General features: G+C 38.4%; 1 protein-coding gene and 2 pseudogenes across 3 annotated transcripts; all 3 read left to right on the top strand.

Moving 5' to 3' along the window:
• The first annotated feature begins 18777 nt into the window (after positions 1–18777).
• LOC309826924 (olfactory receptor 2A12-like) lies at positions 18778–52147 on the top strand (annotated as a pseudogene). Its single transcript has 2 exons — positions 18778–19705; positions 51266–52147. The product of its transcript is annotated as an olfactory receptor 2A12-like (transcript).
• A 10857-nt stretch (positions 52148–63004) lies between these two features.
• Positions 63005–63925, top strand: LOC309826957 (olfactory receptor 2A7-like; annotated as a pseudogene). The gene has a single exon. The product of its transcript is annotated as an olfactory receptor 2A7-like (transcript).
• A 5446-nt stretch (positions 63926–69371) lies between these two features.
• LOC309826956 (olfactory receptor 2A1/2A42-like) lies at positions 69372–70300 on the top strand (the record flags this gene model as incomplete). Its single annotated transcript, XM_082661415.1, is given in 3 exon segments — positions 69372–69534; positions 69537–69898; positions 69902–70300. Coding segments are annotated over 3 exon segments (924 nt in total).
• Between the last annotated feature and the right edge of the window lie 1789 nt (positions 70301–72089).

Raw genomic sequence — 72089 nt, 5'->3', positions numbered from 1 at the left:
CTAAATGCCTTGTTTGATAGAACGAAGGGGTGGGGAAAACAAATGCAATTTGACTGTAAGGTTGATTCCTTCTCCCCATTTTAAAATTCCTGCAGGTGGTATAGATCTAAGAAGGGGCAGGTTCTCTTGATCAAAACGATCCTCCTGAAGGTTCTCCTAGTAAGAGGTTATTTGGGGAATAGGTTTAACTTTTACAAACATCACTCCTCCCCCACCCCCATTCCCCACAACACCTAGTAACATCCTTGAAGTTGTTTTGACCGATGTTCCCAGCCTCAGCACTGTCCTTAGCAGCACACGCGGAGCGTGACAGGCCAGGACTCGGCACCACACCGACATCAGAATCAGGTGCTGTGAATTGGCATCAGGTGATTCTGATGTTCCCAATAAGGGTAAAAAAAATCCCAGTTTTAATCAAATAGCCAGTTACAGCTCTGTGGGAGCTGCCTGTCTTTTAATCTGGGTAGTGAGGAAACGCTTCAACCACGGGCCGATTTAGGCAGCGGGAAAGCAGCCCGAGGGTGCTGTGCTTACGGAAAAAGAAGGAAGACTGTAGGTGGGAGAGCTCTTCTAAAAAGGAGTCGTCATAAAAGACCATGGAACTTCGGTAGAAACATCCAGTATTTTGCTAAGCTTGCTGCCCAAAGTCACCAATGATCTCAGTCAATTATGGTCTTTGAGAAGTACAGCAACCGAAAACCTCAGCTTTCCCAAGGTAGCCGAGTTTCCGTTCCAGCTCTGAATCTGCAGTGGGGTGAGGGAAAGACTGAAGGTAAGTGCCTGCAACTTCTTTCACCTCCAAAATCTTCCTTTATTTTAGGGTGTAGTTTGTGTTATTCAAAGGGCGACCCTAATATGGCTTCTTTATAACTGGGAGACTGCTCTTGGGCGCTTAAAGGTATCAGTGCTCGGAGGATGTCCACAAAAGGGGACAGTGGTTATTTCATGCAAGATGAGGTTGTTTTTTTTTTTAACTTTGTTAATGAATGGTTTGAATCTCTCCTGGAGGGAAATGGGATGCATTGATAATAACTTTGGTAACTTGTGCCATTTACATGGCGAATAGAACACAAATCTGAAACATTTGGTTAAAGTCTCTGTTTATTCATGAACTTAAAAAATAAAATTCACTAACACACATTGTGAATAAACCCTACTTTCTTAGCTGTAGAAAAAGCTATTTCTTTTCTGAAGGCTTTCTCTTGTATAGCTGTTTTTAACTAGTTGACTCAAAGAGTCCTGAGAAAATGTCTTAAAAATGGGCTCCTACGGTTAGCATGTAACACTTAAGTGTTTTTCTTAATCTGTACAAACTCTTCATTCCTGGAGTTAGCTTTGTATTTTCCACTAGTTAGGAAGGGCAGAATTTTCCCTCAGTCTCTGGTATTCAGAAATTGTGTTTGTGTGTATTTTTCTCCAAGGCTTAAATGCTAAGCATTTTTTTTTCTTTCCCACAAAGAACATGTGGATCATTAAGGCCAGAATTATTTTCAAAGTAACATCTCTGTGCTTAGTAGTGATTCCCTTATAAGTCACTTGGTCTCTCTTTATTAATGTCTCTCTTATAACCTTCTTTAAATTTTTGTTTTTTTATTCACACTTGTTTTCAAAACCCTGTAAATGATATCCAAAGGTCTAGTCCATCAAATCCAAACTCTAGTCGTAGGCATTCAAATTTCATCTTCTGGTGGCACAGGTTTCATTTCTCATGACCTCTCATTAGGGTGGTCTTCTCACTGTTTAAATAGCGAGACCCCTTGTTTGTTGATTATCACTTCATGTCTTCATTCCTGTTGTTTTCCATGCTGGAGTGGTCTCCACCTCTTTCCTAATGACAACTGCCTGCCATGGCACAGGGCTGCCTGCCACCAGCCCTGTGAGGACCATTGTGGCAGTTTGACCCCCCAGAAACACCTCAACCAACCACTTGTTTCAAGAAATGGAACACAGAAAATACTTCTAACATTGGACAACCCTTCTGCCTTTGAGTGTCCCTAAACTGCTCCCTTACCTCCTTGCAGCCAACCAAGAGCTACCAAATGTCCTTAAAACCCAATGAGAAGGACTCTCCCTCTTCAAAAAAAAAAAAAAAATTCCCACCATAGTAGAATGTTTGCCAATCAGAGACTTGTCTCAGTGTTTCCTTTTTTTACTGTATAAAACTTACTGTCCTTGCTAACAATTTTGTACCCCTACTGACATAAAAGCAACAGCAGATGAGTTTGAGCCTAACGTCTACAAATAAACAGCCTTTTAAAATTGTGCCCCAGACTTAGTTCCGTCTTTGACACCAACCATCTGAATCCTATCAAGTTTTCGGAAGCAGTTTTGGTTTTAACCTCTCTGTAGCTCTCCAGCGCTCAGTTTCCCCTTTCCTGTGTTATATGCCCCACGCCCCCCCCCCAACAGCCTCACCCCCCGACTCCCCCCGCAGGAATTGTAAAGTAATAGTGAGGAAGTGAAGGGAGAGGTGCTGTACCTTCTCTCTTTTCCTCCCTGTGTTTTCTCTCCGTCAACCCTCTCCCTCCCTTCTTCTCTACTTCCTTTTTCTTTTAAAATCTCCATATACCTGAAACTGAACTAGGCATAAACACGCAACGTCTTGTCAATCAATGTTTTTGAGCATGTTCATACTCATCTCCCAGGGCAGTGGGAACAAAGCCAACCAGATTACCACGTTATTTTACATATACAATATTTAGTCACAGTATAGAATTTTTAATATCACTTTGACATTATTAGGAGAAACTTCAATATTTCAAACGCTCGTGTAAATAATGTTAAAAGAAACTTAAACTTTTTAAATAGCCTAAGAAAACAATATTTCTGTCCATTCTAGTAATCAATTGATCTTTACCCTTAGTGTTTGAATAGTACTATAGTGAAGTAAGTATTTTTGAATGAATGCATGTATGAAAAAATGACTGACTGAATGAAGGAATACCCATAGAATATGCTTATAAATGAGGAAAAGGACTTGTAGATAGGAAATGTAGAGATGTAGAGAATGGACTTGAGGACACGGGGAGGGGGAAGGGTAAGCTCAGATGAAGTGAGAGAGTGGCATGGACATATATACACTACCAAATGTAAAATAGATAGCTAGTGGGAAGCAGCCACATAGCACAGGGAGATCAGCTCAGTGCTTTGTGACCACCTAGAGGGGTGGGATAGGGACGGTGGGAGGGAGATGCAAGAGGGAGGAGATGTTGGGATATATGTGTCTGTATAGCTGATTCACTTTGTTATAAAGCAGAAACTAACACACCATTGTAAAGCAATTATATTCCAATAAAGATATTAAAAAAAACTGAAAAAAATTGTGGTCCATATATACGATGGAATATTACTCAGCCATAAAAAGCAACAAAATGGTTCATTTGTAGAGACATGGATAGATCTAGAGACTGTCATACAGACTGAAGTAAGTCAGAAAGAGAAAAACAAATATCGTTTATTAATGCATATATGTGGAATCTAGAAAAATGGTACAGATGAACCGGTTTGCAGGGCAGAAATAGAGACACAGATGTAGAGAACAAACATATGGGCAACAAGGGGAGCAAGTGGCGGGGGTGTTGGTGTTGGTGTGATGAAGTGGGAGATTGGGATTGACATATATACACTAATATGTATAAGATAGGTAACTAATAAGCTGCTGTATAAAAAAATAAAATTCAAATAAAAAATGAAATTAAAAAATTTTAATTAAAAGAATTATGGGACAAATGAAAATATAGTGTTCTTAAATTTTTACATCATGCAGAAGAAAATCAGGAGAATCTTGTTAGTGTTGGTAATGTTTAATGAGGCATAGGATTTCTAATACCTTCCTCTAAACTGCAATAATTTGGTTTTTTCATCCATATTTTAGCATTCTAATACATAAGATTCAAGATACTATTTATGAGGCTAACAAGGGTTTCATATTCATATTAACCTAGCTTTTTGCTGTGTAAAAGGTAAGAATTAATGATCTGCTAACAGGAAATTACTGGAAAGGTAACCTAGGTAGCCCCTAGAGCTTGTAAGTCAGAGTCCTCTGTGGTTGTACTAGGTGTGAAAAAAAAGGGTTTCACTTCTGCAGTAAGTCAGGGAAAGCAGTGATTATTCTCTGTAGATGTGAGGTAGGATGGGAGAAGTTCCAGGAATAATAAATATTGAAAAAGCCCTCTTACAATCAACTTACAGTGTTTATTAATGCTATTTTCTTAATTAAATACACATTTTAAGCATGTATTAAAATTATGTGGAAATTTAAATGTATTAGCTGAATCTCCCATAAGGTATATTCTTATATAATGTACAATATGACAAATATCTTCTTTTAGTCTATGAAAACAACATGCCAGGAATATAGAAAAAGTTTAGAGATATTGAATCTATTGGGAGCTGGACTTAGAAGCTAATATCAGGTAACTGGGAGCTCCAAGGAGACAAGGTGAAGAAAGAGGCATTTGAGAGCGCAAGTCTGGGAGCCAAAGAATCAGGCAGTGTTGTCAGGGTACTACTGCTTGTAGAGGAAAAAAACTACTGGAGTTTTGATTTATCTGTAAATATATGAATTTGTATAGAAGTCAGATGCCGCATTAAACTAAGTTGCTAAAGTCCTTAAGCAGACAACACAGGACAGGAGGGCACACCAGAACTAGCGGTTAAACCAGCAGCCACCATGGAGGCTTTTAATGCTCGTGCTGACATTGATAACATTTGATGTTTATGCTGCCATTAACTGTAACATTAGTACCTAAATCTTGGGTATCAGGGACATGCAGTGAAATAGGGTGAGGGCCTTAGGATCATTTTACTACCTGACGGACTCAACCTGCTTGCGAAACTCTTAAATTATCATTAAATAGAAAAATCTCTAGGGTGTGGGATTATGAGATACAAACTACTATGTATAAAAAAGATAAGCAACAAGGATTTATTGTACAGCACAGGGAAATACAGCCATCGTTTTATAGTAACTTTAAATGAAGTAAATGAATGATTCTATAAAAATATTGAATCACTATGCTGTACAACTAAAACTAATATTGTAAATCAACTATACTTCAATTTAAAAAGAAAAAAGAAAGGAAAAACCGCTGATCGATTCTGCCTGGCACAAAATACAGAGATTTGTCATTATAAAAAAATTAATAAATCAGTGCCTACAATATGCTGTATTTATTTGCCCATTTGATTTTTTTTTTAGGGCTCATGTTTGAAATCAGTGTTTGATTATTTTACCCCAATGGTAATGATTAAAAATTAGACTTTTCTGCAGTTTCAGGCTTTGAAGGATGACTGTCTTCCTTGGTGAATGCCCCTGAAATAGGACTTTGTACACATTATCTGTATCCCATCCTAAATGTGCCTTCTTGCTGAAAAATCTGCTGAGCACTTTTCATGTGATAAATAGACCAGAAACTTTAATTCATTTACATAGATTTACCACATCATTCTCATTACTGATGCACTTAAATAGCTTTTCTCATTTATAGTGAGTAACAGAGCTAATATTAGATAGTATCCTTTAGATTACATTTTGTCCAAATAGAGAGATTTTATAAAATTCCTCAGGGCCAAGATACATAACATAAAGGAGGCTAGTATGTTGAGTATAATTAAAGCCAACTTTTGACATTAAAAAACTAAACTTTGTTTCAACTTAACTGTGGATAATTATGCTACTGTAATTTAAAAAATCATTAGAAAAAATATATTTATTAAATTTTTGTAATTATCCTCTTCAATTTAGAGCCAGGAAACCACACCTATTCCTCTGCCTGATTATGTCCAATCAAATTTTGGATTACAGAGGTGATGTACAGACAGGGATTTTGTAGCTGATACTGTGGGTGACCTTTACACAACACCTTGCCTTCCCACTTCAGTGCACACTAGCCTGACTTCCAAATGCCACCATCTGCATTTCTTTGCCTGGGCAGGTTCTCTGGAAACCAGAGCCACTTTACTAGCCTATTACTCTGGGAAAAGGAGCCCTGTTACTTGGTCCATCCACCTCAAGGCACTCATCCAATAACAGATACTAGTTGGTGACACATATGCTACGCTGGCTCCAAGATTTTTCCATTAGGGTTTAACTTCAATTATTACAATTTTCTCCTTTGATCATCCAACCTTCAGTGGCTGTCTTTTCTTGGTTGTGCCCCTTTTCCATTCATCTGTCTACTTATAGTTCCCGAGATTGCTTCCCCAAAACTACTTGTAGTTGAATAACTGTCCCAGGGTTGGCTTCTGAAGGAACCCAAACCTAGATATATCTTTTAACTGGAGGCAATATTTAGACTTACTTAATTCATGATGGGAAAAGATATTCACAAACCCAGGCAATTTCGAACATGGATAGGAACTTGACATGGTGATTTTTATGTTTACAAATATTAAAGATATTTGTAGAAGTCTGGGTATTCCAGCACCAAAATACTAGGTTAACAGAATATATTACATTACAGTTTTAAAAATTCTCATTGATACCATTACGTTCATATGATAGAGGCAAATTAAGTAATGTAAATTGATCATAGATTTTTTAAACACCTTTATTGGAGTATAATTGCTTTACAGTGGTGTGTTAGTTTCTGCTTTATAACAAATTGAATCAGCTATACGTATATATGTATCCCCGTATCTCTTCCCTCTTGCATCTCCCTCCCTCCGACCCTCCCTATCCCACCCCTCTAGGTGGTCATTGTTTTTCTCTTTCTGACTTACTTCACTCTGTATGACAGTCTCTAGGTCCATCCACTTCACTACAAATAACTGTTTCATTCCTTTTTATGGCTGAGTAAGATTCCATTGTTTATATGTGCCACATCTTCTTTATCCATTCATCTGTTGATGGACAATTAGGTTGCTTCCATGTCCTGGCTATTGTAAATAGAGCTGCAATGAACATTTTGGTACATGACTCTTTTTTTTTTTTTTTTTTGCATTACGCGGGCCTCTCACTGTTGTAGCCTCTCTCGTTGAGGAGCACAGGCTCCGGACGCACAGGCCCAGCGGCCATGGCCCACAGGCCCAGCCGCTCCGTGGCACGCAGGATCCTCCCGGACCGGGGCACGAACCCGTGTCCCCTGCACCGGCAGGCAGACTCTCAACCACTGTGCCACCAGGGAAGCCCCATGACTCTTTTTGAATTATGGTTTTCTCAGGACATATGCCCAGTAGTGGGATTGCTGGGTCATATGGTAGCTCTATTTTTAGATTTTTAAGGAACCTCCATACTGTTCTCCATAGTGGCTGTATCAATTTACGTTCCCACCAACAGTGCAAGAGGGTTCCCTTTTCTCTACACCCTCTCCAGCACTTATTGTTTGTAGATTTTTTTGATGATGGCCATTCTGACCTGTGTGAGATGATATCTCATTGTAGTTTTGATTTGCATTTCTCTAATGATTAATGATGTTGAGCATCCTTTCATGTGTCTGTTGGCAATCTGTATATCTTCTTTGGAGAAATGTCTATTTAGGTCTTCTGCCCACTTTTGGGTTGGGTTGTTTCTTTTTTTGATATTGAGCTGCATGATCTGCTTGTAAATTTTGGAGATTAATCCTTTGTCAGTTGCTTCATTTGCAAATTTTCTCCCATTCTGAGGGTTGTTGTCTTTTAGTCTTCTTTAAGGTTTCCTTTGCTGTGCAAAAGCTTTTAAGTTTCATTGGGTCCATTTGTTTGTTTTTATTTCCATTTCTCTAGGAGGTGGGTCAAAAAGGATCTTGCTGTGATTTATGTCATAGAGTGTTCTGCCTATGTTTTCCTCTAAGAGTTTGATGGTGTCTGGCCTTACATTTAGATCTTTAATCCATTTTCAGTTTATTTTTGTGTATGGTGTTAGGGAGTGTTCTAATTTCATTCATGGGTTTGGCATATATGGCCTTAATTATGTTGGGGAAAGTTCCCTTTATGCCTACTTTCTGGAGGGTTTTTATCATAAATGGGTGCTGAATTTTGTCAAAAGCTTTCTCTGCATCGATTGAGTTGATCATATGGTTTTTCTCCTTCAGTTTGTTAATATGGTGCATCACGTTGATTGATTTGCATATTGCATTCCTGGGATAAACCCCACTTGATCATAATGTGCTGTTGGATCCTGTTTGATAGTATTTTGTTGAGGATTTTTGCATCTATGTTCATCAGTGATATTGGCCTGTAGTTTTCTTTCTTTGTGACATCCTTCTCTGGCTTTGGTATCAGGGTGATGGTGGTCTCATAGAATGAGTTTGGGAGTGTTCGTCCCTCTGCTATATCTTGGAAGAGTTTGAGAAGGATAGGTGTTACCTCTTCTCTAAATGTTTGATTCGCCTGTGAAGCCTGTGAAGCCATCTGGTCCTGGGCTTTTGTTTGTTGGAAGATTTTTAATCACAGTTTCAAGTTCAGTGCTTGTGATTGGTCTGTTCATATTTTCTATTTCTTCCTGGTTCAGTCTCAGAAGGTTGTGCATTTCTAAGAATTTGTCCATATCTTCCAGGTTGTCCATTTTATTGGCATAGAGTTGCTTGTAGTAATCTCTCATGATCCTTTGTATTTCTGCAGTGTCAGTTGTTACTTCTCCTTTTTCATTTATAATTCTATTGATTAGGGTCTTCTCCCTTTTTTTCTTGATAAGTTTGGCTAATGGTTTATCTATTTTGTTTATCTTCTCAAAGAACCAGCTTTTAGTTTTATTGCTCTTTGCTATCGTTTCCTTCATTTCTTTTTCATTTATTTCTGATCTGATCTTTATGATTTCTTTCCTTCTGCTAACTTTGGGTTTTTTTTGTTCTTCTTTCTCTAATTGCTTTAGGTGTAAGGATAGGTTGTTTATTTGAGATGTTTCTTGTTTCTAAGGTAGGATTGTATTGTTATAAACTTCCCTCTTAAAACTGCTATTGCTGCATCCCATAGGTTTTGGGTCGTCATGTTTTCATTGTCATTTGTTTCTAGGTATTTTTTTGATTTCCTCTTTGATTTCTTCAGTCATCTCTTTGTTATTTAGTGTACTGTGTAGCCTCCACGTGTTTGTATTTCTTACAGATATTTTCCTATAATTGATATCTAGTCTCATAGCGTGTGATCAGAAAAGATACTTGATACGATTTAAATTTTCTTAAATTTACCAAGGCTTGATTTGTGACCCAAGATATGATCTATCCTGGAGAATGTTCCATGAGCTCTTGAGAAGAATGTGTATTCTGTTGTTTTTGGATGGAATGTCCTATAAATATCAATTAAGTCCATCTTGTTTAATGTATCATTTAAAGCTTGTGTTTCCTTATTTATTTTCATTTTGGATGATCTGTCCATGGGTGAAAGTGGGGTGTTAAAGTCCCCTACTATGAATGTGTTACTGTCGATTTCCCCTTTTATGGCTGGTAGTATTTGCCTTATGTATTGAGGTGCTCCTATGTTGGGTGCATAAATATTTACAATTGTTGTATCTTCTTCTTGGATTGATCCCTTGATCATTATGTAGTGTCCTTCTTTGTCTCTTGTAATAGTATTTGTTTTAAAGTCTATTTTGTCTGATATGAGAATTGCTACTCCAGGTTTTTTTTTTTTATTATTGTGGTACGCTGGCCTCTCACTGTTGTGGCCTCTTCTGTTGCGGAGCACAGGCTCCAGACGCACAGGCTCAGCGGCCATGGCTCACGGGCCCAGCCACTCCACGGCATGTGGGACCCTCCCAGACCGGGGCACGAACCCGCATCCCCTGCATCGGCAGGCAGACTCTCAACCACTGTGCCACCAGGGAAGCCTCCGGCTTTCTTTTGATTTCCATTTGCATGGAATATCTTTTTCCATCCCCTCACTTTCAGTCTGTATGTGTCCCTACGTCTGAAGTCGGTCTCTTGTAGACAGCATATATATGGATCTTGTTTTGTATCTATTCAGCCAGTCTATGTCTTTTGGTTGGAGCATTTAATCCATTTACATTTAAGGTAATTATCGATATGTATGTTCCTATTACGATTTTCTTAACTGTTTTGGATTTATTATTGTAGGTCTTTTCCTTCTCTTGTGTTTCCTGCCTAGAGGAGTTCCTTTAGCATTTGTTGTAAAGCTGGTTTGGTGGTGCTGAATTCTCTTAACTTTTGCTTGTCTGTAAAGGTTTTAATTTCTCTGTCAAATCTGAATGAGATCCTTGCTGGGTAGAGTAATCTTGGTTGTAGGTTTTTCTCTTTCATCACTTTAAATATGTCCTGCCAGTCCCTTCTGGCTTGCAGAATTTCTACTGAAAGATCAGCTGTTAAACTTATGGGGATTCCCTTGTATGTTATTTGTTGCTTTTCCCTTGTTGATTTTAATTTTTTTTCTTTGTATTTAATTTTTGATAGTTTGATTAATATGTGTCTTGGCATGTTTCTCCTTGGATTTATCCTGTATGGGACTCTCTGTGCTTCCTGGACTTAATTGACTATTTCCTTTCCCATGTTAGAAAAGTTTTCAACTATAATCTCTTCAAATATTTTCTCAGTCCCTTTCTTTTTCTCTTCTTCTTCTGGGACCCCTATAATTCGAATGTTGGTGTGTTTAATGTTGTCCCTGAGGTCTCTGTGACTGTCCTCAATTGTTTTCATTCTTTTTTCTTTATTCTGTTCTGCAATAATTATTTACACTATTTTATCTTCCAGGTCACTTATCTGTTCTTCTGCCTCAGTTATTCTGCTATTGATCCCTTGTAGAGAATTTTTAATTTCATTTATTGTGTTGTTCATCATTGTTTGTTTGCTCTTTAGTTCTTCTAGGTCCTTTTTAAATGTTTCTTTATTTTCTCCATTCTATTTCCAAGATTTTGGATCCTCTTTACTGTCATTATTCTGAATTCTTTTTCAGGTAGACTGCCTATTTCCTCTTCATTTGTTAGGTCTGGTGGGTTTTTCCTTGCTCCTTCATCTGCTGTGTGTTTCTCTGTCTTCTCATTTTGCTTAACTTTCTGTGTTTGGAGTCTCCTTTTCGCAGGTTGCAGTTGCATAGTTTCCTTTGTTTTTGGTGTCTGTCCCCGGTGACTAAGGTTGGTTCAGTGGGTTGTGTAGGCTTCCTGGTGCAGGGGACTAGTGCCTGTGTTCTGGTGGATGAGGCTGGATCTTGTTTTTCTGGAGGGCAGATCCACGTCTGGTGGTGTGTTTGGGGGTGTCTGTGGCCTTATTATTATTTTAGGCAGCCTCTCTGCTAATGGATGGGGTTGTGTTCCTGTCTTGCTAGTTGTTTGGCATAGGGTGTCTTACACTATAGCTTGCTGGTCGTTGAGTGGAGCTGGGTCTTGGCATTGAGATGGAGATCTCTGGGAGATTTTCGCCATTTGATATTATGTGGAGCTGGAGGTCTGTGGTGGACCAATGTCCTGAACTTGGCTCTCCCACCTCAGTGGCACAGCCCTGACGCCTGGCTGAAGCACCAAGAACCCGTCCTCCACATGGCTCAGAATAAAAGGGCGAAAAATGAAAGAGAGAAAGAAAGAAGAAGATAAAATAAAATAAAGTTATTAAAATGAAAAAATATATATATATATATCTCATTGCTCCCAAAGTCCAGCTCTCCAATTTGGGATGATTTCTTGTCTGTTCACGTATTCCACAGATGCAGGGTACATCACGTTGATTGTGGAGATTTAATCCGCTGCTCCTGAGGCTGCTGGGAGAGATTTCCCTTTCTCTTCTGTGTTCGCACAGCTCCCAGGGTTCAGCTTTGGATTTGGACCCGCCTCTGCGTGTAGGTCGTCTGAGGGCATATGTTCTTTGCTCAGACAGGACGGGGTTAAAGGAGCCCCTGATTCGGGGGCTCTGGCTCACTCAGGCCGGGGGGGATGGAGGGGCAAGGAGTGCGGGGCGGGCCTGCGGTGGCAGAGGCCGGCGTGACGTTGCACCAGCCTGAGGCGCGCCGTGCGTTCTTCCGGAGGAGTTGACCCCGGATCCTGGGACCCTGGCAGTGGCGGACTGCACAGGCTCCCTGGAAGGGAGGTGTGGATAGTGACCTGTGCTCGCACACAGGCTTCTTGGTGGCGGCAGCAGTAGCCTTAGCGTCTCATGCCCGTCTCTGGGGTCCACGCTGTTAGCCGTGGTTCGCGCCCGTCTCTGGAGCTCCTTTAAGCAGCGCTCTTAATCCCCTCTCCTCGCGCACCAGGAAACAAAGAGGCAAGAAAAAGCCTCTTGCCTCTTCGGCAGGTCCAGACTTTTTCCTGGACTCCCTCCCAGCTAGCCGTGGTGCACTAGACTCTTCAGGCTGTGTTCACGCCGCCAACCCCAGTCCTCTGCGCTCCGACCGAAGCCCGAGCCTCAGCTCCCAGCCCCGCCCGCCCCGGCCGGGGAGCAGACAAGCCTCTCGGGCTGGTGAGTGCCGATCGGCACCGATCCTCTGTGCGGGAATCTCTCCACTTTGCCCTCCGCACCACTGTGGCTGCGCTCTCCTCCGTGGTTCCGAAGCTTCCCCCCTCCACCACCCGCAGTCTCCGCCCGCGAAGGGGCTCCTAGTGTGTGGAAACCTTTCCTCCTTCACAGCTCCCTCCCACTGGTGCAGGTCCTGTCCTTTTTCTTTTGTCTCTGTTTTTCCTTTTTTCTTTCGCCCTACCGAGGTACGTGGGGAGTTTCTTGCCTTTTGGGAGGTCTGAGGTCTTCTGCCAGCGTTCAGTAGGTGTTCTGTAGGAGTTGTTCCACTTGTAGATGTATTTCTGATGTATTTGTGGGGAGGAAGGTGATCTCTGCGTCTTACTCTTCCGCCGTCTTGAAGCTCCTCTTGATGCTCATAGATTTTGAAATCAGGGAACTCTTTACAGAATTCAGTGTTGATCACACAATTTTGGGAATGTGCCTATGACCGTCATTTTTTATTTCTACAAAGTGACTTTGTAAAGAGATACTGTCCAGATTATTCTCATCAAGTGGTTTCCCCAAACTTAATTTTTCTAGGAATAAATAAATTAAACCATACATATCTAAAACTAATTATAGGAACCCCTGCAAGAAATATTTATTTGCTCACATGGATTATAAGTTCAAGGAAAGAGATAAGTCCATGTTTCAATCTTGTTTTATAAGCTAAGATAAATTTTTCCCTTGGAAGATAGGAAAAAAGTTATTATAATCATCTTAAGAATATTCATATACAAACTTTATATATATATATATATACAATCTTTGTATAAATCTATATATGTATATAACTTATGTATGTGTATACACACATTTATTTGGATGTATCTGGAAGTAGAATCCATAGGTCATTGTTATGCATATGTTTGAAAACAGTATATACTTCTAGAGTTTTCCAAAACGGTTGCATTAAATTACATTCTAATCAGTAATGTATCCCTGGTTTGTACACTTGCCAAGGCCTCGTAGTTTCAAACTTGTGAATTTTAGCCATTCCTTGTGAGTTTTATTTTTATTTCTTTGGTGACCTAGGAAATTTAGTATCTCTTAATATCTTAATGTGCTGTGGGTTATTTAGATGATTTTTCATGTGAAATGTAAGTTCAAGTATTTTGCCCAGTTGAAATTGGATTATCTATCTTTTCATTAATGAGTTGCAGAAATTCTTTTATATTCTGAATATGAGCCCTGAATTTATTATACATGTTATATATATTTCCTTCTATTCTGTGGATTGTGTTTTCACTCTCTTATTTATGCCTCTAGATAAATAGCAGTTTATTTCTTAGTTTTATAAATCTTTTATGCTGTTTCAGTTCCACTAACTCCCAGGTCATAACTATATGCCATTGTTTAATATTCTACAAAGCTTGTTTTTATCTTTCATACTTAGATCTATTACCTACCTGTTTTGCTTTAGTTTCTTCACGCAGATAGCCAATTGATCCAGCATTATTATTGAAAACACCACTGCCTTTCCAGTGTGCTTGTGGGGTGATGGCATGTGCATGTCTGTATTTCTGGTTTAACCATGCTATTTCACAAGTCTATTTACTTATCTTTGTCCCATTACAGCATTGACTGACTGTATAAAGTCACTGTAACTCTATAGGTCTCAGTATTTCATAGAGTATGTCCTTTTCCTTCATTTTGCTTCAACATTGACTTGACTCTTCTTGATATTTCATAATTTCTCATGAAACTTATAAATAAGATTATTCAATTTCCGCACATAAAAAAACCTTCCTTAATTTCTGATTTAGATTTCATTGAACCTATAGATTAATTTGGAGAGATCTATAATCTTTACAAAACATTCATTCCATAAAATGTTATGCATCTTCCAGATTTTTAGAAATTTGCTTATTTGGTAAAATAGAGTATCTACAGAGATTTTAATATTTTCAACATGCATAAGCGTGTTGTCAGTAAAAACTGAAATTTATTTTTTGAATTATTTTATTGAAGTATAGTTGATTCACAATGTTAGTTTCAGGTGTACAGCACAGTGATTCAATATTTTTGTAGATTATACATCATTTAAAGTTATAAAATATTGGCTGTATTCCCTGTTCTGTACAATATATCCTTGTAGCTTATTTATTCTACACATAGTAGTTTGCACTTACTAATTTCCTACCCCTATCTCGCCCCTCCCCCCTTCCCTAATCCATCCTTTATTTAGAATGGTCTTAAATAAAGTTTACATGTGGCTAGAAGGGTGTATTGGTTACACCTTAATTGGCACAGAAAATGAAATTTCAGTCTTTAATGTTTGTAAACCATATACTTCAATTTTCAACCCTTTATTTTGACTTTCCACTTCAAAATGTGGAGATTAGTTTTCTTATTATTCCTTCTCGTAATTCTTCTCCCGTACTAGCTCACACTTGTTGAGTGCCTATTTTATCTAGAATTCTACAAGTTATTATATGAGACATAAAGCATGTACATGACACAGTACCCACTCATGAGGCTGTTACAACCATTTAAGTCATCTCACTTAAAATAAATGACAGTTGGTATTAACCCCACCTCATCTTGATTTTTTACATTGATCTTCCTAGTGAGATTATGACTCTTTTTACTGTCATAATTGTCCAAGCCTGTTACATTAATCTATGCTTCATAGTAATCTCCTCTAATTGCCTGGGACAGAGAAAGATACTCTTGGTGGTAGGAAATTATGGAGGTAATGGATATGTTTGTAACAGATTATGGTGATGGTTTCATTGGTAATACTTATTTCCAAGGTCATCAACTTGTATACATTACGTAAGTGCAGCTTTTTATATGCCAATCATAACTCAAAATGTTTAAATAATAAGACCCTCTTAATAGACTTCTTGTCACATAGACATTTAGTGATGAGAGGAATAAGCAAGACTGCCGTCTTTCTTTGTACACTAATTGATTACGGGCATACAAGAAAATCCCTCGAATGAGGAGCCTTATGTCTTCACTGCTCTCTAGGACACCCCTTCATGCTTATATAATGAGATTAGTGAATAAGCATAGTGTGTAGCCATACTAGTACTTTTGAATGACCCATATGCATTTTCCAGCTCAATATATGCCTGCTTCAAAATTTACATTTGCCTAAACCTGATATTCTTCACAGGGATATATAATTTCCAGAATATTTTAATTACTAATTACTTCCAAAGTATACTTCCATAAGTCCAAAAGTATGAATTAAAACTATATGTATCATCTATCTTAAGAGATTTATGTCATATCATCTGAGAATACGTTAGTTTTGTAGAAACCATGCTTTGGCCATGAGTGATCAAAGTCACATCACAGTTTGCAATATTTTGTATTTAAAAGCCATGGTGTTAATTATATTAAAATATTATTTAACTTGTGATGACTATATTGGTAAAGACATCTCTGTGTGGTGTATGGTGTAGGTCTTAAATGTCAAGTCATTCCTTCTTGTCATTCATCTAGGAAACAGGAGTGTCTCTTCAAGCCCCAAAGTGAAATTAAGAAGAAACAATAGGTTAGAAGCAATGTGAGAAATTTGTAGGGTAGGGTTAATTAAATCAAATTATGTAAAAAGATGTCTAGGGGGGAAACGCTAAATAGTGGGTGTTGAGATAGTTACTTCCACATGGAACCATTTGGATCCTGGGCAGTAAGAAACACAGACAAATACGATTTTAATCATAAATTTGTAATCAGAGTAGATAGCTCAAGGTTATGTGTAGACTAAGAGGACAGATTTAACCCAGTAAACAAGAAGCTACATCTTTTGTAGTCAGATGATACTTAGACTTCATGAAGTTGCACTTTCCATGAACTATTCTTGTTCTTCCTTGGGATTTACTATGAAGCTGAGATGAGGATGAACCTAAGGAACTGCATTTTATACCAGGTTTGACTAAATTGTATTAAAGTGTAAGAGTCAACATGTTAGGGCTTCCCTGGTGGCACAGTGGTTGAGAGTCCACCTGCCGATGCAGGGGACACGGGTTCGTGCCCCGGTCCGGGAAGATCCCACATGCCGCGGAGCGGCTGGGCCCGTGAGCCATGGCCGCTGAGCCTGCACGTCAGGAGCCTGTGCTCTGCAACGTGAGAGGCCACAACAGTGAGAGGCCCGCGTACCGCAAAAAAAAAAAAAAAGAGTCAACATGATAAAAGTAGAAAGGTTGAAGTGGGACAGCTTCATCGGAAAGCTGAACTTGAGATTAGAGTCATGATTGTTAAATTAGAAATCTTTTACCATTTAATGGTTTCTTGCAGTGATGATGTTTTTTGATTTTTTTGGGCTTGTTTGCTTTTTATAGACGATGATGGTGGTGGATATAGATAAAAAGATGATAGGTGGAGAAAGAGAGGGAGATTTGACTGAGAACTTCCGTGTCTAGGAGTATACGACAAGAAAATAATAAAAGATACACAAAAATATATGTATAAAATTTAATCAATGGCATTACAGTACATACGACCTAGTTAGAAGGTAATGTATTAAATCAGTTTAAATATTTGTATGCAATAAAATAGTATGCAAATGTTTAAAGTATATTGTATGGAAATATTTTGACATAGAAGATGTACATAATATTTAAATGAAAGAATAATGTTTATATAATTTTAAGTATATGAAAATATAAGTAGAGTGAATAGTGGAAAACTATATGTACAAGTTATTAGCAATGATCACTGTTGGCCATAGATTTCACATATGTATTATCTCTTAAGCCTTTTATTGAACGTTGTGTTTCTCTAAGACTTAGGAAAACTTGATGTCAAAATCTCATGAAGTAGATGCCACTTTGTTCACACAATGAACCAGACTACTGAAACTTTATTAAGTGTAAAATTTCTAAGAGCCTATAATTAGCTAAATACAAAGAAAAACAAAAAGTATAAACAAGATAATTTTGAATTCTAAATGTACTTTTGCCTAAAAAAACTACCATATAATATTGATATCATTTTCTTTAACGGTAATGTTATATTAGTGGTGTTTTCCAAAAGAAGTCAGTAAGGGTGTATTAGGATTAGGCAAGTGAAGTTGAGAATCCATTAACCCCTGAACAACTTAGGTACTCTCCCAAATTATATACGCTCTCTATTAAATGAAGATATTAGCAATTTGGCAACAATCCTGATAAAAATATTACTTTACGTCCAATAAATCCAGATACTGCTTTGAAAATATGATTCTTCAGTAAGGAACCAAATATTTTTGGTGAAATAACTGATTCCAAGCTGAAGTGAGAAATCTACAAGATGGGTATGGATAATTTGTTAAGCCAGCAGGAAGAAAGTACTTAAAATTATGAATTAATAACTCTATAATGGAGATAACTTGGAGACACCACCTTACCCAAGTAATCCACATTAGCATCACCTATATTGAGAGTAATTAACAGTATCTCTGTATTCATGAGAGGCTTTAAGATTAAGAAGGATATATTTTTTGCTACCAAAAATTTATAATCTGAACTTAAAACATGGACAATCAATGGAAAACCCCAATTGAGAGACATTATACAAAACAAGAACTAATCCCCGTCAAAAATATCAGTGTCAAGGAAGGAAAGACTGAATAACGATTTCAGATTAGAGGAGGTAAGATATTTTATTATTTTATTAGATTTCAATCTTGGACCAGAGGGGCTGAAAATGCTATACCTAGAATAGTGAATCATGTTAATATCTCCTGATTTTGGTAATTATACTGAAAATAAAGTAGTGAATATCCTTGTTCTTGGAAATAATAAACAGTTTAGGGATAAGCTGGCCTTATGGTTGCACTTAACTCTTACGTGGTCCAGAGAAATTAACAAAATATATACAGAGAAAAAGAAATGATAAAGCAAACATGAAAAAAATTGGTAAAGTGTATATACTAGTATTGTTTATAATTCCTGATACTTATCTGAAATTTTGAATTACATTAGAATAAAAGGTAAGAAAAACAAAAAGGCAGAGAAATATTGAAGAAAAATTCAGTGGAGTAGGGACAAGCATAGAAGCCTACTCCGAATTCACTTCAGATAAATAACTCCAGTTTTCATTGTTATCCAGCTCTGACCTTTCCACCACACTTTAGTCCTTTACAGACTGTCATTAAGAATGGAGGCGGGGGGGCTTCCCTGGTGGCGCAGTGGTTGAGAGTCCGCCTGCCAATGCAGGGGACACAGGTTTGAGCCCTGGTCCGGGAAGATCCCACATGCCGCGGAGCAACTAAGCCTGTGTGCCACAACTACTGAGCCTGCACCGTAGAGCCTGAAGCCCGTGCACCTAGAGCCCGTGCTCTGCAACAACAGAAGCCACCACAATGAGAAGCCCGTGCACCGCAATGATGAGTAGCCCCTGCTCACCGCAACGAGAGAAAAGCCCGCGCGCAGCAACGAGGACCCAACACAGCCATAAATAAATACATTTATATATAAAAAAACAAAACAGAATGGAGGGGAACCAATCATGGGTCACAGAATTCATCCTGGTGGGATTCCAGCTCAGTGAAGACATAGAATTTTTCCTCTTCGTTATCTTCTTCCTATTTTATATCTTCAACCTGCTGGCAAATGGCATGATCTTGGGACTCATTTGCCTAGACCCCAGGCTGCACTCCCCCATGTACTCCTTCCTTTCTCATCTGGCCATCACTGACGTATCCTATGCTTCCAGCAATTTACCCAATATGCTGGAAAACCTAGTGAAACACAAAAAAACTATCTCCTATTTCTCATGCACCAAGCAGATGGTTTTCTATTGGCCTTTGCTTCCGTAGAGCACCTGACTTTGGTGGTGATGTCCAGTGACAGGTATGTGGCGATCTGCCATTCCCTCCAGTACACTGTCATCATGAACTGGAGAGCGTGCACGTTCCTGGCCATCATTTGCTGGCCACGTGGATTTTCCCTGGCCCTAGTACAAGAAAGTCTCTTTCTAAGGCTGCCCTTCTGTGGGCCCCAGAAGGTGAACCACTTCTTCTGTGAAATCTGATCTGTCCTCAAAGTGACCTGTGGTGAAACCTGGATCAATGAAATCTTCCTCTTTGCTGACAGTGTGTTTATCTTAACTGTGCCCCTTTCCCTGCTTCTGGTCTCCTACGTGCGCATCCTCTGGGCCATCCCGAAGATCCAGTCAAAGGAGGGCTGCAAGAAAGCCTCTTCCACCTGCTCCTCCCACCTCTGTGTGGTTGGGTTCTACTTTGGCATCGCCATGATGGTTTATATGGTCCCTGGCAATAGTCAGTGAGAGGAGCAGCTGAAGATCCATTTCGTGTTTTACACTGTCTTCAACCCATTGCTCAACCCCCTCATCTGCAGTGTAAGGGATGCTCAAGTGAAGGCTGCTTTCCACAGAGTATTGCAGAAAAGTAGAACAATGTGGCACAAGGCACAATTATAGTTTAGTGAATTTTTCCCCTAGAGCTCAAGAAAATTTTCCAACAAAATACATGACTTAAGGATGAGAATTATCTAAGAGTAACATCACAAAGATGAGAGACTAGGAATTCCCAAGCCCCCACTTCCTCCATGAAGATGACATAATATAGATCAAATTGCCTTTCTGAGAACACCAGAAACCACATAGGAGTTTGCAGCACCCCAGACTAGCACAAAGCCAAGAAGAGATAGAGTGAAGCTTTTAGGCAAATTTATGGCATTTTATTGCCATATCCACCTCGCCTCCCTGACCCACTGTGTTAGGATCTGGAGAAAATTCCCAACTCCCAGCTCTTTGTCAAGAGGGAAAGAGAAGAGTAGACCATGCCTACTACATTCTAGCTTTTCGGGTGGTGGTGGAGCCTGCGAGCATGATTTCTGTCATGCCTGACTCTGAGCCCTCATGGGAATGGGAATAATGGCAGTTTGGACTCCATGTTTCGACCACTGAGAAACATAGCAAGCACCCAACTTTTTGCAGTAATACAGAGATTTTTGAATTTTTACAATTCTAATAGATGTGCAGTGGTATCTCATTCTTGTTTTAATAGAAAATTCCCTGATGACGTGATGTTGAGTATGTTTGCAAGTGCTTCCTTGCCACCTGTATATCTTTTTTGGTGAGGTATCTCTACATTTTTGCCCATTTTTATGTAATAAACTTTATTTTTTAGAGTAATTTTAGATTCACAGCAAAATTAAGTGGCAAGTACAGAGATAACCAATATACCCCCTGCCTCCACACATGCAAAACCTCCCCCATTATCACCATCTCCCCACAGAGTGGCACCTTCATTATCATTCATCCACCTGCGTTGACACATCATCACCCGAAGTCCACACCTTACGTAAGTTTTCACTCATGGTGGTGTATATTCTCTGTGTTTGCACGAGTGTATAATTATGTGCATCCACCGTCATACTATCATAAAGAGTAGTATCACTGCCCTAAAAAATCACCTCTTCTTCCTCCCTCATTACTAATCCCTGGCAACCACTGATCTCTTAATTGCCTCCATAGTTTTGGTTTTTCAGAATGTCATATAGTTAGAATTATAAAGTGTGTAGTTTTTTCACATTGACTCCCTTCACTCAGTCGTATGGATTTAAGTTTCTTCTATGTCTTTTTTTATACGCTTGACAGTTCATTTCTTTTTAGTGCAAAATAAGATTCTGTCGTCTTGATGCACCACAGTTTATCCATTTACCAACTGACAGACCACTTGAGTGCTTTCAAATTTAGGCAATTATGAATTTAACTGCTTTAAACATCTCTGTACAGGTTTTTATGTAAACTTACGTTTTCAGATCCTTTGGATAAATACCTAGTAGTGCAATTGGTATATCATAGATTAGAGTATGTTTATTTTTTTAAGAAGTTGTCAAACTGCCTTTCAAGGTGGCTGTACCATTTTGCAATGAATGAAACTGAATTCCCCCCAGCAATATATGAAAGTTCCTGTTGATTCACATCCAAATCAGTGTGTGGTGTTGTAAATATTCTGAATTTAGCCATTCTACTAGGCATGTAGTGATATTTCATTGTTGTTTTAATTTGCATTTCCCTGATGACAAAGATATGTGGCATCTTTTCATATGCTTATTTGCCATCTGTCTATCTCCTTTGAATAGATGTCTGTTAGGGTTTTGGCTTTAAGTGTTCTTTGTATATTTTGGAATCAAGTCATTTTTCCTATATGAGGAAAGATTGTCTCCAGTATGTGTATTGACTTTTTATATTCTTACCGGTGCCTTTCACAGAGCAACAGTTTTTAAATTTAATTAAATACAATTTATCAACTTCATTTTTAGAGTTGTTGATTTTCAGTTCAGGGTTGTCATTTTGTATTTTGGAGGGAGGAAGAGTGGATACTTGTTCTAAATCTCTTATGTTTCACCCTGAGGCAAGACTTAACAGTGCATATTGAAAGCAGTAATCATATGAGTAAGGCTTACAAATAACTCTCCTACTCTACAGCACAGGAGCTCGGTAGACTGAATGATGCTTTTACATCCCTTATTAACTTACACGAAATTAGTAGTTGAATCTACAGCTGGGAACAGAGAAAGGGTGAATAAATGGCCAATTAAAGGAAATTTCTGAGAGCCTGAATTTGCCTATGTTTACTGGAAAATAAGTCCAAATGAGAAATAACAGATAAGGACTCTATCCCAATTATCCAGTAGGAGAAAAAAAAAGAACCAAACAAAATTAAGTGTTTATTGCCAGTAGGTGCGCTGCAAGAAACACTAAACAAAATATTTTTCCCACCTGAAAGAAACGCTCCCTGATGGTAATGGGCATAATTATTTTCTCTGAGATTTGAGGATACCTTCTCTTTGGTTTTCAGAAGTGTGACTATAATATCCCCAAGCGATGTTTTGGTTACACTTATCCTGCCTCTGATTTGCTGAGTTGTCTGCATTCATGGGATCATAACTTTTATCATGCTGGGAAATACTCCAAAATAATTCCCTCAAAGTTTGCGTTTGTGCCATTACAGTTTTTTAATTTTAATTTTATTGAGATATAATTGACATACAGCTCTGTGATATAGAGCATAATGATTTGACTTACATACAAAGTGAATTTTTTTTATCACAATAAGTTTAGTAAACATCCATCATCTCATAGAGATAAAAAATCGAAGAAACAGAAAAAAAATTTTTCCTTGTGATGGGAACTCTTAGAATTTACTCTCTGAACAACTTTCATATATACTATAGAGCAGTGTTAATTATATTTATTATATTGTACATTACATCCTTAGTACTTATTTATCCTAGAACCGGAAGTTTGTAACTTCTGACTGCCTTCACCCAATTCCCCCAGTCCCCACCAGCCCATATACGGTAACGACAAACCTGATCTCTTTTTCTGTGAGTTTGGTTGGTTGGTTGTTTTTGAAGTATAATTGACCTATGACACTATGTTAGTTCCTGCTACACAACATAGAGACTTGATATTTCTATACATTTCAACATGTTCACCAGCCTAAGTCTAGTTATAATTTATCACTATACAAATACATTATATTGTTATTGACTGTATCCCCACACTGTACATTTCGTATCATGAACCATTTATTTTGCAACTGGAAGTTTGTACCTCTTAATCCCCTCCATCACTTATTTCTTCCCTCTTCCCTCCCTCCTTCCCCTCTGGCAACTGCCTGTTTTTTCTCTGTATCTATATCTCTGTTTCTGTTTTATGTTTATTCATTCGTTTTGTTTTTAAAATTCCACATATAAATGAGAACATGCAATATTTGTCCTTCTCTCTCTGACTTATTTCACTTAGCATAATAGCTCTAGTTCCATCCATGTTGTCAAAAATGGCAAGGTTTCATTCTTTCTTATGGCTGAATAATATCCATTGTGTATATATACTATATCACCTCTATCCATTCATCTCTTGATAGGCACTCAGGTTTCTTCCATATCTTGGCTATTGTAAATAATGATGCTATGAACGTTGGTGTGCATGTCTTTTCAAATCAGTGTTTTTGTTTTCTTTGGATAAACATCCAGAGGTGGAATTGCTGGATCATTTGGTAGTTCGATTTTTTTTTTAAACATCTTTATTGGAGTATAATTGCTTTACAATAGTGTGTTAGTTTCTGCTTTATAACAAAGTGAGTCAGCTATACATACACATATATCCCCATATCTCCTCCCTCTTGCGTCTCCCTCCCACCCTCCCTATCCCACCCCTCTAGGTGGTCACAAAGCACCGAGCTGATCTCCCTGTGCTATGTGGCTGCTTCCCACTAGCTATCTATTTTACATTTGGTAGTGTATATAAGTCCATGCCACTCTCTCACTTCATCCCAGCTTACCCTCTCCCCTACCCATGTCCTCAATTCCATTCTCTATGTCTGCATCTTTATTCCTGCCCCTAGGTTCTTCAGAACTTTTTTTTTTTTAGATTCCATATATATGTGTTAGCATACGGTATTTATTTTTCTCTGACTTCACTCTGTATGACAGTCTCTAGGTCCATCCACCTCACTACAAATAACTCAATTTCATTTCTTTTTATGGCTGAGTAATATTCCATTGTATACATGTGCCACATCTTCTTTATCCATTCATCTGTCGATGGACACTTAGGTTGCTTCCATGTCCTGGCTATTGTAAATAGAGCTGCAATGAACATTGTGGTACATGACTCTTTTTGAATTATGGGTTTCTCAGGGTTTGTGCCCAGTAGTGGGATTGCTGGGTCGTATGGTAGTTCTATTTTTAGTTTTTTGAGGAACCTCCATACTGTTCTCCATAGTGGCTGTATCAGTCTACAAGAGTGTTCCCTTTTCTCCACACCCTCTCCAGCATTTATTATTTGTAAAGTTTTGATGATGGCATTCTGACTGGTGTGAGGTGATACCTCATTGTAGTTTTGATTTGCATTTCTCTAATGATTAGTGATGCTGAGCATCCTTTCATGGGTTTGTTGGCCATCTGTATATCTTCTTTGGAGAAATGTCTATTTAGATCTTCTGCCCATTTTTGGATTGGGTTGTTTGTTTTTTGGGTATTGAGCTGCATGAGCCACTTATAAATTTTGGAGATGAATCTTTTGTCAGCTGCTTCATTTGCAAATATTTTCTCCCATTCTGAGGGTTGTCTTTTCGTCTTGTTTATGGTTGGTAGTTCTATTTTCAATTTTTTGAGAAGTCTCCCCATTGTTTTCCAGAATGGATATACAAATTTACGTTCCCACCAACAGCGCACAAGCGTTCCCTTTTCTCCACATCCTCACCAACACTTGTTATTTCTTGTCATTTTGATAATAGCCGTGCTAACACATTTGAGATGATCTCTCATTGTGGTTTTGATTTGCATTTCTCTGATGGTTAGTGATGTTGACCACCTTTTCATGTGCCTGTTGGCTGTCTGTATGTCTTCTTTGGAAAAAAGTCTATTCAGATCCTCTGCCTACTTTTTAATCAGGTTGTGTGATTTTTTGATGTTCAGTTGTACGAGTTTTTTGTATATTTTGAATATTAACCCATCATTGGATATATCATTTGAAAAATATTTTCTCCCATTTAGTACATTGCCTTTTCATTTTGTTGGTAGTTTCCTTCACTGTGCAAATGATTTTTAGTTTGGTGCATTCCCATTTGTTTATTTTTGCCTTTGCTTCCCTTGACTGAGGGGACACATCCAAAAAAATCACTAAGACCATTGTTAAAGAGAATACTGTGTATGTTTTCTTCTAGAAGTTTTTTTTTTTAACTGAAGTATAGTTGATTTATAATGCAATATTAATTTCACGTGTAGAGCTTAGTGACTGAATATTTTTACAGATTCCATTAAAAGTTATTACAAGAAAATGGGTCTAATTACCTGTGCCATGCAATATATCCTTGTTGCCTATCTATTTTATATATAGTAGTTTGTATCTCTTGATCCCCTATTCATAATTTGCCCCCATCCTCTTTCCTCTCCTCCTTGATAACCACTAGTTTGTGTTCTATATCAGTGAGTCTGTTTTGGCTATGCACATACATTCGTTTGTATTGTTTTTTAGATTCCACGTAAGTGATACCATATGGTATTTGTCTTTCTCTGTCTAACTTATTTAACTAAGCATAATATTCTCTAGGTCTATTCATGACACTGCAAATGGCAGAATTTCATTCTTTTTTATGGCTGAGTAATATTCCATTTTGTGTGTGTGTGTGTGTGTGTGTGTGTGTGTGTATATATACCATAACTTCTCTTCATTTGTCTGTCATTGGGCACTTGTGTTGCTTCTATATTTTGGCTATTGTAAACAATGCTGCTATTGGGGTACATGTTTCTTTTTGAATTAGTGTTTTCATTTTTCCCAGATATATACCCAGGATTGGAAATGCTGGATCACATGGTAGCTTTGTTTTTAGTTTTCTGAGGAAACTCCATACAGTTTTCTATGGTGGCTATACCAATTTACATTCCTACCAACAGTGTACAAATGTTCCCTTTTCTCCACATCCTCTCCATCATTTGTTATTTGTAGACGTTTTGATAATGGCCATTCCGACTGGTGTGAGGAAGTACCTCATTTTGGTTTAAATTTGCATTTCTCTAATAATTAGCAATGCCGAGCATCTTTTCATGAGCCTGTTAGCCATCTGTATGTCTTCTTTGAAAAAAATGTCTATTCAAGCCTTCTCCCCATTTCTTGATTGGGTTTTTGTTTTTGTTTTTTGGCGGTACACGGGCCTCTCACTGTTGTGGCCTCTCCCATTGCGGAGCACAGGCTCTGGACACGCAGGCTCAGCGGCCATGGCTCATGGGCCCAGCCGCTCTGCGGCATGTGGGATCTTCCTAGACCAGGACACGAACCCGTGTACCCTGCATCAGCAGGCGGACTCTCAACCACTGCACCACCAGGGAAGCCCGGGGTTGTTTGTTTTATTCATATTGACTTGTATGAATTGTTTATATATTTTGGATATTAACCCATATCAGTCATGGCATATGCAAATATTTTCTCCCATTCTGTAGGTTGTTTTTTCATTTTGTCCATGGTTTCCTTTGTTGTGCAAAAGCTTTTAAGTTTAATTAGGTCCATTTGTTTAATTTTGCTTTTATTTCCTTTGTATTAGGAGATAGATCCAAAAAATTATTGCTCTGATTTATGTCAGAGTGTATTCTGCCCGTGTTCTCTTCTAGGAGTTTTATGTTTTCAGGTCTTGCATTTAATTATGTAAGCCATTTTAAATGATTATTTTTGTACATGATGTGAGAGAGTAGTCCAGTTTGATTTTTTGCATGTAGCTCTTCAGTTTTCCCAACACCATTTACTGAAGAAACGGTCTTTTTCCCACTGTATATTCTTGCATCCTCTGTTGTAGATTAATTTCCCATAAAGTGTGAGTTTATTTCTGGGCTCTCTATTCTGTTCCATTGATGTATGTGTCTCTTTCTATGCCAGTACTATGCTCTTTTGATTATTGTAGCTTTGTAGTATAGTTTGAAGCCAGGGAGTGTGATAACTCCAGCTTTGTTCATCTTTCTTAAGATTGTTTCATTTATTTGGGGTGTTTTGTGTTCCCATACAAATTTTAGGAATATTTATCCTAGTCTGTGAAAACTTCCATTGATATTTTGATAGCAATTGCATTAAATCTGTAGATTGTCTTGTCTAGTGTGGACATTTTATTAATATTCTTCCAATTCATAAAAATGGTATATCTTTCCCTCTGTTTGTGTCATCTTCACTTTCTCTCATCAGTGTCTTACATTTTTCAAGTTTTGATGTGGTCCTCTTTGGGTTGATCCTGTGTGGTACCCTCTGTGCTTCCTGGATCTGAATGTCTATTTCCTTTCCCAGGTTAGGGATGTTTTTCAGCTATTACATCTTCAAATATGTTCTCTGCCCTTTCTCCCTTCTCCTTCTGGGACCTCTATAAGGTAAATGTTAGTACACTTGGTATTGTCCCAGAGGTCTCTTAATCTGTCCCCAATTCTTTTTATTCTTTTTCTTTTTTCTGTTCAGCTTCAGTAATTTCCACTGCTCTGTCTTCCAGCTTGCTGATCCATTCCTCTGTGTCATGTACTCTACTATTGTTTCCTTCTAGTATATTTTTATTTCAGGTATTGTTTCTTCATCTCTCTGTTTTTTCTTTATATATTTAACTTTTTGTTGAGAGCTTTTAACTTCTAACTCTGTTCATCTAATCTTTTATCAAGTTCTTTGAATATCTTTATGATCATCACCTTAAACTTTTTATTGAGTAGATTGCTTACCTCCACTTCACTTAGTTCTTCTGGCATTTTATCCTGTACCTTTGTTTGGGATATATTTCTCTGTCACCTCATTTTGCCTAATTTGCTGTTTTTATTTCTGTGTATTTGGTAGATGGTTATGTTTCCAACATCGGAGATGTGGCTTTTCTAGAAGATGTCCTATATGTCCCAGCAGCCCACTCCCCTCTGGTCATCAGAGCTATGTGCTCTAGGGATGCCCCCTATGTAGGTTGCATGGGTCCTTCTGTTGTGGCCGGCTGGCTACTGTAAGTCGTCTGGTAGGCATGGCTGACCCCCAGTAGGTTGGGTGCTAGACCCGGCTTTGTGCAGAGGCTACCAACTGCTGATAGGCAGGACTGGTCAGGAGGTGGCTAGCTGCCAAGCACCAAGGGATCCTTAAGCTAGTGCTGGCCCACTGGTGGGTAGAAACAGGTTCCAGTGTGGGTGGTTGTGGAGCCACAGTCCTGTATATAGTGTCAGCATGCTTATCAGTAGGGCCAGCTCCAATATGATTGGCTGTGGGGTTAAACATGTCTCAGAGCTGTCATTGGTCTGCTGGTGGATGGGGCTGGGGTCCTGGGGTTGATGCCTGCACACTGGTGGGTGGGGCTGTTTCTAGGGCTAATGCCAGGTTGTTGGGGTGTGGGACCAGGTCCTGGGCCCTCTGGTGGACAGGGCTGAGTCCCAGGGTGGCAGTGGGCTCAGAGAGTCGTAAGGCAGTCAGCCTGCTCATGAGTGGCCCGGTGTCCCTGCCTGGCCTGCTGCTTGGCCCTGAGGCATCTAAGGATGGTGGGCACAGGCAGGTAGGCAGGGTCAGTGCCAAAACTAATAAGCTAGAGAGAGGATTCCAACATGGTGCTTGCCAGCACGAGTGTCCTCGTGAAAGAATAAGCTCCCCAAAATGGCTGCTGCTAATGTCTATGTCCCCAGGGTCAGCTCCATTTGCCTCCTGCTTTTCCAGGAATTGTTCCAAGATCAGCATGTGAGTCTGACCCAGGATCCTTTCAAATTACTGCTTTTGCCCTGAGTCACAGAGCTTGTGAGGTTTTGCGTGTTCCCATTAAGAGTTAAGTCTCTATTTCCTACAAACCTCCAGCTCTCCCAAAATTTAGCCCTGCTGGCTTTCAAAGCCAAATATTCCGGGCTTGTCTTCCTGGTGTAGGAACCCAGGCTGGAGAGTAGCTTGATGTAGGGCTCAGACCCCTTGCTTCTTAGGGAGAAATTCTGCAGTTGTAATTATCCTCCCACTTGTGGGTCACCCGCCCAGTGGTCTAAATCTTGACTCTACCTTGTCCCAGCCCCTCCTACTTATCTCATTGTGGTTCCTTCTTTATAGCTTTTGTTGTAGAAGATCTTTGCTGCTAGTCTTCTGATCCTTCTCATCAACAGTTGCTCTGTAAATACTTACAACTTTGGTGTGGCATGGGAAGCGGTGAGCTCTGGGTCTTCCTCCACCAACTTGACCACTCCTTTACCATTTTATTTGGCTTTTCTCTTGAGTATGGTTAGCTTTTTTTACCCACATCCCCATATATTTTTCAGACTCTGCTCCATTTTTTCATTACTTTTCTTTTAATGCTTTGATTTGAATGTTTTTTGTTATCTCCATTTGAATTCATTGATCCTGCTCATGACTCTGTCTAGTCTGTTATTAAATCCACACATTGTTTTCTTAATTTCACATATTATTATTTACTCCTTAAGAATGAATATCTGATTATTTCTGTAGATTCTAATTCTTCACTGAAATATTATTTTTTTAAATGTTGTGTATCTTTGTTCCCATTTTCTCTGATATAAATAACAGTTATTTTGAAGTCTTATAGCTTCAATGTCTGGTATATCTGAGACCTCTTTTGTTGGCTCTTTTATCTCTTGGTAATTGATATATTTTTCCTGCTTTTTTATATTTGGAATGGTAAATTACAAAGGCTATAGACTATGTTATTATCATATAAAGATTAATGAGACTTTGATTTTATCCTTAAAGGCAATTAAATTTGTTGAAGATTACCTTACTCCTTTTAGAGCTTGGTTTTAGATTTGTTAAGACATGTGTATTTCAGTTACATTTTTGCAAGTTAGGACTTGAGAAATGCCTAAGAAAACGTCCGGCACTTTGGGGAATCCTTTTCTACATAAACTTCTCTCTATAATTTCATCCCCTAAAATCCCAGCTTTCTTATTAACCCATAACTCCAATCTCTGTTGGAGATTTCAGCTCTCTGCTTGGCATCCATTTTCTTGAGCACTGTTTGAAAAATACCTCCTGAAAGAAAGTCTATGTGAATGTGAGGCTTATTTGTACTTCCTTTTAAACAAGTATTGCAGCCTTGTCCTGCCCATCTACTTGTAAAACACACTCATTCAAAGCCTACACTCACTTCTGATTGCATTAACAACTTGATTCTCAACAAATCATTAGGTGTTGTGGGAAAATTCTGTCCCCTGAAAATGTAAATGTTGAAGTTTCAACCATCAGTACTTCACAATGTGACTGTACTTAAGACTGCGTATTTAAAAGGTCATTAAGTTAAAATGAGGTCTTTAGCAGGGGCATCAATGTGATATGACTGGTATCCTTTTAGAAGAGGTGACTAGGATGCAGACATACTCAGAAGGAAAACCATGTAAAGTCACAGTGAAAAGATTACCATCTGCAAGCCAAAGAGAGTCTTCAGAAGAAACCAACCCCATTGAATCCTTGATCTTGGACATCTAGCCACTAGGACAATAAAAAAATATATTTCTCTTATTTTTTTATTTTTATTTTTTTTGTGGTACGCGGGCCTCTCACTGTTGTGGCCTCTCCCGTTGCGGAGCACAGGCTCTAGACGCGCAGGCTCAGCGGCCATGGCTCACAGGCCCAGCCGCTCCGCGGCATGTGGGATCTTCCCGGACCGGGGCACGAACCAACGTTCCCTGCATCGGCAGGCGGACTCTCAACCACTGCGCCACCAGGGAAGCCCTGTTCCTCTTATTGAAAGCATGGAGTCTGAGGTATTTTGATATGGATCCCCAAGAAAATTAACACTTTAGTTCAGAGTTATGAGAAATAATCAATAAATGTCAGTTAAAAGAGTGCCAAGTAATGCCATATGGAAATCAGTTATCAAATAGATTATTTAAAAAGCTATTAGAAAAGTCTCCACCATGAAAATTTTTTTCAAGTTTGGGAACAAATTTCTTTCTCTTACTTGTAAGTCTTAATAATGAGATCTTCCAGAAAATAAGGTCATCCTTTGAATAAAAGCACAAAAATATTTACAGTTTAACTCTCACAGTCACATCAGAATTCCTTATTAAGTTTCCCAAGCCTACAGTTCTTTGAAATCCATTAAAAGGAGCACATAATCAAATTTTACCTTAAAATTAATTAAAACCATGGGGAAATAAATGCCATTTTGTGGACAAAGAGTGTGTGTGCGTGTGTGTGTGTATATGTATGTATTCTTCAAACCACAAACCAAGCTAATGATTAGATTGATTTAAAAGAGCAAAAGACATCTGTATGCTAAATCTTTCCCAAATTTGTGTTGTAAACATTGACAGTGGAACAGTGCAATACATTTTGGCCTGAAATGAAAGAAGTCATTAGGACTACAGAACCTAGCTCTCAGGCAGGAGTATGTAATGTGAAAGTCTAGAAAAGGTTCTTCAAATTAATCTAAGTTTATATAGTGTAAAGAATAGTTTATGTTATCACTGCATAGACAAAAAATATACGTTTCCTTCAAAAAAAAAAAGCACTAGTCAGTGGGAATAAATGAGTAAAGCCCTCCAAAATTCTCTGCAGAAGCAAAAGCACACTGACAAAATTTGTCAAAATCATCTTTTTCAGAACCCAGGAAATGAAAGGCTTGCAAAAATCTGATGAGTGTTCATCCAAGAAGAACTGCTGACCTAGTTAAGAACAGTGAGGTCTGCAGGGTTTTAACTTTCTCTGTTCTCATCATCCACACCCCAGCTCTGTGGTTCCCTAGAAAACAAACAGCCCTGCAATCACAGTGAAAACCAACATCCTTACAGCCTCTGGAAGCTGTAGCCAGGGTTGGAGGACCAAATAAACCTATGACATATCGAAAGGAAATGGCAGTTGCAGTATAAATTTTGATGTTAAGATTAGAACCTAGACCATAGATCCTACACTCTTAAACTCTAACACAAATTGTGGAATCATGGCTAAATTTTGTAATCAACATCTGAGAATACAACTAATATTTTTAGGTGTAATTAACAGTATAAAATATATGTAAACAGACAAAAATCACCAAAGACAGCTAGGATAAGAAAAAAAAAAGATGTTTAAGTATATAAAAGTGCATTTAAAAATATGTATATACTTTATAATCATATATATTATAAACCAGGCAGTCTCTTAACAACAAGAAAGAGTAATGCACGAGAGAAAACCTTGTAATTGGCTCCTTGTAGGTGGCTTTAGGGCATTGGAATTACTCTAGGAGACAGGAAGTCAAAGGACCTGCTGATTCACTCTGATGTGCAGTAGATAAACATTTATTCTGGACCACTGCATTTTGGGAAGAGGCCTGGCTTCAATATTAATTTTTGTGTTATCGACATATGAAATGTGTTGAAATCCCTGGGATTCATGAGGTCCTGTAGAAAGTGAACAGAAACAAAGAATAAACCCTGACCAATACCAGTGTTTCTAGATCCGAAGAGGGACATGAAGATCCAGCAATGGAGTCTGAGAAGGACCAACCATAAAGGTAGAAAGACCACTGGCGGTGGCGGGGGGGGGGGGGGGGGGCACAGTATCATGACAGTGAAGTGAAGAAATGTTGCAAAGAGAGAGAGCAATTGTGTCAAATGCCGCCGGCAGGTCAAGTCGGATGACAACAGAACTGATCATTGGATCTAGCAAATAGATGATTGGTGTCTTTAAAATAAAAAAGTTTCGGATTCTGACTGAATGTGTTCAAGTCAAAATAGGAGCAGAAACTTTAGAGACAGAAACTGCTGGAGAGAAACTCTTGAGTAGGCAAGAGGGGTGGGATTCATAGCATGAGTTGTAGGTTGGCATTGGCTGGGGGAAAAACCTCATAACTCAATAGTAAGAGCAGAGAAGTTGAGCTAAATGCACAAATTCAGTAACTCATTCAGTGTGTTAATTAGGATTGTACAAATTGTCATCTGATTGCTTCCATGTTCTCAGTTGCTCTCACTCACTAACTGAGACAATGGGTGGAGGGAGTTATGGGAGGTTTAAAGAAAGAGAAAATAAGAAAAAAATCACTTGGGAGAAGACTAGGGAAATATAGTATGATTTCTGGGAGCATCAAGGCCTAAAGTGACGTGTAAGCTCATGAATGTGAGTTATCTGAATCGTCACGTCTGTGTGTTGTCCTGGGGCTCTCTGTATGCAGGCAAAGCCATCCACCGACTAATTTCAATGCTTACAATACTATGCTTACAACACAGAGATCACAGTGGCCTCTCTAAATATGGGATATATATTTAGGGAAAATATATTTTTGAAATGGACAAATACTGAAGGAGCAGCTTAAAGCAGGAAAGCATTTAGGCAATAGGATTCAGTCTACATGCGTTTCCAAGTGATGATTAATATTTGCAATGGAAAATTTGGATAATTATTGCACTTTTCAACAATTGTTCACTCCCTGAAAAAGATATAGTCCTTTGAGGGGCTGCCTTAATTAGCTCCATGGGCATTGTATTTATTACATCATGAAGCTTTTCAAAAGTAGGATATAGATACAGGAACAATTTCAAGATCAAGGACATAATACTTTCATATCCTTGGGAGTTGTACTATGGGACATAATAAAGAATGACTTATCTCTAAAGTTTTTATACTAGGATCCTCTTGAATACAGACATCTTTGCCATTCTTCCTGTGTTCTTCCTTCTGTCCATAAGTAGGTGCATATGCGTGTGTGCATGCACACACACACGCACACACAGATACACACACACTCAGGGATAACAGCTGGAGATCCAAGAGGGGAGGGGAAGGTTTTGCGGTTTTGCACTACTTTGTAGGAAAGATGGAGAATGATGAGAAGACACTTAGTAATTTGTTCCCTGGTCTCCACAGGTATGTCTCTGGGGAATGGGTTGGTTTTAGGTGATCAGACTATAAAGCCCTCACATCTACAACCTCCTGAGAACCCCCTGAGTCCTGTCCTCCCCATCAGGCAGAAAAGGTATCTGGGATTCATAATCCACTGTACTAGCTTCAGGAAGCAGGTGACTCAGCTCCAACCATTCCCCATCTCTGTGAGTTTTCCTGTACGTTCAAGCCCAATTTGAGAAAAATACCAGAAATAGGACAACCCCCTTTGTACAAATTGTTATTATTTTTACAATGGTTAATGATTTACAGAAATGCAGGACAGAAGGATGGCAGAAGTCATCAGGTTTAGGAAGAAGAAAAAGGCACCTTTGTGAGACCCCTTTCTTGCACTGTGCCTGGGGTCTCAGAGTAACATCTGATACCCATGCTGTCTAAACATAGGTTTCTTATTCCTCTTTGTCAGGGCCCCTCCCCAGTCACACTTACAGGAAGGGGCTGGTGAAACTCGGTGTCCCTGAGTCGTCGTATCAACCTAAAAGGGGCATAAAAGCCATGCTGTTGCCTCTCCTTACAGATGATGAAGCTGGAGATGTCGTGTGATTTGTCCTTCACTATCTTTCATTTCTTCCTCTGCTGAGGCCATCTGTTCCTACTACATCCTGGAAATGTCCTCCTGCCAGGGAAGTGAGAACACTGGAGTTCCTTTCTTTGCTGCCCAGTGGGGAGAAATTTTTAAATTTACCAAATTTTACCAAATGCAAAAATTAAAGAGCTAAATGCACAACGTCAGTAACTCATTCAGTGTGTTCATTAGGATTGTACAAATTGTCATCTGATTGCTTCCATGTTCACAGTTACTCTCACTCACGAGCTGAGACAATGGGTGGAAGGAGTTAAATTTAAAGGAGTAAAATTAAATTAAATTTTACCAAATGCAAAAATAAAATCAAGAGAACCCTGTCAGTGTTTGTAATGTTACGGTGAGGCATAGGATTCCTACTACCTTCCTCTAAACTGCAATCATTTACTTACTTCCATCCATATTTCTGCATTATAATACTTAAGATTCAAGTTACTATTATGAGGCTAACAGAGTTTTCATGTTCATAGTAATCTGACTTCTGCTGTATAAAATTGATGGTTTGCTAACAGCAAATTACTGGAAAAGCATTCTAGGTACCCCTGACCTGAGCTTGTAAGCTGTCAGAGTCCATTGAGCTAGTATGAGGTGTTGGACCAAAGGGCTTCACTTCTGCAGCAAGTCAGGGAAAGCAGTGATTAGTCTCTGTAGACACCAGGTAAGATGGGAAAAGTTCTAAGACAAATGATTATCATACAGCCCTATGATAATCGTCATGTAATGTTTATTAATGCTGCTTATCCTTTTCTTACTAAATAAACATTTCTAAGTATATATTAAAATTAAGTAGAAATTTAAATATATTAATTGAATCTCCTGTAAGGCATATTCTTATATAATCTACAATGTGATGAATGAACTCTTTTAACATATAATATTAACATGCTTGAATTATAGAATAAAGGTTAGAAAGATAGAATCTTTTGAGAGCTAGAATAGATGCTAATATCAGATAACTGGGAGCTCTGTGGAGACACAATGAAGAAAGATAGGCATTTGAGAGCACAAGTCTGGAAGCCAAAGAATTGGGCAATGTTGTCTGGGTACTATTGGTGAAAGGGAAAAAGCTACAGGAGACTTGATTTAACTGTCAACTTTTGAATTGTATAGAAGGCCAATTCTACATTAAACTTAGTTGCTAAGTCCCTAAGCAGACAACTCAGGACAGGAGGACAGACCAGAACTGGCAATTAAACCAGCAGCCACCACGGAGACTTCGAATGCTAATAACATTTGATGTTTATGCTAACATTAACTGTAACATTAATATCTAAAACTTGTATGTTAGAGACATGCACCGAGATAGGATGAGGGCCTTACAATCATTTTACTAAGCTGACTGACTCAATCTGCTTGAGAGCCTCAGAAACCATCATTAAATAGTAAAACCTCTGGTCTATTCTCCTTGGCACACAACACAGAGATATGTCACTCTAAGAAGTTAGTAAATCAGTATCTGCAATATGCTGTATTTGCTCGTTTGTTTTCTTAAAGTTAGAGCTCATATTTGAAATCAGTATCTGATTATCTATTGTTCTACCCCAATGGCAATGATTAAAAATTAGACTTTTCTGCAGTTTTCAGGCTTTGAACGGTGATTGTTTTCCTTGGTGAGTGCCCCTGAAAGTGGACTTTCTACACAATATATAATCAATGTTCCATCCTAAATGTGCCTTTCAATTGTTGAAAATCTGCTAAACACGTTTCATGTGATAAACACACCAGAAACTTTAATTCATTTACGTAAATTTGCCACAGCATAGCATTCTCAACATATACTGGTGCACTTAAATGTATTTCTCATATTATTTGTGGTGAGTAACAGAGTTAATATTAGTTAGTTTCCCTTAGATTGTATTGTATCAAAATAGAGAAGTTTTATAAAATTCCTTCAGGTACGAGATAGATAATATGAAGGAGGTCTGCACGTTGAGTATGAGTAAAGCCAACTTTTGAAATTTAAAAATTAAACTTTCTGGGGCTTCCCTGGTGGCGCAGTGGTTGAGAGTCCGCCTGCCGATGCCGGGGACACGGGTTCGTGTCCCGGTCCGGGAAGATCCCACGTGCCGCGGAGCGGCTGGGAGCCTGTGCTCTGCAACAGAAGAGGCCACGGAAGTGAGAGGCCTGCGTATGGCAAAAAAAAAAAAAAAAAATTAAACTTCCTTTTTACTTAACTGTGGATAAATATCTATGCTACTGTACTTTTAAAAATCATTAGAAAATATTTATTAAAATTTTTGGCAATTATCCTCTTCAATTTAGAACCAGAAAACCACACCTATTCCTCTGCCTGATTAGGTCCAATCAGATTTTGGATTTCAGAGGTGATGTGCAGACAGGGATTCTGTAGCTGATGCTGTGAGTGTTCCATCCTAACACCTTGCCTTCCCACTTCAGTGCACACTGGCCTGACTTCCATATGTCACCACCTGCATTTCTTTGTCTGGGCAGGTTCCCTGGCCACAAGAGGCACTTTAGGAGCCCATCACACAGGGAAAAAGAGCCCTAATACTTGGTTCACCCGCCTCATGGCCGTCACCCAATAATGGATACTAGTTGGTATATAGACACTCCAGGTCCCTTCCATTCCAGGTGGGTTAACACTGAGGTACATATTCTACACTGGCTCCAAGATTTTTCCATTAGGATCTAACTTCAGTTACTACAGTTTTGTACTACTTGATCATCCAGACCTCAGTGGCTGTCTTTTCTTGGTTGTCCCCCTTTTCCACTCCTCTACTTGTATTTCCAGTGATTACTTCCTAAAAACTGCTTGTAGTTGAATAATTGTACCAGGGTTGGCTTTTGGAGGAACCCTAATCAAGAGATACCTTAAACTTGAACCAATATTTATATTTATTTATGATGGGAAAAGATATTCAGAAACATAGGCAATTTATGCATGGGCAGAATCTTGACATGATAATTTGTACATTTAAAAATATTAAAGATATTTGTAGAAGGCTGGTTATTCTACCACCAAAAATACTTCGTTGTAAATTTTCAAATTTCTCATTTATATCATTTCATTCAAATTACAAGCACAAACTAAACAGTTAATATATATTCATAGATTTTGAAATCAGAGAACTTTTTATGGATTTCAATGTTGATCACATAGTTTTGGGAATGTGCCTGTGACTCTCATTTTTTTATTTCTAGAGAAAAATTTTATATAGAGAAATAGGCCAGATTATTCTTGTCAAGTAGTTTTCCAAAGCCATTAATTTTTCCTGGAACAAATCAATTAAATCAGACACTTCTAAAACTAATTATAGGAGCCCCTGCAATAAATATTTGTGTGGTCATATGGACTGTAAGGTCGAGCAAAGAGATCAGTCCTTGTTTCAGTCTTCTTTAATAAGCTATGATAGGATTTTCCCTTGGAAGTTAGAAAAAAAGTTACAATTATCTTATGAATATTCACATAGAAACTATATATATATATATATACACACACACTCACATACAATCTTCATATAAATTTATATATGTGTGTAACATATATATATAGGCACTTATTTGGGGCATATCTGAAAGTAGAATCCATGAGTCATTGTTACGCCTATGTTAAAAACAGTCAGTTTTTCCAGAGTTTCCCAAATGGGTACACTAAATTACATTGTCAACAGTGATGTATCCCTGCTCCGTAGCCTTGCTAAGTCCTTGTAGTTTCAAACTTTTGAATTTTTACTATCATTGTTTTGTATTTTAATCTCCATTTCTTTGGTGACCTAGAGAGTTTAGTACCTCTTAAACTTTTAGTGTGCTCACGGGTCATTTGGATGACCTTTCACATGAAATGTTTGTTCAAGTATTTTTCCCACTTTAATTTGGATTATCTCTCTTTTCATTAACAATTTGCAGGAATTCTTTAAATATTCTGAATATGAGTGCTGTATGGGTTATACGTGTTTTAAATATTTCCTTCCATTCTGTGGATTACATTCTTACTCTCTTAATGATGCTTCTAGATAAACAGGAGTTTGATTCTTAATTTTATGAATCTTTTCTTTAATACTGTTTTAATTCTGTTCAAAAATTTTTGCTCACTCTAAGGTTTTCATTATTAGCCATTAATTAATGTTCTACAAAACTTGTTTTTATCTTTTATAAATAGGTCTAAAACTTACCTGTTTTTTGTGGTATGCTGGCAGAAGTCATGTTTTAGTTTTTATCCACATAGATAGCCAATTGATCTAGCATTATTCATTAAAAACACCAGTGTCTTTGTCTTGGTTCAAGTGTGTGTGTGTGTGTGTGTGTGTATGCGTGCGCATGTTAATGTGTACACATTTCTGAATTTCTGAGTTAACCGTGCTATTTCATGGGTCTGTTTATTTATCCTTGTCCCAATACAACATTGACTGTATAAAGGCACTGTAATCTTGGAGGTCTCAATATGCCATAAAGTAAGTCCTTTTACTTCATTCTTCAAAATTGCCTTCACTCTTCTTGATCTTTTGTAATTTCACATGAAATTTGTAATAAGATTCTCAATTTCTACACATAAAAAAACCTTGGATTCTGATTTTGATTTTATTGAACCAATAGAACAATTTGGAGAGATTTGCCGTCTTTACAAGATGCTCATTCCATAAACAAGTTATGTAAGTCCCCCATTTTGTACATCATCCTTGAACCCTGATTTTTGGATATTTGCTTATTTGTAATAATAGGTCATCTATAAAGATTTTATTTTCCACATACACATGTGTGTTGTCAATAATTCTATTTTATTTTCTGTTTTAAATTTTACCACTTCTATTTCTTCTTTTTATCTTATTGCCAGCTAGTTCTTGAGTCAACATTAAGGAAAGTGCTTTTAATGGAGCATGTTGAAATCATTTCGTAACTCAAAGGGAAAGCTTTGTATATTTTACTATTAATAATAATGTTTCTGATTATTTAGATTTTAATAAAAGTTTCTATATAAAATTTGCTAAATTGTTTTGTAGGGAATAGACAGTGAATTTTCATCTTTCAGCAGGTTGTTCATTTTATTATGACTTTGTGGTATCTTATATATGTCCACCTGTGCTTCAGTCTGATATCAATATTGCTACTACCAGTCACTGTGGACATGAAACTTGCTTTTTCATTATTTTATCATCAATCTTTCTGGTTTTGGGTGTGTATGTGTATGTCTGCGTGCATTTATGTTTAGGTGTGACTGTTGCAAAGTGTTCATAAATGGATTTTCTGTTTTTAATATGATGTGATCCTCTCTATCTTTTGATAGATAAATATAATTCATTTACATTTAATACAGTAATGGATATAAATAGACATTTTGTGTTTTCTGAATATCAGTCCATTTTTTTTGCTCCCCTTTTTCTGTTTTTTGCCATCTACCTTCTTTTTTTTGATTGATAATGCTTTAATGTTTCATTTGCACTGTAGTTTTGGAAACCATAGATTCTATGTCATTTTTTGATTGATGCTATTCTTCAAATGCTACTATCAAAATGAATAATATATTGTAATAAATTTGAAATCATTCAGTATTTAAGCCTCTTCAAGAATTTTGCACTCTTCCAAATACCTCTTACTTCATTTATTTTTATCAAATTTTGCTTTTATCCTTTTTAAATGTCATAATGATTATTTTATAGCACTCAGGTTATTAAATATAAGATATTTAATTACATTGTTCAATAGTTTTTTGTTTGTTTGTTTTTTGTGGTATGCGGGCCTCTCACTGTTGTGACCTCTCCCTCTGCGGAGCACAGGCTCCGGACGTGCAGGCTCAGAGGCCATGGCTCACCGGCCCAGCCACTCCGCGGCATGTGGGATCTTCCCGGACCGGGGCACGAACCCGCATCCCCTGCATCAGCAGGCGGACTCTCAATCATTGCGCCACCAGGGAAGCCCTGTTCAATAGTTTTTGTAGGTATTTGATTAATTCTGAATTCACTTCTGTCCTTATTGGGGAATAATCTTTATTAGTATACTAGAGAGCTATAGGCTCTAAACTCTTATAATTTACATATGAAAATCTCTTACTTTGTTTTATTCAAGAGAAATCTTACAATTATAAAATCCTTGACTGAGAGCTTCTCTGCCTCTTGTTACATTAAAAATAGTACCTCATTGTCTTCAGATCTTGTGCTGCTGATCAGAAGTCTGTCAGTGAAATGGTTGTTCCTATATAGATACTTTTCTTTTACCTTTGGTGACTTTTTAAATTTATTTTTGATCATGAAACAATTAATATAAAATAATGCAACAAAACATTTAAAGGGGCAAATGAAATTATAGCTTTTATTAAATATTACAAAATTTATGAAACAAAAATTAAGACTGTAATTTGTTATGGCAGCCCTAGGAAACTGTTTTTTGTAAAGAGGAAAACAATAGCCAAACATTTAATTGTTAATTTATATTTATTGAGAATTTATTTTTTATCTATCATAATCTCAAATTTTTGATCTAAAGATTCATTTTATCTTCAGTTATCAGAAGTTCTTATGGATGCATTATCTTTTTTTTTCTTTCTTTGACTGTGTCAGGTCTTAGTTACGACAGGTGGGATGTTTGTTGCGGTGAGCAGGCTCTTCATTGCAGTGCACAGGCTTCTCTCTAGTTGTGGGGCGCAGGCTCCAAAGCTCACGGACTCAGTAGTTGTGGCATGCAGGCTTAGTTGCCCTGTGGCATGTGGGATCTTAGTTCCCTGACCAGGGATTGAACCCGTGTCTCCTGTATTGGAAAGCAGATTCTTAACCACTGGACCACCAGGGAAGTCGCATGGATGAATTATCTTTATTGTACTCTTGCATAATACATTTTATCAGTTGGAGACTAAGTTCAGTCTTTCTTCAGTTCTGGAACATTTCTAGTGAAACCTCTTCTAATACTAACTCTATACTATCCTTGATTATCTTTCTATGGAAATTTTATCATGTTTATATTTAACATCTCAATCTATCATTCTTGCTTGTAAACGAAAATTTTAAGAATTTCTCCCTCTATTGAGCACCTAGAACTAACATAGTGTTGCAAGTCAATTATACTTCAATTAAAAAACAAACAAAACACCAAACACATAGAAAAAGAGATCCAATTTGTAGGACTAGAGGCAGAGGCGAGGGAGGAGGAATTGGATGAAGCTAGTCCAAAGGTATAAACTTTCAGTTATAAGATAAATAAATCTAAGGATGTAATGTACAACATGATGAATATAATTTACACTGCTGTATGTTATATCTGAAAGTTAAGAGAGAAATCCCAAAGTTCTCACAAGGAAAAATATTTTTTTTCTTTTATTCTGTATCTATATGAAATTATGGATGCTCAGTAAACTTACTGTAGTAATCATTTCACAATGTATGCAAGTCAAATTATTATGCTGTATATCTTAAACATATAAAATGTTATATGCCACTTATAACTCAGTACAACTGGATGAAAAATGGATAGAATAAATTATAACAAAACATCTAAAAAAAGAATTTATCCCTTGTCTATATATGTTGAGATCTAGGTATATTCTTAAATATAATCTTTCACTGCATCATCTCCTTTTTTTTTAACATCTTTATTGGAGTATAATTGCTTTACAATGGTGTGTTAGTTTCTGCTTCATAACAAACTGAATAAGTTATACATATACATATATCCCGATATCTCTTCCCGCTTGAGTCTCCCTCCCTCCCACCCTCCCTATCCCACCCCTCTAGGTGGTCAGAAAGCACCGAGTTGATCTCCCTGTGCTATGTGGCTGCTTCCCACTAGCTAGCTATTTTACCTTTGGTAGTGTATATAAGTCCATGCCACTCTCTCACTTTGTGCCAGCTTACCCTTCCCCCTCCCCATCTCCTCAAGTCCATTCTCTACTAGGTCTTCATCTTTATTCTCATCTTGCCCCTAGGTTCTTCATGACCATTTTTTTTGTTTGTTTTTTAGACCCATATATATGTGTCAGCATACGGTATTTGTTTTTCTCTTTCTAACTTACTTCACTCTGTATGACAGACTCTAGGTCCATCCACCTCACTACAAATAACTCAATTTCGTTTCTTTTTATGACTGAGGAATACTGCATTGTATATATGTGCCACATCTTCTTTATGCCTTCATCTGTTGATGGACACTTAGGTTAATTCCATGTCCTGGCTATTGTAAATAGAGCTGCAATGAACATTGTGGTACATGACTCTTTTTGAATTATGGTTTTCTCAGGACATATGCCCAGCAGTGGGATTGCTGGGTCGTATGGTAGTTCTATTTTTAGTTTTTTGAGGAACCTCCCTACTGTTCCCCATAGTGACTGTATCAATTTACATTCCCACCAACAGTGCAAGAGGGTTCCCTTTTCTCCACACCCTCTCCAGCACTTATTGTTTGTAGACTTTTTTGATGATGGCCATTCTGATCAGTGTGAGATGATATCTCATTGTACTTTTAATTTGCATTTCTCTAATGATTAATGATGTTGAGCATCCTTTCACGTGTTTGTTGGCAATCAGTATATCTTTTTTGGAGAAATGTCTATTTAGGTCTTCTGCCCATTTTTGGATTTAGTTGTTTGGTTTTTTTGATATTGAGCTGTATGAGTTGCTTGTATTTTCTGGAGGTTAATCCTTTGTCAGTTGCTTCATTTGCAAATACTTTGTCCCATTCTGAGGGTTGTCTTTTCGTCTTGTTTATATTTTCCTTTGCTGTGCAAAAGCTTGTAAGTTTTATTAGGTCCCATTTTTTTAATTTTTGTTTTTATTTCCATTTTTCTAGGAGGTGGGTCAAAAAGGATCTTGCTGTGATTTATGTCATAGAGTGTTCTGCCTATGTTTTCCTCTAAGAGTTTTATAGTGTCCGGTCTTACATTTAGGTCTTTAATCCATTTTGAGTTTATTTTCCTGTATGGTGTTAGGGAGTGTTCTAATTTCATTCTTTTACATGCAGCTGTCCAGTTTTCCCAGCACCACTTATTGAAGAGACTGTCTTTTTTCCATTGTATATCCTTGCCTCCTTTGTCAGAGATTAGTTGACCGTATGTGCATGATTTTATCTCTGGGCTTTGTGTCCTGTTCCATTGATCTATATTTCTGTTTTTGTGCCAGAACCATATTGTCTTGATTACTGCAGCTTTGTAGTATGGTCTGAAGTCAGAGAATCTGGTTTCTCCAGCTCCGTTATTTTTTTTTCCCTCCAGATTGCTTTGGCTATGTGGGGTCTTTTGTGTCTCCATACAAATTTTAAGATTTTGTTGTTCTAGTTATGTAAAAAATCCCGTTGGTTATTTGATAGGGGTTGCATTGAATCTGCAGATTGCTTTGGGTAGTATAGTTATTTTCACAGTGTGGATTCTTCCAATCCAAGAACATGGTATATTTCTCCACCTGTTTGTGTCATCTTTGATTTCTTTCATCAGTGTCTTATAGTTTTCTGAGTACAGGCCTTTTACTTCCTTAGGTAAGTTTATTCCTAGGTGTTTTATTCTTTTTGTTGCAGTGGTGAATGGGATTGTTTCCTTTATTTCTCATTCTGATCTTTCATTGTTAGTATGTAGGAATGCAAGAGATTTCTGTGCATTAATTTTGTATCCTGCAACTTTACCAAATTCATTGATTAGTAGTTTTCTGGCGGCATCTTTAGGATTCTATATGTATGGTGTCATGTCCTCTGCAAACAGTGACAGTTTTACCTCTTCTTTTCCAGTTTGTATTCCTTTAATTTCTTTTTCTTCTCTGATTGCCGTGGCTAGGACTTCCAAAACTGTGTTGAATAACAGTGGTGAGAATGGACATCCTTGTCTTTTTCCTCATCTTAGATGAAATGGTTTCAGTTTTTCACCATTGAGAATGATATTGGCTGTGGATTTGTCATATATGGCCTTTATTATGTTGAGGTAGATTCCCTCTATGCTCATTTTCTGGAGAGTTTTATCAGAAATGGATGCTGAATTTTGTCAGAGATTTTTCTGCATCTATTTAGATGATTATATAGTTTTTATTCTTCAATTTGTTAATGTGGTTAACAATCACTGATTGATTTGCAGATATTGAAAAATCCTTGTATCCCTGAGATAAATCCCACTAGATCATGGTGTATGATCTTTTTAATATATTGTGGGATTTGGTTTGCAAGTATTTTGTTGAGGACTTTTGCCTCTATGTTCATCAGTGACATTGCCTTGTAATTTTCTTTTTTTGTGGTATCTTTGTCTGGTTTTGGTATCAGCATGATGGTGGCCTTATAGAATGAGTTTAGAAGTGTTCCTTTCTCTGCAATTTTTGGAATAGTTTCAGAAGCATACTTGTTAACTCTTCTCTAAATGTTTGATAGAATTTACCTGTGAAGACAACTGGTCCTGGACTTTTGTTTGTTGTGAGTTTTTTGATCACACATTCCATTACAGTACTTGTAATTAGACTGTTCATATTTTTTATTTCTTCCTGTTCAGTCTTAGGAGATTGTACCTTTCTAAGAATTTGTCCATTTCTTCTAGGTTGTCCATTTTATTGGCATACAGTTGCTTGTAGTAGTCTCTTATGGTCCACAAATTTTTCTGATGTTTTAAACTTGGACATTGGTCTTTCCCTGCCCTCAGACTGAAACTTACAGTATCAGCTACCCTAGCTCCTCAGCCTTTGGATTCATACTGAAACTACAGCACTATTCTCCTGGATCTCCAGCTTAATGACTGCAGATCTGGGGACTTCTCAGCCTTGAACAGGGAGAAATGAGACAGTGGGACAGGGCAGAGAGGTCCAACTTTGGGTTTCAGCTGTGGCTTCCCTCCACCCCTGGCTACCAAGCTGCAGAGAAGGCAGTAGCTGGTGCCCCTGCAGGCTGCCCCAATCTCTCTCTCGAGTTTCCCATTCTGACCAGATATGTTCAAGACAAAATAGGAGCAGAGACATTTGAGACAGAAATTGCTGGAGAGAAGTTCTCGAGTAGGAAAGAGGGATGGAATTTATAGTATAATTTGTAGGCTGGCCTTCTCTGGGGAAAAACTAGTAACTCCACAGGAAGGGCAGAGAAGTTGAGATAAATGCACAAATTCAGCAACTCAGTCAGTGTGTTAGTTAGGATTGCACAGACTGTCATCTGATTGCTTTTTATGGTCTCAGTTACTCTCATTCAGTAGCTAAGACTGTGGGTGGAAGGATTTATGGGAAGTTTAAAGAGAAAATAATTAAAAAAAAAAACCCTGAGAGAAGAGACTAGGAAATACACTATGATTTCTGGGAGCATCAAGGGCCAATCAATGTAAATACTCATGAATTTAAGGGATCTGAGTCATCATGTTTGTTTGTTGTCCTGTGTTTCTATAGGTTCAGGAAAAGCCATCCATCATCTAAATCCAATGCTTACAACACTGTGCTTACAACAGAGAGGGGATAATGGCCTCTCCAGATATAGTATATACATTTAGGGGCAAATATTTTTGAAATTGGGGAAATACTTAAGGTGTAGCTTAAAGCAGGGAAGCATTCAGGCAATTGGATTCAACCTACATGAGTTTCCAAGTAATGATTAATATTTGCAATGGAAAATTTTGATAATTATTGCACATTCACACTTTTCAGCAGGCAGAGATTGTTCACTCCCTGAGAAAGATATAGTCCTTTGAGGGGCTACCTTAATAAGCTCCATGGGGGTCACATTTATTACATCATGAATCTTTCCCAAAGTAAGATATGGAGACAGGAACAATTTCAAGATCAAGTACATAACACATTCGTATCCTTGGGGATTTTACTGTGGGAGATAATCAGTAACGTATGACTTATCTGTTAAATTTTTATACCAAGATCCTCGAGCACAGACATCTTTGCCATTTTTCATGAGTTCTAACTTCTCTGCATGAGCAGGTGCACACATCTATGCGCGCGCGCACACACACACACACACACACACACACACACACTCACACACACACACCTGTACACTATCAAAGATAACAAAGCAGGAGAGCCAAGAGGGGAAGGGGAGGTTTTGCACTGCTTTGTAGGAAAGACCTAGAATGGTGGGAATATGATTTGTAATTCGTTCCCTGGACTCCACAGGAATGTCTCTGGGGAATGGGTTGGTTTTAGTTGATCAGACTATAAAGCCTATATATATATATATATATATATATATATATATATATATATATATATATAAGTTCCTTATCCTCCCTGTGTCCTCTCCTCTCCATCAGGGTAGAAGAGGTATCTGGGACTCATCACACACTGCACTAGCTTCAGGAAGCAGGTGCCTCAGCTCCAACCATTCCCCATCTTTGTGAGTTTTCCTGTACATTCAAGCTCATTTTGAGAAAAATACTAGAAGTAGTACCCACTCCCTCTTTGAAGAAATCATTATTTTTATACCAGTTAATGGTTTACAGAGGAGCAAGATAGAAGGCTGGCAGCAGTCATCAGGTTTAGAAAGAAGAAAAGACCCCTTTCTTGCACTGTTCCTGGGGTCTCAGAGTAACATCTGAATCCCATGCTGTCTAAACATAGTTTTCTTATTCCTCTTAATCAGAGCCCCTCCCCAGTCACACTTATGGGAAGCAACTGGTGAAAATTGATGTCCCTGAGTCATGATATAAAACTGAACAGGGTATAAGAGCCCTCTAATTCTGTTGCCTCCTTTTAAAAATGATGAAGCTGGGGGTGGGGTGTGTAATTTGTCCTTCACTAGCTTTAATTGCTTCCTCTGCTGAGGACCATCTTCTTACACTACATACTGGAAATATCCTCCTGCCAGAGAAGTGAGGAAAATTAGCATCCTTTTCTTTGCTGCCCATGAGGGAGGTGTTAATAAGTGGAAGGGAGAGACTTTGAGGTTAAATTTATATAAGCTTACAACAAGAAACAGAAAGAGAGTTTATTCTCTTCCGAGGTTATGAGTCATACCCAGGGAAATATGTGTAGGAATTCTGGAGGCTTCTGAGATTGGTGAGAGTTGGTAAGGATTGAGGAGAACAGGTGAAGTTTCCTGAGAGGTCATTTTAAGAGCTTTTGAAAATGGGCGTACGTTCAGGAGTTAGAGCAGAGGATTTGTTATCTGCGCATGTAATTCATTCTTGGCCCTGGTAGTTGATAGAGTGGACAATATATTTCTCTAATTTCATAAGGCACACCTATAACGTGGTGACAACATATTAATCAATTCACAAGATTAAATAAAATACCATGTATGGTGTATATACCTGAGGTTCTGAAACACAGTAAACACTAATCAACATGTGTCATTATGATAATCTCACCGCTTTGCATCCCAATCTCGTTCTTCAGTAGATGAAAATATGCATCTACCTGAGGGGACGTATTCCCCTTAGAAGTGGCAACACAGGCTCTAGTCACCTGTTTATTGGGTATTAGGGAGATACAGATCTTAATAAACCACCAGGGGGGTAAGAAGTTTGAATTTGCAAAGCTATTGTGTGGCCAAGTGTTATGTCTTCTACATTGTGATATTTGCCTCAGGTTATGGCCTTTGAGATGTTTGAAAATATATTTCCATTCTATGATAACATATCTGCTCCTGACTTTTCCCAGAATATTTCCTGCACAAACAATCAAACACAAGTGATCTTTGTTTTCCTCCAGGGAGAATGTTCATCAAAACTTTTTTCCCTCAGGAAAGATGTTTATAGGTGTCATGACTAATGGGGCCTCCTTGGAACATCTAAGTTCTCAAGAGAGTTATGAGAATTGTTTGTATTGAACCAATTATAAAATGCAACCTTTGGCAGAGGCAAACTATTACATTTAGAATGAATAAACAATAAGGTCCTACTGTGTAACACAGGGAACTATATCCAATCTCCTAGGATAAACCAAAATGGAAAATACTATTTTAAAAAAAGAAGGTATATATGTGTATAACTGAGTTACTTTGCTGTACAGCAGAGACTGACACAACACTGTAAATCAACTATGCTTCAATTTTTTAAAAAAAGAAAAAGAAAAAACCCCAAACTTTGCTCCCAAAAGTGGAGAGAATACAGCTTTATGATTCTCCATCATCATCAGAAAGTGAAGCAAATATTTTCAACTCTGGAATTTCTCACTATGGAGACTACTATAAAGAGGAATCGTCTACTTTCTGTGGGATGGTCTGTAGGTTAAGGTTGAATCTTAAGGTAAGAGCCAGAACTGACACCATCATATGTAGCGTTAGTAGTAGTAGTTTTAATTAATAGAACTCCCTCTTGAGCCTCCCTCCCACCCTCCCTCTCCCACCCTCCCTCTCCCACCCTCCCTCTCCCACCCCTCTAGGTCGTGGCAAAGCACAAAGCCAATCTCCCTGTGCTATGCGGCTGCTTCACGCTGGCTAAGAATAGTCTTACTTTTGATGTCAGTTACATAAGGAAAAATTCTTAGATTAGACCCTAAAATTGAGAGGAAAATCACTACATTGGATAGAGTTTTAAAATAGTTTTATGTATGAGCAATGGTAAATGTTTCATAACAAACTTTCTAAAGGGGGAGGAGGGAGCCTTACAATTTCAAGCAATCAGTGTGTCATCACTATGCAGAGTGGGAAAGGCAAAAGAACCATCAGTGCTAGTCAGCCAGCAAAAAACAGTTCCGTCAGATGTTGGAGCTACAGAGGTCATCAAATGTCCCAGTAATTCCCCATATTTACGAGCTCTCTTTAAAATTAGAATGACTACATGTGACTCTTTCTGGCCTAAAAAGTGAGCAAAAGTAACATCAGTCATTTCCAAGCTAAAGGTGTTAGGAGCACATATGCATCTTCATCTGTTTCCCGACTGTGATCCACTATGTTCCACAGGGCACAGCTGCAAGATCACAGCGGGCTGCCTTGCCCACATCTGAAGTTGTTTGAGTGTAAAATACATATTGCTATACAAGACATTGACGACTCAAGGAGTATCTGTTGTGTATCATGTAGGAGGATTAAAATGCATTGTATATGAAGGAGTTGCCGTTTGGAAAACTTCAAAAACCTAGAAAGTAAGATATGAAAGCGGGATGTGTCAACGATTTGGGATTTGAGGACAGTTAAGGCTCAAGGCAGAGGGTAGAATGAGACAAGGTCTCAAGGTTGGTGATTATGGGAGGATCAAGGTCTGCATATTGTTAGTCAGATTGTCCCCTGTGGGATCCTGCAGAAGCAGACACCACGATGGAGTTTGGCATGCAGGATATTTATTAGGGAGTAACATTGGAGAATGAAGGAGAGGCAGGAAACCTGCAATGTCAGTGCAACAGAGGCTCATTCAACCCCACAGCCAACTGTGAAACACATTTTTCCCACGTTGGCCCAGACGGTGGGGCCATTAAATCCCCACCGCCATCAGCCATGGGTTGTGGGCAGTACCAGAAGCACGTGCACAGTCTGTGATGGGATGAGGCCTCTCTGCAGTCTAGGTAGCCCTGAGGGAGCTGATTGCTGGAGGCCACCTACTGGCACCCGGGGCAAAGCAGTCCTCTCTTGAAGTCACGGCTCTCCTTCTCCACCACCCAGGTTGCATTCAAGTTCAAGGAGTCTCTATTTTTCTTTTTTTGTTGTTGTTGTTTTCTTATTTACCACTTATCAAGTAATTGTAAGAAAACCCCCAAAGTAGCAGGTTATTCCCCGTTTGAGCCAGAGGTTTAAAGAGAATGCCTCTTAGGAGTCAGCATGATAGAAACGCCCTTCAGGTAGGGCAACTACCAGGGAAGGATGAATTAAGCTTTACAAACTGCTGTCATTTCCCACTGAGGGTTTCTTGCCCAGGTGAAGCTTTAGATTATCTAACTGCTTGGCTTCCTTTTACTTCTTTCTTAACAAGCAACTAAAGCATCCTTTGCCTCACCAGTTCCATTCCTAGGAATATATGCTAAGCTTTTAAGTTAAAGGATAGATAGATAGGTAGATAGACATACATACATACACATTTTGTATATATATACACATATATCGCACACATACACACATGCGTGTACATTTTTTGCCCCATAACACATGGTGAATAAAATGGACATAGTCCAAAACTTAATTGTCAAAAAATGAGATTCACTAAGTTACATTGTATGTATGAATGAAAAAAAAGCTGCTTCACTGTTAAATGAATGTCATAGAAGACTTTTCACATGAGAAAGTGTTCATAAATGTTATTGCCAAAGGAAAAACAAAGGATAGGTATAATATTTGTTTCTTATCACTTTAAAATTTCTAATATATAGCCGGTAGATATATATGTATTACAAAGACTAGATATTCACATATCAAAATAATTAAAATGCTTACCTTTACATCATAGATTTCTTAGTCATTTATATGACATTTTATTTTTCTGTTTCTAGAAAGTAGAAAATTGAATATTGTATCATCAGATATGACATGGATCTTCTTATTTTCACTATGACTCAGTCTTTTGAAACTGTGACCTGTGACCTAAAATCGTGAGGAGTCAGCAAATTTTTCATACAGAAAGAAAAATAAGTAAAGGTACTAAGTGAATAACTAAAATAAAATTCTAGAATTGTAAGATTTTTTTTTTTTTTTTTTTTTTTTTTTTTTTTTTTTTGCGGTACGCGGGCCTCTCACTGTTGTGGCCTCTCCCGTTGCGGAGCACAGGCTCCGGACGCACAGGCTCAGCGGCCATGGCTCACGGGCCCAGCCGCGACGCGGCACGTGGGATCTTCCCGGACCGGGGCACAAACCCGTGTCCCCTGCATCGGCAGGCGGACTCTCAACCACTGCGCCACCGGGGAAGACCTAGAATTGTAAGATTTTTTAAGCTAAAAATAAATCATCAGTTCATGTAAATATTGTTAAAGTACTGAAATAATTAGTTTCTTTATAAGGAAACAGAAAAGCTGAAGTAGAGGATCAAGAATAAAATTACTGACTCTATTACCCCACAATATTATTTTTACACTATGGTAAATACTTTGTCCTTCCTTTATAAATGTGGTTCTGAAATATTTGCTACATTAAGACTGAAAATAATTGAAACAGAACAGAAATTAGTATGTGTTTCCTCTGAATTCTTTTGAATTAAATAACTTCAAGTTTTATTAATTCTTCAGACTAATCTTTCTGTCATCCTTCTGTCCTTGGCAGACTATCTTTAGATGTGACGTGGGTCACATCTTGGTAGGATTTCCACTCAGTGCAGAGATGGCAGTGATCCTCTTCTGAATGTTCTATTTTCTGCCTTCAGCCTGCTGGGGAATGGCATGATCTCTGGACTCATCTGTCTGCATCCCAGACTGCACAGCCTAGTGTAATTCTTCCTCTCTTACCTGTCGTCATTGACATGTCCTATGCTTCCAACAGTGTCCCTGAGATGTTGGTAAACTTAGCAGATCTGAATAGAACCCTCTCCTTTGTTCCATGCATAATGCAGACATTTTTGTATTTGACTTTTGCTCACATCGAGTGCCTGACGTTCGTGGTGATGTTCTATGATAGGTTTGCAGCGCTTTGTCGTCCCCTCCAGTACACTGTCATCATGAACTGGAGAGCGTGCACGGTCCTGGCCATCACTTCTTGGACATGTGGATTGATCCTGGCTCTGGTACATGCAGTTCTCCTTCTAAGGTTGTCCTTCTGTGAGTCCTAGGAAGTGGACCATGTCTTCTATGAAATCCTACCTGTCCTCACACTGGCCTGTGCTGACCCATGGATCAGTGAAGCTGTCATCTTTGCTGCCTGTGTATTTGTCTTAGGTCCCTTTGCTTGGTGCTGGTCTCCTATTCTAGCAGCCTCTGGACCATCCTGAGGATCCAGTCAGGAGGAGGGCTGAAGAAAAGCCTTCTTTCTTCACCTGCTCCTCCCACCATGGTGTGGTTGGGCTTTTCTTTGGCACTGACATGGCACTGATATGGTCCCCGTACTCTAGTCAAAGAGGAAATAAGAGAAAAAGCTGTTATTGTTTCACAGTGTCTTCAGTCCAATGCTGGACCCCCTCATCTACAGTCTCAGGAATGCTAAGGTGAAAGGTGCCCCATGGAGGGAACGGCAGAAGAGGTCCATGTGAGGGGTGGATAGAACTTTTGGCTAAGTAGAGCCTTCTTCCTTTGGAATGTGGTCGGAGGATGACTTCAAGGTCAGAAAAATTACCTAACAGCAAAATTTGATAAGAGAATCTGAATTGTCCAAGACACTACCTGAAAATAGGAAGAATTTTGATGTGCAGGTTTCATCTCTGGTGTTAAGCATTTTTGTCCAGAGATGAGACATCTGGATTATCAATATGCTTAAAGCCATAAAAATCTAAAGAGCACAGTTTTTTCAAGAAATGGATTAATAGCTTATTTCTTAAATTCTTGTTGTTTAATTATTGAAACAATGTCATTACACTAAGTAACCAATTCAATCATAAGCATTCACATCGCCTGGTAACAAGTGTTAGTTTTCAGGGAAATGAACACCCAGAAGGAAAATTCCTGGCTGCAGAATGTTGCTCAATACATACAATCATTGCAGAACTAAATGTCTCTACAATACCAGTTATGAGTCAAGTGAAGACAGGACTGGGATTCACTGTTGGATAGCGAATAATTTCCAAGTCGTCTGACAAGAGTTGAAAAATACTTAGTATTGACCAAAAAAAGATAACACTGTCTCATAACCCATTATAGAATTGTTTCCATCCCTCCTTTACTTCTGCTTTGATTTTTACCTCTCACCTACATTCTCTGTCTCCCATTTATGTTTTACAACATGCATAATTAAATGCAGATTTATTCTCTAATTACCTCACTTCCCTACTATTTTTATATCTCTTAACAAGGCTTCCTCTGAAGCTTCTGCCTTTTTATTTTCAAGACTAGCAGAGTATTTTCAGGCAATAATATTTCACTTTATTATGTCTCTCAACCATTAAAAAAATAAAAAGTTAAATAGTAAACAAATATATAGTGGAATATAGTAACATATTAGAGACTTGACTTCTTAATGGGCAAAGATAAACCACACTAATGATTATGCATGGAGTGAGACTTCCAGAAAATGTCATGCAAAATGACCATTACTTCTAAAACAAACTTTCCACTCCTGGATGAGATTTTCCCTCATGAAACCAAATTATTAAAACCCCTTTTTTTCAGTAATCTTGTAACTACTATATTTTAATTAAAATTTTAAGTGCAGGGAAAAGATTTTCTAGATTCACATTAAAAATAAATTAGTATGTGTCTTGACTATACCAAAGTAGCTGGTGTTAGATTTACCCTCCCACCATATACAGCTATACACTCTCAACAACATACAGAAAACAACTGTTGTCAATTGTTGAAGAAATAGAGGAGATGCATATGAGGTGAATACATTGGCCCAAACTCTCCCAGGAAGGCATTTTCCTGGACTTTGTACAGGAATATGGAACCCAAGGAGGGATCAGTGGTCTTGGTGACCAGAGGAAGCAATGATTAGAGTTCAAGGCTGCTAGATCAGTTAGGAATTGGGGGTCAACATCCAATATGAGGAGAGCAATAGAGAGAGAATCCTAGAAATATTCATGTTAAAGTGTCATTTGCTTCCTGAGTTAACTCCCTAGCTATGTGAAAATGGGCTAAGGAGAGACCTAGCTGAAAGCAGCAGCCGCAGCTGGAAGACTGAAAGAAGAAGAAAACCTCACAAATTCCTGGGGAGATGTTAGAGTTCAGATCCAGCCAGAATGGGAAGAGATTGGTCAAAAGCAGACAGAACAAAACAAAACTTAGAAACTCAGATGGGGCTCTAGAAATTCCATGTCTTGGGAGAATTCCCATGTCCTGGGACTAGGGGCTATGTTACTTACCATAACACAGCTTAAAACTGAACCTTACGAGGAGCAAGGTGATCTTCAAGTAGTCTAACTGCTCTCCAGAAAAAAAAAAAATCTCAAAACTCTTGAGAGTTTCTATAGCATATTATCCATAACTTCAGCATTTAAAAAAATCCCTAAACATGCAAAAAATGATTGGTAAGAGATAATAAGTTACTAGGAAAAAACAGATCGTTCAGATATTGGAGTTAATAGAAAAGGATATTAAAATATCTATAATTGATATAAAAGAAATAAAGGAGAGAATAGATGACAACATGTAGTATTTCGATTGAAAATAAGAATCTGATTTTAAAAGTCCAGTTACCATTCTAAATCTTTCCATAAAAGAAATCTGACAAATAACTCATTAGATGTATTTTACAGAAGACAGGCTACAACTGATGTCAAGATTAGTGAAGTTAAAAACAGTTCAATAGGGCTTCCCTGGTGGTGCAGTGGTTGAGAGTTCGCCTGCCGATGCAGGGGACGCAGGTTTGTGCTCCGGTCCGGGAAGATCCCACATGCCGCAGAGTGGCTGGGCCCGTGAGCCATGGCCGCTGAGCCTGCGCGTCTGGAGCCTGTGCTCCGCGACGGGAGAGGCCACAACAGTGAGAGGTCCGCGTATCGCCAAAAAAAAAAAAAAAAAAAAAAGTTCAATATATATTGCCAAAACTAAAGAGAGAAAAAAATAAAGAACTCAAGAGGGCAAAATGAAGTTGTAAGAAAGAGTCAAAAGGTCTAACATACATGTAATTGGAGTCCCATAAGGAAAAAAGAGGAAAAAATGGGACAGGTGAATTACTTGAAAAAAAATAATGACAGGAAGTTCTAAAATCTGATAGGCAATATCAACACACTGATTTAAGAAGCTTGGGAGAACTCAAACAGGATAAATATAAGTAAAACCTCACTGAGAAATATATTAGTCAAACTGCTGAAAATGAAAGGTAAAGAAAAAACATTACAACTGGCCAGGAAAAAAAAAATCCATTACTTTCAAGGGAACAACAATAAGATTATAGCTGACTTCTTAACAAACAGAATGGAAGACAAAATAAAATTGAATACCATCTTAAATTACTGAAATTAAAAACTGTCAACATAGAATTCTATACACAACAAAGCTGATCTTTAAAAATGAATTCTCTAAACAGAAAAAAAGGAAACTTGGAATATTAGGAAGAAAGAACATGGTAAGAAAAATTATGAGTAAATTCCATAGGCTTTCCTTATCCTCTTGAGTTTCTCAATTATGTTTGATGGTTCAAGCCAAAATTATATCTTTTTTTGGTACTTTTCTAAATTTATGGAGAGGAAATATTGAAGAAAATTATAAATTGGAGAGAGTAAAGAGATGCAAAAGGAGATAATATTTCTATACTTCATTCAAGCTGGTAAAAAGTGACATCAATTGACTGTTATATATATATACACACACATATATAATATAATATCTAGACCAAGCACTAAACTATAAAAAGCAACCAAAAAGCTATACAAAGAAATATACTAAAAACACTATAGATAAATCAAAATGGAATTCTAAAACAATATTCAAGTAACCCACAGGAAAAATAAAAAATAGAGAGTTGAGACTGAAAACAAAACAAAATAAGACTTAAGCCCTAAAGTATCAATAATTAGATTTGATATAAATGGTCTAGATGCATCAATTTAAAGACAGAGAATGACAGTGTATTAAAAAGCATGACCCTTACTTCTGTTTCTTGAATGCCGTCTATGAGAAACTCACTTCAAGTTTAGCAACATAGGTGGGTGGACTTAAAGAATGGAAAAAGATATATCATGTAAACATTAATGGAAGGAAAGCATGAGTAGCTATATTAATATGAGGTAAAGCAAAGAAAATTTTCAGAAACAAAGAGGAACTTTACGTAATAAAAAGTTCAATCCAGCAAGTAGACATAGCGATCCTAAGTGTGTACCACCAAACAAAAGAGTTTCAAAATATATGATACAAAAATGTAGACAAATCCACACATGGTTAGAGACTTCAGCACTGCCATTTCAGAACCTGATAGAACAACTAGAGAGAAAATCAGCAAGAATACGGAAGAACTCAACAGCTCCATCAACGAAAAGAATCTAATAGTCATTTATAGAACATTCCATAAAATTTATAGAACAACAGCAGAATGCACATTCTTTTCAAGGGCTGACAGAAGAGTTAGATCTATTCTAGCCTGTAAAAACACCTCACCAAATTTAAAAGAAATAATCATATGGAGGAAATTCTTCAACCACAATGGAATCAAACTAGAAATCAATATAAGAAAGACAGAAAAATCTCCAACACTTGGAAATTTTAAAATACACTTTTAAAAAACTTATAAGTCAAAGAAGAAGTCTCAAGAGAAATAAAGAAAATATATTGAACTGAATGAAAATAAAAACACAACATTTCAAAGTTCAGAGAGGGAAACATACCAATAAATGTGTACATTAGGAAAGAGGAAAAGTTTCAGATGAGTAATAGATGTCCTTACCTCAAGAACCTAGAAAAAGAAGAGCAAAACAAATTCAAAGCAAGCAGAGGGTGGGAATTAATGAAGATTAGAACAGAAAACACTGAAATTTAAAGCAAAAAAATCAGTAAAGCAAAGAGCTGTTTCTTTTAACGAATCAATAAAATTTAGAAATTTTATCAGTAAATCAGTGAAGCAAAGAGCTGTTTCTTTTAACGAATCAATAAAATTTAGAAAGCTCTAGCAGGATTTATAAGGGAAAGACACAACCTAAAAATATCAGAATGAAACAGGGCATCACTGCAGACATCAAAGGATAATAAAGGAAATTATAAACAACTCAACACATATAAATTTGACCACTTAGACAAAATGGAACACTTCCTCACAAAAAACAATCACAACTCACCCAATATGAATAGACAATTTTCATAGCACTATAACTATATAATATGAATTAAGAAAAGTTAATTAATAATTTTAAAATACCAAAAATCAAATTCAGGAAAGCGAAGACTTATGTTTACACAAACACACCCCGCCCCCCAAAAAGACCCTGTACGTGTATGTTTATAGCAGCTTCTTTGGTAATAGCTCAAAACTGAAACAATCAACAGGTGAATAGTTAAACTGGGATACATAGAATATGGCTCAGTAATACAAAGGAGCAGACCACTGACACATGTATCAACCTGGTTGAATCTCCAGAGAATTATGCTAAGCGGGGGGGCGGGGGGAAGCCAAGCACAAAAGATTATCTACTAATCGCACTGTATGATTACATTTATGTACTAATTTTGAAATATCAAAATTATATAGAACAGATTTGTGGTTAAGGACGGAGTGGGTGTGGGAGGGAAGTCGATGTGGCTAGAAAAAGGCAACATGAGAGATTCTTGTGCTGATGAAAATGTTATGCACCTTGACAATATAGCGATTATGATATTGTATCATAGTTTTGAGAGATGTTACCAGTGGGGAACCCACATTCTGGAAAAAGATGTCCTCAGTACCTATATTCAACAAAATGCTCATGTCCAGACTCTTTAAAGAATGCTTACAAATTAACAAGAGGGGAAAAAAAAAACCCTCAAAAATTGGGCAAAAGATTTGAACAGGCACTTCATACAAAAGGATATCTAAAAGGTCAACGAGCATATGATAATGTGTTCAATACAATTACTCATCAATAAAATATAAATAAAATCACAGAGAAATACCACAGTGGTTAAAATTACAAAATTAATATCAAGTGCTGGTAGGAATGTAAAATTATAAATCCACACTGGAAAACTGTTTGGCAATACCTACTAAAAATAAATCTGTGCCTATCCTATGGTTTGGTAATGCTATTCCTTGGTATATACACAGTGAAAACATGTATAAGAATATTCATAGAAACTTAAGTTACAATAGCCAAAAACTAGAAATAACCCAAATGTCCATGAACAGTAGAATAGGTGAATGAATTTTGGAATGTTTGTATTGAATATTATGCAGCATAAAAAAGAATGAACTTCTGATACCCAAACAACGTGGGTGAATCTCAAAAACATTATATTGGGTCAAAGAAGCCAGAGACAAAAGCATCCATAGTGTGTAATTTATTTATATGAGATTCAAAAACAGGCAAAACTAATCTATGTGATGGAAGTCAGAATAGTGGTTACCTCGGAGTAGGAAAGTGATTTCTAGCGATGAGGTGGTCACAGGAATTTTCTCTTGTGATGGAGATGCTCTGTACTTTCGTCTGGATGGTGCTTACACACGCGTACTGATATATGAAAATTCATTGAGCTATACAGTTAATATTTATAGCTCTAGCACTTGGAACTTTTGACTGGCAGACCACACGGATCTGAAGGTATCTCTGGTAGATAAAGATGTCTCTGGTAAGCCCCAATGGGTGAAGCATGGGACAGGCCACAGGGACTCCGCATCAAGGCTTTCCATCTTCAGCAGAAGACAATACACCTTTCTCAACACCATTCCTCACATATTGCTGAGACTTGGGAGAGACTAATCATACAGTATCAAGTTACTATAAATCCAGAGTTGCCTGTCTTGAACTGAGATGCTATCAGACTCACCAAATCATCGGAGAGAGTGATCACAGCAATCATGCATCATATTCTGAATGTGGTATAACGTAGGACAAGAGCAGGTGCAGAAGACAAAGTAAGTTGGATGGACAGTTGGCCCAGATCCCCATATCACCTGTATCACTGATGCTTCTCTCTAATGTATGTATGTATTTTTGTGTATGTGTGTGTGCACACGTGTGTATTATCTCCAAGAGATTTCCTACAGCCAGTTGACAATTTAGGAAGAAAGGCCTGATACAAGGATGATTTGGCTAGATATATTGGTGCAATATATGTAACACTCAGGTGGGGGGCCTTAAAGGTAATTATGAGGGTAAACTTGTCATTGCCCATAGCTAGCCATTCAACTATTCCTCTACCTTGTGGAGAGAAGTTTCCTGAGATAAGATATTCATGGACTCCTGAAAAATGGCAGATGTGTTGATTGACTGATAATGGATCTGGAAGGAGGACAGTTGGAATATTGGGTGAATGGAGGTATGGGAAAAAGATGTGGGATGGTACACAAAGTGTATGAATCTGTACATCCCATATTCATGCCCATCAGAGACATCATTGCAGAAGAGGCATTAAACAACCAGGTATAGCCAGTAAGTGTCAGGCAGCCTCTGCTTTCAGCCACTCCAGTGATTACACAGTGAGCACACAAATGCATTAGGCATGGTAACAGAGGTGGGGGCTTTGCACCAGCACAGTCTGCACCTCACCAAGGCTGCTTTACTGTGCTGAGTATCTGTTCTCAATATGGTACCTTCCTCTTAAGGAGACCAATAAGTCAGTTGGCGACATGTTGATTCCTTCTACCCTACAAAGGGCAATGATTCACTGTGAGTGCAGATGACACACATCACAGGTGTGACTTTCCCTTTCTTGTGTGCGGTATCTTGATTAGTACCTCTTGGAGGGCCATTAGATTATCTGATTTCTGATATGGTTTCCCACATAGTATCACCTCAGTCCAATAGGCCTATTTCACAGCAAAGGAAGTGACAAAGGGCAAATGACCAAGGGATTCACGGGTTCCAACACATATTGCATTGCTCAGAACTTGTAGACCTGATAGAAATTGTAACCTGACACACAGATTTAAGGCAGTGGACTGTTGATAACACCCTGAAGAATTGGAATACTGTATTCCTCCAGTATAGACTGGGATAGTAGTATTTGCCTACTCCGATAGGTAGAATACCTATAACCAGCCCCACCATAAGGGTAGAGAGGACAGGAGTTGGCCCTCTGCTTTTACAGAGCTCTATCTTTCCCATAAGGGCAGGTCCGGAAATTATCAAAAAGGGAAGTTTTTCAAAAGTAAGCTTCACTCAGCCCTTGGGCCTTATTCATTCACCCTCCAGGCAGATCACCGAGCTGCGGGGCATGTCCACCGTGAAACCCTAACAGGGGCGCCCACACGTTTCCGGATCTGTGCTCAAGGATGCAGCTTCTGAGTCGCTATCTAAAATGATTTCATGGTTATCGCCTTTGAATACAAGTTTATTCTCCTATAAGGTTCACGGCAGCTGGGAAACAGGACTATGTACGCTAAAAGAAATATGGCTTTGGGAGTTAAGGTCAGGTTTCTATTTCACTGTCAGACGATAACCAGGGATGAATCTCTGCATCTCCTGAGTGCCTCTTGAATGTTTGGGAGCTGGAACAACATAAAAATTCATGAAACTATAATAAATTCCTATATTTGGGTACCTGTAATATTCATGGGGTCACCAGAGTATAACTTAATATGTGTGTATCCTTTTAATTATGAAGGTATTTCCTGTTCTTATCTTAACCTCTAAAGATCTCGCTATTTCTCTGGCTTCCTCAGAGACAGAGACTGCCAATCCTCTTCAGTCTCAGAAGGGGAACAGTGGTTGGCTTCTTTACGTCTCTATAGGGAGCACGCTGGTGTAAGTGAGACCTACTGTCTCATGCCCTACACAAAGCCCTCATGACAATTGAGAAGGTGCCCTGTGGAGATAATAAATGAATAAAGCCTTCTCTTCTTTTAGGCAACATGAAAAGCCAATATCCTTCCTTGGCAGTTCTCAGAGGAGGAACAAGCCTTCCAGCACCATCAGGAAATTTAGCCACACCAGGTATGTTTGCTTTTTCTGCATGAAGATTTTGTGGGGTCCTTACACAAAAATCATCCCTAGATACACAAGTTTCTTAATTACTTTTGTGAGTTCTGGTCAAATATATTTTAGCATCATTTTCATTGCCTGTTAGCTTTCACTGTCACTCTTCAATATCATGCAAAAGTATATTTTTATTAATGCTCAAATTTTTCTCATTGATAGTAAAAATAGTAGGCTGAGTAAAAGACACTATTAAGCAATATATCAATATGTTAATATAATCAATATATGAATGGTTATTTTTTACTGGTACCTATTTTTAAGGTAACGAGATAAGTGTGTACGACTTTCTGGTAAATGTTTAATATTAATCAAAAAAGTCCAGTACCTTTTAATTTTAAAAACTAGGCTTAAAGTACCACTAGGCTTAAAGAACCACTGCAGAGACAGTGTCTAAAACCACGTATAGAGGGAAGTCAAATATCTAAATATATAAGGACAAATATTCAGTTATTGGATAAGTGTACAAATAGTTATTTATTTATGTACAGTATTATGAGACCAGAGTCTAAGCAGTTAGTATGTGTTCAGAGTTCCTATCATTGATAGCTCCACCCTCAGAACAATGGTAGGTATGTAATAGGAAATCAATAAATACCAAATTATTTTATTTTCAAACTTCTGGACCTGACACTTATCATTGGAATAGCAATAGGGGAGTAAGAAGGCAAATGGGATGATTTTTAAATGGGTTGATAATTTTATAGCCATTTAAATGGAGAATTACTTCTCACTCTTGCTCTGTTCAAGACAAGATGATTTTACATTAAAAAATGGGAATAGGGCTTCCCTGGTGGCGCAGTGGTTGAGAGTCCGCCTGCCGATGCAGGGGACACGGGTTTGTGCCCCGGTCCGGGAGGATCCCGCATGCCGTGCAGCGGCTGGGCATGTGAGCCATGGCTGCTGGGCCTGTGCGTCCAGAGCCTGTGCTCCGCAACGGGAGAGGGCACAACAGTGAGAGGCCTGTGTAATGCAAAAAAAAAAAAAAAAAAAAGGAATAAAATTTAAGCAAGAAGGGCAATATCACGTTTCTACGTACATTCTAATTGTGGAATCATAGAATAAGAAAGATGATTTAGTTCAATGTCTCAAGGAATTTAAAGACCCCTTTGCAGCATCTCTCACAGAAGTCCTCTAGCTATTGCCAATCACGTGCAGAGACAGTATCTAAAACTGGGTATTTCTAGAGTGTTTATCAGTATTGAGTCAAAATCTAACAAAGTTACTGAATCTGTTTTTGTGTTTAGATAAACAACACAGTACAAACCTATTCAGTCATTCATATAAATGTTCATCTAAGTATTTTGAAAAGCTAAATATGAAAAAATAGACTTTAGGCTGAAAATAAGTCATTATATTTGAACAAGAAGAGATTTTGTGCAATATTAGTTGTGGAGGTGACAACAGATGCAGGAGTAGAAAGTGTGTTTCGACAGGTAGGTGAGAGGCTAATGGTGTATCTGGGAAGTGGTACATCTACCTTTAGTATACCCTGCCCTTGATGAGCCCTTCCAAGTTGAGATTAGACGTACTGCAGCTTAAGGACTTTAGCATGTGTATCAGTTAAGGGTCATAGTTTTTGGAAAAAAAAAAAATAGAAGTAACTCTAATATGAGCAAAGAAAAGCAGAATTTATTTGAGGGATATGAGGTATCTCAGTGAAAGAAACAAAAACTATGTATTCTATTCACATGTGGCAACATAGTCATTGGGTTGGCCCAAAACTCTGTTCGGGTTTTTCGTACCATCTCAACATCTTACAGAAAAACCCAAACGAACTTTTTGGCCAAACCAATATTTTGAAAACTTAGCCTCTACTAAAAACTTAACAACAAGAAAGGAAATATATGTATATATGTGTTTATGTATGTATATATTTTAAGGTTACCAAATAAATTCTTTTTTAAAAAATTTTATTTGTTTATTTATTTTTAGCTGCGTTGGGTCTTCGTTACTACCTGCAGGCTTTCTCTAGTTGCGGTGAGGCGAGCAGGGGCTAGTCTTCATTGTGGTGCAGAGGCTTCTTATTGTGGTGGCTTCTCTTGTTGCGGAGCACGGGCTCTAGGCACGCAGGCTCAGTAGTTGTGGCTTGCGGGCTTAGCTGCTCCACGGCATGCGGGATCTTCATGCACGAGGTCTCGAACGTGTCCCCTGCATTGGCAGGCAGATTCTTAACCACTGCACCACCAGGGAAGCCCCAAATAAATTCTTTAAACGTTCATTTAAAAACATAAAAATTCACTGAAAGTGTTTCTGAACACTTTTTTATACCACAGAAAGGTATAGTTGACATAAATCTATTTTCAAAGACTTCTCTTTAACCATGGACATTAACTGAATTTCCTGTGTCATAGGGATATGGGAGACAATATGACATGTATCACAGAGTTCACCCTACTGGGATTTCCCCTTGATGCAACGATTCAGATGCTTCTCTTTGGGCTCTTCTCTCTGTTCTATGTCTTCACCCTGCTGGGGAACGGGGTCATCCTGGGGCTCATCTCACTGGACTCCAGACTGCACTGTACTTCTTCCTCTCACACCTGGCCATCACTGACATAGCCTATGCCTGCAACACCATGCCCTAGATGCTGGTAAACCTCCTGAGTCCTGACAAGCCTGTCTCCTTTGCTGGCTGCATGGCACAAAGCTTTCTCTTTTTGACATTTGCTGTCACAGAATGTCTTCTCCTGGTGGTGATGTCCTATGATCACCGTGTAGCCATCTGCCAGCCCCTCTGATACTCTGCCGTCATGACCTGGAGAGTCTGCATCATGCTGGTGGTGACTTCCTGGACCATTGGAGTCCTTCTGTCTTTGATTCATCTAGTGTTACTTTTACCCTTACCCTTCTGTATATCCCAGAAAAGCAATCACTTTTTCTGTGAAATCATGGCTGTTCTCAAATTTGCTTGTACAGATACACACATCCATGAAACTGGTACTGGCTGGAATGATTTCTGTGCTAGTGGGACACTTCTCAATTGTAAGCTCATATATGTGTGTCCTCTGTGCCATCTTCAGGATCCAGCCTGGGGAACGTCAAAGAAAAGCCTTGTCCACCTGCTCACCTTACCTCTGTGTGGTTGGACTCTTCCATGGCATAGCCATTATCATGTATGTTGGACCCAGATATGGGAACCCCAAGGAACAGAAGAAATATCTTTTTCTGTTTCACAGACTTTTCAATCCCATGCTCAACCCCCTTATCTATACTCTTAGGAATTCAGAAGTAAAGAATGCCTTGAAGAGAGTGCTGGGAATAGAGAGGGCTTTATGAAAAGATGGTGGTATCGGGGTTGACAGTGACCTAGGAGGATATTATCTTAAGAGGTCCCAACTCAGCATAAGATTATCTAAGACTCTTATTAAAAATAGAACTGTTGGGGCTTCACTGGTGGTGCAGTGGTTGAGAGTCTGCCTGCAAATGCAGGGGACGTGGGTTCGGGCCCTGGTCTGGGAGGATCCCACATGCCGCGGAGCAACTAGGCCCGTGAGCCACAACTACTGAGCCTGCGCGTCTGGAGCCTGTGCTCCGCAACGAGAGAGGCCGCGACAGTGAGAGGCCCGCGCACCGTGATGAAGAGTGGCCCCCGGCTCGCTGCAACTAGAGAAAGCCCTCGCACAGAAACGAAGACCCAACACAGCCATAAATAAATAAATAATTTTTTACAAAATATTGAGTTCCCTGTGCTGTACAGTAGGTCCTTGTTCATTATCTATTTTATATATAGTAGTGTGTATACGTTAATCCCAAACTCCTAACTCTCACTTTTATAGTGCTATTCTTAAGCATAGGTAAGGAAATTCAGTCCTCTATAAATGTGAACTGATGGTTATTCTGCTACGGGGACAGTTTGAGGAAAAGTTAATGCTAACTTTTTGAACATATTCCTCACAAATAGTGTACGTATGTGTAGAATTTGGTTAACTTTGTTCTATACAGTGGTTAAGTAGCTGCATGAAAGCAATGACCTTGTGAACATTGACGCTAGATAAAAAAATAAGAAAAGCCTGTGTGATAGATTTAGGTTAAATATATGGAATCGTTTTCGCAAACCAAGGAAGATTATACTGGGATGTATTATGGAGTGATCTTTCATTTCAGGGGAGAATGACATTAGTTCAGTCCTTGTGTTTATGTCTTGTCAACAAAACCACAATATATAATCTATGAAGCCCATACACATCTTATCCATTATCCATAACTTGGAGAACAGTGTCAGACACACAGAAAATACTTTAAATGTTAGACTTTCCCAAACCTGGAATGTACATGAATGTGTGTATGTGTGTGTGTGTATGTGTGTGTGTATGTGTGTGTGTGTGTGTGTGTGTGTGTGTGTGTGTGGTTGAGGGAAGTAGAGAAAAGGCAAGGAGTTGCTACTTAAAGGATAATCTCTGTAGTTTTTAATAGAATTGTCACAGTTTTGTGCTCTTTTTAATCCCTAATATCTCTTCAACTAATCATGCACTTTCCCAATAAAACCATTGAAAGGTTGGAAGCCAAAACCTGCTTTCCTGATCCTTCAACTGTATATTATCCACAAAATCGCATTGTTGACTTACATTGTAATACTTACAATTCCTGTGTGGCAGGAATGTGCTCAGTGTTTTGTCTCAGTTAAATCATTTAACTATTTAACACATATTATCTCAGTCTTCACAACAACCTCATGAAATAGGTACTATCACTTTTCTCCTTTCAAAAACGTTAATACTAGGGCTAAGGTGTGAAGACTATACCCAGTCATCCAAGTAGTAAATGTGTGTCTGGTCCTTAAGCTTCTGCTCTTTAATTACTACTCTGTAGTGCCATATACTATCATACACGAACAATCCAGCAGGAGGAAAATCAATAAGGATATAGCTAAACACCACCGTCCATCAACTGGATATAACGGACACCTATAGACCACTTCATCCAACAGCAACATACACATTCTTCTCAAGCTCACATGTGACATTCACCAAGATACAGCACATTTGGGGCCATAAAACACACCTGAACAAATGTAAAAGAATAGAAATCATACGATGTCTGTTCTTAGATCATAATGGAATTAAAGTAGAAATCAATAACAGAGAGAGAGCTGGAAAATCCCCCAAATATTTGGAGATTAAACAACATCCTTCTAACTAACACATGGGTCAAGGAAAACAACTCAAGAGAAATGTTAAAATATTTTGATCTAGGAAAGAATCAGAGAAGGGTTCTATTGAGTACATTAATTGTAACAAATATTTCCTATAACTGGAAAGTAAAACATGCAGTACTTAAGTTGAATTGAGGATTTAAAAATAGCTTTCATTTTTAGGAATGCTATGTGACTCATGCCCACAACATTAGAAAAGAGTTTGTCAGTTCATCAGGTCTTAAATTTTACTTTTTGAAACGTAGGCCGCATCTAGTGCTGACATGTTTGTTCGTGTATAAAGAAATGATTTCAATCTTAGATATTTACTTTGAAACCACAGAGATCATGGATAACATATTAGTCATAAAACAATTTGCCAATTTTTAAAATGCTAACTTGTACATACATATAAGATGTATCATTTATAGCATCAAACAATGCTTGAATGTTGCATTCAGGACCACAATATATTTAATTTCTTTCTTAGTCTCTCCTTTCACTTCTGCTAGTCCTTTAGCAAATTCAATCCATTTGAGTTCAGGTAAGATGCTTTTACTAACATGTAGAATGAAATAAAATACGAGGGAAAAAAGAAAGAAAATAGAAGTGTCTTTCAAGTGTTCAGGACTTAAACATTTTGAGATTCTACAGTTGTTATTATCAAACTTCAGTCAGTGTTCTTTTTGGCTTTGGGATGAATGTCCTTAATTGGGTATGATTATGGTCAAGATTTAAGCAAGTCAGAAATTACACACCCAGTCCAAGAATGGTCCAAACTTTCAACATTTAGGCATTCACTCATTTATGTGTATTCATTCATTCATTTGTTCACTCAGTAAACATTTGCTAAGTGCCAAAATTACAAAACTAGATACATCTGTTCCTTGTTCACAAGGAGTGGGTTACAATCCAGTTGTCAATATGTCAACTGTTTTTGTAAAGACTCTTAATGTACTTGTTAGGACCTTCTTTCTCTTTTTTCTCCCTTTAGGTTTCCAAGAGATTCATACTTTGTAAGTAGTGTTTCTTTTTCCTTTATCTAATCGTTTTGGAAGTTACAGAAGGAAATAAAGGAGGACTGAATAAAGAGATTAAGCATTTTATAAGATGCAGGTTCAAACTCATTTTCACAACTAAATATTTTAATATGTTTTCCAAATAAATTTAAAAGGTTGTCCTAGCACAGTAGTATTTTATATACTCCTGAAAAAAAATAAGCCTTAGTCGCATGTTAGGAGTTCATAGTATGGTAGATTCTATTGTGTCTTGGTAATATAATAATTTATTGATAATACTTATTTAAAAAACAGTCGTTTGTTGCTTCTAGAGAGGGCTAGTGGGGATGTCCTTCAGGATTTCAATTAGCTTCTCAGAAAAGCTTTCCTTGGGTTGTATTTCTATGTGATTATCTCTGTCTAGGGCCTGGCCCTCACTTTGTAGATCCAGCTTCGGAAATTTTATTCATTTCTCATCTGTATCGTACTACTCAAACTCAAAAAACGAACCGTGAATAACCCTGAATGGAATTATTTATTATAAAAAAATTGGCAAGAACTTTGCTTACCAGCACATTCCCTCTTTGTCAAAATATCTGCATAAGAAGGTAAATTAATACCTCCCAGTTGATTGGTGAGCATGGAATCGGGGCGGGGGGGGTTAACTGGAGATTTTATCAGTGAGGGTATTGATCCCTGATCACTCAAGCCATCTGAGCTGTAGACATAGACCTGCCAGGAGGACAGCACTCTCATACCATCAGGCCGACTCCCCTGGACAGTGCTGAAGACGTGCTGATAACCACTGGCCCCATGGGTAACCCTCTTCTTTATTCCTCAGTCTTACTGTAGACAAGTATCTCACACAACTGTCACATTTGGATTCCTGAGTCACGATCAGATCCTCTTCCGCCTCTTCCGTGAGATAGCATCAGAGCTCCTTGAGTGGAGTTTTTGGATGCACTCAGAACTCTCCAGTTATATGTCTACACAGGTTTTCTTGTTTTCCTCCTCCAGTTCTTCCCATCCATTATGAGTAGATTTTACAAGTTTTGCTTCTCAAAAATCAGTATTGTTTCTCTTATTTCCAAGGTCCTCAGGGAGCATCTCATTAATGTCTCCATTGGTATAACAACAACTGGACGAGGATCTTATCAACAAAAGCACCTTTCCATACATTAACCCTGGAGAAGTCTTTTCTTTAGCGGCAAGCAGGCGCAAATTCAGTAGCTCAGCCCCAGGTTATTTTTGCCCAGCAAAGGTGCAACTAAATGTTTGCACCAGCAAAGATGCTAGATTTCTACATGGTATTTTGAGGCAGCTGTTATCCAGGACTTAAGGACGAGCCAACTATTGTTTGGTACATCACCAATTCACAGAAGCATCAAATACTGGGCCACCAATTTAATGCTATGTAAATCTGTAAAATGACAAATCCACTAAATTTTCTCTTTCCCAAAAAGAAATTAGCTATCTGTAAAGCAGATATCAATTCTTGTGTTGCTGAAGTAGGGCAGAGTTGATTTTTTAATGAATTGTCATTTCTTGTCTTTCTGAATTTCACAAATGAAACATGATGCAAATGTTAAGCCGTCACACAGATGGTGAGACCTGCAACACACTGTTGTTCCAGGTATGGCCTTTCCCAGTTAGATTATGACCTAGACTTTCTCTTTTGGTAGGAGTAGAGTAGTAGGGTTACAAGTAGCACATGGGGAACTATGTCTTGAAGTGCAAGCACATGGGGAACTATGTCTTGAAGTGCAAGCACATGGGGAACTATGTCTTGAAGTGTGCAACCACACTCGCCACAGCCTTCAAAATGATGTGTGAATGCCTGACTTCAGACTCACACCCCTGTGCACAAGTCTAGATTCACAATACATGAACACTGGGCAGCCCCCCAAATCCAGTTCCTACAAATTGTAAGGATTGTTTTTCAAAAAAGTTATTTGGTAAATCAGTAAGTGTGAACCCATCAGTACATTAATTTCCAAATGCCCAGTGGTTGGTTTGATTTCATCACTCATGAGAGCTCACATGGAGCATATCCACTGATTCCTTCTTATCAACTTAAACAATCACATTGTCATAAAAGTTTCATTTTATCTTTTTCTTCCTCCTGTTATCAGGTAAGCTGCTTTAGAGAGCAAAGGTTGATTTCAGCTGCTGAAAGTGACGCAGTTGATATTTCTCTTGAGAAACTGGAATTACATCTCTTTTCTAGGACTACTCTAATTCCCATATTTGGAGTTCTTCCATTACTGATTACTTCTGCATCCCAGAAATCCTCTTTGTGATGTTGACACGTGCAGCTCCAAGATCATCCCTATTTCATGGTCATTTTATTTCCTCTTTTGATTTGACAGTCTTTCTCCCCATCACAAGTGTCAGTGGCTCTAGGTAACCTATCATTGGTGACACAATCCCCTTCCTCTAAAACTGGATGATAGATTAAGTGATTAACTTAATGAAAAACTAGTCAACACCCTAAAATTTTGTCCTTTAAAAATGACTATTTTTATGAAATAATGTCTAGATATTTTTGATAACTCTGTCCTGAGCAATCCCATTTTATCCTTTTCATAGTGAAATGGGGGGAAATCAGACAGTGGTTACAGAATTCATTCTCCTGGGATTTTGTCTTGGCCCAAGGATTCAGATACTTCTCTTTGGGCTCTTCTCCCTGTCTTACACCTTCACCCTGCTGGAAAACAGGGTCATCCTGGGGCTCATCTCACTGGACTCCAGACTGCACTGTACTTCTTCCTCTCACACCTGGCCATCGTTGACATAGCGTACGCCTGCAACATGGTGCCCCAGGTGCTGGGAGACCTCCTGAGTCCAGCCAAGCCCATCTCCTTTGCTGGCTGCATGACACAGACCTTTCTCTTTTTGACTTTTGCTTACGCCGAGTGTCTTCTCCTGGCGGTATTGTCCTATGAGCAGTATGTGTCCATCTGCCACCCCCCCCCCCAATATTCTGTCATTGTAAGCTGGAGCATCTGCATCACCCTGGTGATGATTTCCTGGGCATGTGGCTCCCTCCTGGCCCTGGTCCACGTGGGCCTCGTCCTGAGACTGCTCTTCTGTGGGCTTCATGAAATCAACCACTTCTTCTGAGAAATCCTGTCTGTCCTCAAACTGGCATGTGCTGATACCTGGCTCAACCGAGTTGTCATCTTTGTTGCTTCTGTGTTTGTCTTAGTTGGGCCCCTCTGCTTGGTGCTGGTCTCCTCCACACGCATCCTGGTTGCCATCCTGAGGATGCAGTCGGGTGAGGGCCGCAGAAAGGCCTTCTCCACCTGCTGCTCCCACCTCTGCGTGATCGGGCTCTTCTTTGGCAGTGCCATCGTCATGCACACGGCCCCCAAATCCAGCCACCCGGCAGACGATCCTTTTCCTGTTTTACAGTTTTTTCAACCTATGCTGAACCCACTGATCTATAGCCTGAGGAACACAGAGGTCAAGGGTGCCCTGCAGAGAGCACTGTTCAAGGAAAGTCATTTCCAGTTGGAGTGACATTTGTTTGTTTTTTTTTTACATCTTTATTGGAGTATAATTGCTTTACAATGCTGTGTTAGTTTCTGCTTTATAACAAAGTGAATCAGTTATACATATGTTCCCATATCTCTTCCCTCTGCATCTCCCTCCCTCCCACCCTCCCTATCCCACCCCTCTAGGTGGTCACGAAGCACCGAGCTGATCTCCCTGTGCTATGCGGCTGCTTCCCACTAGCTATCTACCTTACGTTTGGTAGTGTATATATGTCCATGCCTCTCTCTCGCTTTGTCACAGCTTACCCTTCCCCCTCCCCATATCCTCAAGTCCATTCTCTAGTAGGTATGTGTCTTTATTCCTGTCTTACCCCTAGGTTCTTCATGACATCTTTTTTCTTAAATTCCATATATATGTGTTAGCATACGGTATTTGTCTTTCTCTTTCTGACTTACTTCACTCTGTATGACAGACTCTAGGTCTATCCACCTCATTACAAATAGCTCAATTTCATTTCTTTTTATGGCTGAGTAATATTCCATTGTATATATGTGCCACATCTGCTTTATCCATTCATCCGATGATGGACACTTAGGTTGTTTCCATCTCTGGGCTATTGTAAATAGAGCTGCCATGAACATTTTGGTACATGACTCTTTTTGAATTATGGTTTTCTCAGGGTATATGTCCAGTAGTGGGATTGTTGGGTCATATGGTAGTTTTATTTGTAGTTTTTTAAGGAACCTCCATACTGTTCTCCACAGTGGCTATATCAATTTACATTCTCACCAACAGTGCAAGAGGGTTCCCTTTTCTCCACACCCTCTCCAGCATTTATTGTTTCTAGATTTTTTGATGATGGCCATTCTGACTGGTGTGAGATGATATCTCATTGTAGTTTTGATTTGCATTTCTCTAATGATTAATGAAGTTGAGCATCCTTTCATGTGTTTGTTGGCAATCTGTATATCTTCTTTGGAGAAATGTCTATTTAGGTCTTCTGCCCATTTTTGGATTGGGTTGTTTGTTTTCTTTGATATTGAGCTGCATGAGTTGCTTGTATGTTCTGGAGATTAATCCTTTGTCAGTTGCTTCATTTGCAAATACTTTGTCCCATTCTGAGGGTTGTCTTTTGGTCTTGTTTACGGTTTCCTTTGCTGTGCAAAAGCTTTGAAGTTCCATTAGGTCCCATTTGTTTATTTTTGTTTTTATTTCCATTTCTCTAGGAGGTGGGTCAAAAAGGATCTTTCTGTGATTTATGTCATAGAGTGTTCTGCCTATGTTTTCCTCTAAGAGTTTGATAGTTTCTGGCCTTACTTTAGGTCGTTAATCCATTTTGAGCTTATTTTTGTGTATGGTGTTAGGGAGTGATCTAATCTCATACTTTTACATGTAGCTGTCCAGTTTTCCCAGCACCACTTATTGAAGAGGCTGTCCTTTCTCCACTGAACATTCCTGCCTGGAGTGACATTTGAATCACCGCCCTCAGTAGTCTACTTGGAGCCTTGGGTACTGAATACCACCTAAGCTCATCACTTTCTTTATGTCTGAGACTAAGTGATCCAAGACACTCTGTAAAGCATTCTCTTTTCCCCCCCATAAAGTATTTAAGTTTTGCTGCATTCGTTATATTTAATTCTATCAAACATATTTATTTTTTCATTTAACTGCTTGGTGCATTAAGACTATCTAGAGGTAAAAATTTATTCCATCCACTACTGAGGGGCCAAGAAGGTTAGAACAGACACTCTACCTCTGACTTCGTCAGGTGTGTGCAGTGATAGCGGAATGGCAGGCATTACTGATGGAGCCA

This window comes from Grampus griseus, assembly GCF_964374135.1.
Source record: "Grampus griseus genome assembly, chromosome: 9".
NCBI classification, from domain to species: Eukaryota; Metazoa; Chordata; class Mammalia; order Artiodactyla; family Delphinidae; genus Grampus; species Grampus griseus.
This window is presented reverse-complemented; position numbering and strand designations above follow the sequence as displayed.